A 72,089-nucleotide genomic window follows, 5' to 3' on the forward strand; every position below is an offset into this window, starting at 1 on the left:
CACAAACAACAACAAGGTAAGTTATTCTATCTATACTTTAAGTTAAAATTGTTCCCCATATATGCTAGATAGGAATATAACCTTGGAATTCAACTTTGCATGATAATTAGACAAACATAGATCCAAGGTTATTATGGTTGCATGTACACTTAGGAAGTGTTAGAATGCTCAAAACCCATCAGTGGTATCAGAGCCTAGGCTTGTTTCTTTTTTATTTGTGCTTAAAAGTTGAAAAAAGTCGAAAATCCTGCTGTCTACGAATGGACTCGTCGAGTCCATAAGAGGGACTCGTCGAGTTCACGTGTATCTTCAACCAACTCGGCGAGTAAGTTCATGCACTCGGCGAGTAGGGTCGACTGGTTGCAGAATTTCGACTTTAGTTGCTGGAAATGAATTAGAAACATTACCCTAAACTTTTTGGTACTTAAAAAACCTATTTTGGGTGGTGTAATGTCTTTGCTAATTCATTTACAACAACTAGTTATCAAAATTACAAAGTTTTAAGTGTAATTTAGATTTATGAATGTGTTCATATTCATGTTCTTGTTCTTATGATGTTTTAGATGATCATAGGAATTATTTGTAACCTATGTGGTAGATTAATTCTTGATCATAATGTGTTTTAATGGAGTCCATAACTTGTCCTCAAGTTATGGAAAACCAAGAGACACACTTGAATTAAAACCATTAAAAGAACACAAGAGTTAGAAAAATGAAGAGTCTTCATTTTATTACTCTATTAAACTCATAAGTTACAAGAAATGAAAAGTTTTGAAAGTTACAAAACTTGCCCTCAAGTTTTGGAACAAGTAAAGTTAAGTTAAAACTTTAAGTTCCAACCCCTAGAATTTTAAAAGTTAAAATTCAACCCTTATACTTATATTATGATGATTTAATAATTATATATATATATATATATATATATATATATATATATATATATATATATATATATATATATATATATATATATATATGTATAAGAATAAATTCGTCTTACTGCTAGTACGCCTCATTCACGAAGCCGGTCTATAAGGTGGGTATAAGGTTGTTGCCTATAAAATGGTGACTTAATGGGTGTCTACTCTCACCCACCGCTTGCTTGACTGGTGGAGGGTCGTTAGCCGAACGGGTAAGACAAGGACTTATAAATTCTCATTCAAAGTATGATGAATATAATAAAGTAACTAAATGTTTTATTAAATTCCCAATCTTAGTTACTTTAGGAAAAAGTGAATAAGGTGCTAATCCATGAAATTACACTTTACACTTTATCTAAGTCGTTGGTGGAGCGTGTGTGGTTAACCGGCACACTAACTTGGACTTAACAAGGTAGGTAAAGGGTGACTTAAGGTTTATTATAGTATCGGTGGAGCGTGTGTGGTTTACCGGCACATCGATTGAGCGATAAACTTTAAGGGTACCAAGTGATTTGCATGGTTACTTCACACCTCGTTTTGTGATCCTCGGTATCCCAGTCACAAAACTTGGAGGGCGCCCTCGAGATTGAAACATGCCTTTGAAAAGTTCATTGAATCTCAAAGAATCTAGGAATTTCTAAAAACCAATAAAACCTAATGTCTAATATTTCGGTTTTCGTGGTGGAAATTGGTGAATCGTCATTCACCTACCTTTCAAATATGGTATAGCTTAGATTACGGCATACCTCTTCTAAGTTATATTATATTGTGATTGGATCCTAGCCTTAATATTACATTTGGGTGTTTTATTAAGGACTCTCTTAAATCTATACTAAACTTGTTCTCCTCTTTCAGATGTCTTCAAATAATGCTTCTGGCTCGAATCCTAATGGCTCCTTTACTCTTATGAGTCTGTGTGGGAAAGTCACCTTTGATGGATCCAACTTCAATGAATGGATCAGAAACATCAGGATGATTACCCGCTACGAGGACAAAGAATATGTCCTTAACAAGGAGCTTAAGGAAATTGATGAGTCCACTGCAACTCCCCAGGAGACCGCTGACTTTCATACTCATGAAAGAGATGCAACCAAGGTGGCTTGCATCATGTTAGCCACAATGACAGCAGAACTCCAAAAGTCCTATGAGGATTTCTACCCTTATGAAATGCACCAAGATTTGATGGAAAGATACCATCAAAGTGCACGACAAGAGAGGTACGAAATCATCTGCTCCATGATAACAACCATGATGAAGGACGGAGATTCCGTCACGAGCCACATGCAGAAAATGCAAAGGTATGTGGATCGTTTGTTGAATCTTAATGTGAACTTCCCTGAGGAGCTTGCAATAGATATCATTTTACACTCCTTACCATCGTGCTATGATCAATTCCGCATGACATATCACATGAACAAGGAAGAGGTCACCCTCAGCAAACTTCAAGGACTTCTCAAGTCCGCAGAAACAGGTCTTAAGGGGAAGTCGGTTGCTATCACTCCTACCCCAAACTCAACTCCGGTTTTGGCAATCGGGAAAAGTCGAGGGAGGAAGAGAAAGAGATCTTCGAAGGGTACCAAGGCTCGGACCCTTGATGGCTCTTCTTCAAGTGGAACCAAGAAATGTTTCATTACTCCTTCTTTTGACCCAAAAGAGGCTGAATGCTTCTATTGCCATGAAAAAGCTCATTGGAAACGGAACTACCCAAAGTACCAGCAGGATGTGAAGGATGGGAAAGTCAAACCCAACCATGCAGGTATTTACACTATCATTTCTAATAACTCACCCCATTCGAAATCTTGGGTCCTTGATACCGGTTGTGGTATTCATATTTGTTGTGACTTGCAGGGACTAAGAAGAAGTGAGGATGTGGAGCAAGGAAGAATAAACTTGATCATGGGGAACAGGAAAGCTTCACCTATCACCAAGATTGGAGTTTATACTTTATCGCTAAGTAGTGGGTTTAGTTTAGATTTGAATAAGTGTTGTTACTCGCCAGGAATGGCAAGAAATATTATTTCCTTTCATGCTTTGTACAAACAAGGGTTTACCATTTCGTTTAATAATGAAGTTGGTTCTATTGATGCTTTCTTTAATAATGTTCTTTATTTTAAAGCATTACCTTGTGATGGTGTGTATGAAGCTGTGTCTGTTGTAGATAACTTAGGAAATGATGTTTTGTGTATTGATTCTACTAATAATAATAACTTGGATAGAGCATCATTATGGCATTGTCGTCTTGGACATATAAGCAAGAAACACATAGGACAACTCCAAAAAGATGGAGTCTTGGAGTCGTTTGACCTAAAGTCAAATGATAGTTGCGAATCATGCTTACTTGGAAAAATGACAAAGTCACCCTTCACAGGCTCGTGTGAAAGGGGTGAAGGTTTGTTGGACCTTATACACACGGATGTGTGTGGACCATTCAAACATGCCACAAGGGATGCTAATCATTATTATTTGACTTTTACTGATGATTACAGTAGATATGGATATGTCTACTTAATCAAGCATAAGTCAGAGACTTTCGAGAAGTTTAAGGAATTTAAACAGGAAGTCGAGAATCAATTGGGCAGGAACATTAAGATGCTTCGATCCGATCGGGGTGGTGAGTATCTTAGTTCAGAGTTCCTCGACTATCTAAGGGAATGTGGGATTGTCTCATAATTGACACCTCCCAGGACACCACAGTTGAATGGTTTGGCTGAGAGGCGTAATCGAACCTTGTTAGACATGGTTCGTTCCATGATGAGTCGAGCTTCGCTACCAATCTCATTATGGGGGTATGCCTTAGAGACTGCTGCCCATATCCTTAATCTAGTCCCTACAAAGAAAGTTGCCAAAACTCCTCACGAGATGTGGACTGGTAAAGTACCTAAACTAGACCACATCAAGATTTGGGGTTGCAAGGCTTTCGTGAGACGCGAGACTCATGATAAGCTCAAACCCCGAAGCGAGAGGTGTATTTTCATCGGCTACCCACAACAATCCTTTGGTTACCTCTTCTACAGACCTAGTGACAATGTGGTCTTTGTAGCAAGAAGAGGAGTCTTTCGAGAAAGAGAGTTTATAAGCCAAGGAGACAGAGGGAGGCAAATTGATCTTGAAGAAATTCAAGAGTCAAGTAGTGATGGAACTTCAAACTCTAGCCCTCAACTTGAGGAGGAAACTCCTGTTAAGCCAATTGACGAATCTGTACCTCTGAGGCGTTCCACGAGAGTTAGGAGTGCACCTGAGCATTACTATGGATTCCATATTACTGCAGAAGGTGAGACACTTATTAGTGATGGGACACTACTAAGTCAAGATGACCCTAACAGCTACGAGGAAGCCATGGCAGGCCCCGAGTCTGCTAAATGGAAAGAGGCTATGGATAGCGAGATACAATCCATGTATGACAATCAAGTTTGGAACTTGGTTAAGAATGTACCAGGTCGAAAGACTGTAGGGTGCAAATGGGTCTTCAAGAAAAAGACCGACATGGATGGTAAAGTACACACTTATAAGGCTAGACTGGTTGCAAAGGGCTTCTCTCAAATTCCTGGAGTGGATTATGATGAGACCTTTTCTCCGGTAGCCAAGATTAAGTCTATCCGGGTTCTGTTAGCCATAGCCGCATTTCATGACTATGAAATTTGTCAAATGGATGTCAAAACCGCTTTCCTTAATGGAAAGTTGGCTAAAGATGTTTACATGAGTCAGCCAGAGGGTTTTGTCAGCAACGAGTACCCTAATAGAGAGTGTAAGCTTGAGAAGTCCATTTATGGATTAAAGCAAGCACCTCGCAGATGGAATCTTTGCTTTGATGAAAAGGTCAAGGAATTTGGCTTTTCTAGGAGTGAAGATGAATCTTGTGTGTATGTCAAGGCTAGTGGGAGTATAGTTAGCTTTTTGGTATTGTATGTGGATGACATACTACTCATAGGAAACGACATTCCAACCCTGCAGGAAGTAAAGTCCTGGCTTGGAAAGTGTTTCGCTATGAAGGACCTTGGTGAAGCTGCCTATATTTTAGGGATAAGGATCTTGAGAGATCGGAGTAAAAGACTAATTGGACTTAGTCAAAGTACCTACTTGGATAAGGTGCTGAAGATATTCAGCATGCAAGACTCCAAGAAAGGAGAGTTGCTCATCCAGAGTAACGCCAAACTGAGTAAGACACAAAGCCCTAGCACTGAGGCTGTGATAGCACAAATGAGTCGAGTACCTTATGCTTCGGCTGTAGGATCGATCATGTATGCTATGACGTGTACTCGACCTGATGTAGCTTTTGCCCTGAGCATGGTTAGCAGGTTTCAGGGGAACCCTGGCAAGGCACACTGGACTGCGGTAAAGAATATTCTCAAGTACCTACGAAGGACTAAGGACTGGGTCCTTACCCTCGGTGGGAGTGATGACTTGAGAGTTGTAGGGTATAGTGATGCTAGCTTCCAGACTGATAGGGATAACTTCCGCTCTCAGTCGGGCTGGGTCTTTACCCTAAATGGAGGAGCAATTTCTTGGAAGAGTTCCAAGCAAGAGACAGTGACAGATTCTATTTGTGAATCAGAGTATATTGCAGCTAGCGAGGCGGCAAAGGAGGCGTTATGGCTGAGGAACTTCATTAGCAAAGGAACCAAGGGATCACGGGAGATCCAGACACATCGACAGAAAATACCATTTCATTAGACATCGGATCGAAGAAGGACTCCTCGTGGCAAAGAGGGTATCATCAGATGAGAATCCAGCAGATCCCCTCACGAAGGGACTGACTCGGGTTAAGCATCTCCAGCATGCTCGGAGCATAGGGCTGAAGGATGATATTAGATTTAGTAGTTAGATAACCTCGAAATTTGTAAAGTGTAATTAACATCTGATGATGAACAAAAGTGTTTTATTTATGAGTAAAGTATTGCTATCTCTTGTCGATCGTTTACTATATTTCTTTTGCATGTTTTGACTTCCAGAATAATTTTTGTTTGGTATAACATATTATTCAAACCTCCACAGTCGGTCATATGTCGGAAGTAGATATGAATCAAGACTGTCATGTTTAGTTGTAGAGGTCTTGGACAAGGCTACAGCAATCATGAGTGCTCAAAAGTTCTGAGCATTGGACTCAACCCACGCTCACTGGAATCACTTCATGGAATTCTATCTCGAGTGATCGTGAGACGGTCATATCGTATAAGTCTTCAAACCTAGAGATATGATTTGTTACTTACAAGTTGGTTATGCATTGATTGTACGAAAAATGCATTGGTAACTCGATTTTATAAATCGTGCTCTTGTGTGTAATTCAATGAGTGGTAGAACAAACATATGAGTCGAAGTTTATCTGTTCCTTCTTGGATTAGAAGCTGATATCTGGGCCCCTCGATGATTGCGTTTTGACCTATGTACCGGGCCCGGTCAGAACTAAGTTGATGTGTTCAATTAAGTTCTTTGTCGAACAAATCGGAAATCAGGAAACAAACTGTTGGACAATAAGTAAGACATTGTTCCGTGTATTTGTCCGACTGATATCTAGAACAGAGGATTATATGATCACTTATCTTAAATGGCGTACCATCATCTTCTCAGTTCTGAGAAACCTTGTAAAGAGCTACGATTGCCGATCGGTTCCTGAAGTCATACTTGCAGTAATAGTTATTAGACTTATCCAAGTGGGAGACTGTTGGATAAGGTGTCTAAGTCCATAACTATTTCTGGTATGTATTTGACCCGACCCGGCATGGTCCATTTGGGTTGCATGGCACCGTGCAATTGGATAGACTAAATGAGAGAAATAACACTTGGAGATTATTAATATATTATAAGTTCTAATATATTAATAATATTATTTGATTAGTTTGATCAAGAATTAATTTAGAATTAATTATGTGATCAAAAGATAACTAATTAAATATATGGGTTGATTATGTAAATCATCCATATCTTGTATAGTGGGCTAAGAGGCTCCAAGGATTATCAAGTTGGGTTCCACCCATAGGATGCTCCATGGATGCTCCATGGGAGTTACAAACCCATGGGTCATGGAAATGAAGAGTCATGACACATTAGGGTTTAACCCTAGATGTGTCAACACTATATAAGAAACATGTTCTCTACTTAAAATCGGCTACACACTAAGAAACAAGAGGGCTTGGCCGATTTTGAGAAGTGTGTGTTCTCTCATAAGTTCTTCCAAGAGAATTTGGTGTTGTGTGAAGCATTTTAGGCATCACACTTGGGGTGCTAGGCTCACAAGGTTTCAAGGAATACAAACAACAACAAGGTAAGTTATTCTATCTATACTTTAAGTTAAAATTGTTCCCCATATATGCTAGATAGGAATATAACCTTGGAATTCAACTTTGCATGATAATTAGAAAAACATAGATCCAAGGTTATTAGGGTTGCATGTACACTTAGGAAGTGTTAGAATGCTCAAAACCCATCACATACAGCCCGTTATTGCAAAGGGCCAACCCAACCATTCGTCCCCACTACTAATACCGGGGTAAGCCGCGCCTGCTTTGAGTGCGGAGACACAGGGCACTACCGCAGGGATTGCCCAAAGGCAAACAACCGGAATACCGATGGAAGGGGCCGAGTTTTCGCAATGGGACAAGATGAAGCCATTGCGGACCCTACTGTTGTTACGGGTATGTTTCTTCTCGATAACTCGTATGCATGCATTTTGTTTGATAGTGGAGCGGAAAGGAGTTTTGTGAGTCACGACTTTAAAAGCCTGCTAAAATTAATACCATAATCATTAAGTCAACCATTCATAGTAGAAATGGCCAACGGGAAAACCGAAGGCACTAAGGAGATATACTCAAACTGCACCCTAACTTTAAACGATAATCCCTTTTCAATCAACCTCATGTCAGTCTCGATTAAGAGTTTCGATGTCATCATTGGCACGGATTGGCTGAGTTCGCATCATGCGGACATTCTATGTTATGATAAGGCCGTTCGCCTTAATCTGCCAACCGGCGAAACTTTCATTGTCTTGGGCGAAAAACCAAGTACCACTCTTCGCATCATCTCAAGTATCCAAGCTCGGAAATGCCTACGCAAGGAGTGTCACGCGTTCTTGGCACATGTTGTAGATGTGAAACGCGAAGTCCAAGACATCAAGAGTGTGCCCGACGTACGCGATTTTCCCGACGTTTTTCCCGAGGACCTTACGGGAATACCACCCGCGAGACAAGTTGAGTTCCGAATCGATCTGGTTCCCGGAGCTACCCCAGTAGCCAAAGCACCCTATTGATTAGCCCCGGCAGAGATGCAAGAGCTATCCAGCCAACTGAATGAACTACTTGGAAAAGGATTCATCAGGCCGAGCTTCTTGCCATGGGGAGCACCCGTATTGTTCGTGAAAAAGAAGGATAGATCATTCAGAATGTGCATCGACTACCGGGAACTCAACAAACTTACCATCAAGAACCGATACCCCCTACCCCGAATCGATGACTTATTCGACCAACTCCAAGGAGCCAACTACTTCTCCAAGATTGATCTGAGGTCGGGATATCACCAGCTGCGAGTCCTGGAGAGTGATATTCCCAAGACGGCCTTCTGAACACGATACGGACATTACGAGTTTGTAGTGATGCCGTTCAGACTAACCAATGCCCCGGCCGTATTCATGGATCTAATGAATCGGGTATGTCGTCCATTCTTGGATAAATTCGTGATAGTATTCATTGACGACATACTCATTTATTCAAAGAATAAAGAAGAGCATGCTCAACATCTGAGGCAAGTTTTACAGAAGTTACGGACTGAGAGACTGTATGCAAAATTCTCAAAATGTGAATTTTGGATTAGAAAGGTGGACTTCCTCGGTCACGTGGTCAGCAAGGAAGGAATCCACGTGGATCCATCAAAAATCAAGGCTATCAAAAACTGGTCTGCGCCAACTACACCAACAGAAATTCGCCAATTTCTAGGTCTTGCTGGTTATTACCGAAGGTTCATCCAGAATTTCTCCAGCATCGCAAAGCCTCTTACCGCCTTAACCCAGAAAGGTGTGACCTACAATTGGGGAGAAAAGCAAGATGCTGCATTTCAGACTTTGAAACAGGCCCTTTGCAGTGCGCCCATCCTTTCTCTCCCAGAAAGGACCGAAGATTTTGTGGTATATTGCGACGCTTCGAAGCAAGGGCTGGGCTGTGTACTAATGCAGAGGGGAAAGGTTATTGCATATGCCTCACGAAAACTGAAAACGCATGAGGTCAATTACACCACTCATGATTTAGAACTTGGGGTGGTGGTCTTCGCTCTTAAAATCTGGAGACACTACCTATATGGTACCAAATGCACTATCTTTACAGACCACAAGAGCCTACAACACATCTTCGACCAGAAGGAGTTGAACATGAGACAGCGACGTTGGGTCGAATTGCTCAACGACTACGAATGTGAGATTCGCTATCATCCAGGAAAGGTTAACATCGTGGCAGATGCCCTTAGTCGTAAGGAGTACTCTGGCCGAAGAGTGAAGTCATTAGCCATGTCAATCCATTCGCACCTGTCGACACAAGTCAAGGAAGCTCAAATAGAGGCCCTGAAACCCGAAAACGTGACAGGTGAGACCCTTAGGGGAATGGACAAGAATTTAGAATTCAAGAGTGATGGAGCACGCTACCTCATGAACCGAATATGGACGCCCAAGTTAGGTGGACTTAGAGAGGTAGTTATGAGCGAGGCACACAAGACTCCATACTCCGTACACCCCGGGTCAGACAAGATGTATCAAGATCTCAAACAACTCTACTGGTGGCCAAACATGAAAGCAGAGATCGCTACATATGTGAGCAAGTGTTTGACTTGTGTCAAGATCAAAATAGAACACCAGAAACCCTCAGGAATACTTCAACAACCTGAAATTCCTGAGTGGAAATGGGAGCAGATTTCCATGGACTTCATAACGAAACTGCCCAAAACTCAGGGTGGCCAAGATACTATTTGGGTAATCGTCGATAGATTAACCAAGTCCGCTCATTTCCTACCGATCAAGGAAACTGATAAAATGGAAAAGCTATCGAGAATCTACATTCGAGAGATCGTATGACTCCATGGAGTGCCAATGTCTATCATCTCGAATAGAGATAGCAGATTCACGTCTAGATTTTGGCAATCATTGCAAAAATCCATGGGAACAAGATTGGACATGAGTACAGCCTATCACCCCCAAACTGACGGACAGAGCGAAAGAACGATCCAAACCTTGGAAGACATGTTACGAGCATGTGTAATCGACTTTGGTAAAGCATGGGATGTTCACTTACCTTTGGTTGAGTTCTCTTATAACAATAGTTATCATACTAGTATCAATACTGCTCCATTTGAAGCCCTTTACGGCCGTAAGTGCAGATCACCTCTGTGTTGGACGGAAGTGGGCGACACACAACTAGCAAAAGGTCTAGTCCCTGATAGCACCCTCACTGGTCCAGAGATCATCAGAGAAACTACTGAAAATATCGTCCAAATACGAGAACGACTGAAATCCTCGAGGGATAGGCAAAAGGGCTATGCCGACAAATGACGTAAACCCTTGGAATTTCAGATTGGCGATCGGGTACTACTGAAGGTCTCACCCTGGAAGGGCATGATACGCTTTGGAAAGCATGCGAAGCTAAATCCTAGGTACATTGGACCCTTTGAAATCATTTCAAGGGTTGGTCCAGTAGCCTACAAACTCCGACTTCCAATAGAGCTTAACAAAGTACATCCAGTATTCCACGTATCAAACCTGAAGAAGTGTTTGTCCGACGAAACACTTGTAATTCCACTCGATGAGATCGAACTAAATGAAAATCTTAACTTTGTGGAAGAACCCGTCGAGATCATGGATAGGGAAGTTAAACGAACTAAACAGAGTCGCATTCCAATAGTAAAGGTCCGATGGAATGCTAATAGGGGACCTGAGTTCACGTGGGAACGAAAAGATCAAATGCAACAGAAGTATCCACATCTTTTCCCCAGCCCCTAAGACTCTTCTTTTGTATTAAAATTTCGAGACGAAATTCCCTCTAACGGGGGGATGATGTAACAACCTGTTATTTCAAGTCAGTAAAAATCGAGTCCTGTAACCTCTTTGGGAAAGGAATTAGAATATCATCGAAAAATGAAGTATTCAAAAACTCTATTTGGAGTACCCTATGTGGTAGTTATCGTCTTAAGGTTTCCAAACATATAAATAACACAAGAATCCGAGTTATAACGAAGAAGTTATGATCATTCTAAGTTTTCCGACAAAAACCGGCAATACAAAGTTGCGTAAAAACGCAAAGTTTCAATAAAACACTTTCCGACCTTAGGTGTCTAAATGAAAGTCGTAGATATCGTTAAACTACAAACATGCATAAAAAGAACGCTCAAATCGGACATCGTATAAATAAGTTATGAATTTTTAAAGAAATTCCTTAATCACGTCATTTTAATAAATAAATAATAAAAATAATTCTGGAATTTGCCAACGGAATCTAAATGAAAGTTGTAGATCATAGTCTCACCTTCGCGGGGATATAAAGAATGTCAAAAACGGAGTTCGTATGAAGGAGATATGAATTTTTGAAGTTTGATAATTAATTTATATAAAATTTTTATTAAAACTTCGGTATTATCCGAAGGGGAGTCAGCGTCCTCATCCGAGGTACGTGCTGCGTACCCCTGTACGCCCCGCGTACCCGAGGAACTTGGCCTCAAACCGTCCACGTTGCCCTATGCGAGGCATCCTACCCGCCCGTCCGACCCGCCGTCCCATCCGACCCGACTGCCTGAGCCGTCCCATCCGAGGCCGAGGCAGTCGAGGCTTCGGTCACGCATGACGTATGCGTACGCGCTGCGTACGAGCGTACGCCCCGTGTACGAGGCCTCTCAGGCCCCCCTATAAATAGCATGCGAGGGTTCCCGGGAAAATGGCCAATTCTCTCTCCTTTTTCTTGCGTTTTACCTCGTTTTCCGTGCTCGCACTACCCCGAAGCCCTGGTCATTTTGTGCAAGTCCCGAAGGTCGATTTTACTCCCGAGGAATCCCGAGATTTCCGAGAAAAATCCATTTCCCTAGACGAAACTCTGCCCGGTTTTCCATCTTGCTATCTTCAAGCTTTCAAGTGAGTTCATACCCCTTTCAAACACACTTTAAATACATTTTCAATGCTTTTATACTCTTTTAGGGGGGGAATACAAGTAAACATACGGTTATTAGCGTGTATTTTATAAAGTTTCACTTCACTTATTTTATCGAATATATCACTTGGAACTTATTTCTATTATGGAAAACTCTTGTCATACTTTGTGTGCATTAGACTTATACAAAGTATATAATGATTTCAAAGTACTTTTCATTGTTAAGTCGTTTTATACATTATAAAAACTTATGATTTTGCTTGTCAAACATTGTGAAAAAGGATAAACTTTGCATACAAAACTATCACTTTAATACAGGCTTAGTTGAGAATCCATGAGACGTGTATATCTTCAAACGTTACTTTTCTTTATTAGAAAGTAATGCTGCAAGTCATGTCTATAACCAGAGTCTCCCGTTCGGAGAACGTGTCAAATGTGTATAGATCTATACGGGAAGTCATGATCCTGCGCCCTGACTGTTAGCTACAGTCCGTCCTTTGGGGTGACAGTTTGTCATAACGTTACGACGCTTGAAGAACGTCGCTACAGGCATATTATGTTTAGTATGGTTATAAAACTCACCGGATATACAATTAATACGGTATTATGCTTTTATGAACGAGTAGCTATTAAAACTATGCTACAACTTTTAAGAATGTCGATTGCTTGCGATTTTCGGTCTTAGAGACTGCTAATTATGTTAGGAAAATAAGGGTTTTTCCTGGATACAAACCAAACAACTAATAGGAAAATAAGGAATTTTTCTTGGTGCAATTACTTACAACTTATAACACGAACGTTCTTATGCATTTCATACTTTTATAAGAAAATAAGGGTTTTTCTTGGAAAACACAACAGTTCGTATCTCAACCATTAGGGAAAATATGGGATTTTCTAGATCTAATACATTCATTGTCAACACAACGAATCATAACTCTGTGCATTTGAAATACTACGTTTTCTGGAAAACATACACGAACTTTCGAATGGCGTACATTTTCTCAAAACACTACTTATGAACTCACCAACTTAATTGTTGACACTTTTTCTTTGAAATAACTTGTATTCTCAGGGAACCGCTAAGCAGGTTTGGAGATCAACTTTTGGGGATTAACGTGCTGACGTTAATTACTTCTTTTGAAAGATGTTTATGTATTTATCTTTTGATCATGTAACGAATACAATTATGTAAACATTTTGAAAAAATTAATATATATGGTGGTGTGTACTTTCCTTTCTATGAACTGTTATGATACTGAATATGACGTCCTCCACCCTCGAACGTTTCCGCCGTTCTGATTTGGGGGTGTGACAGTCATCCTTAGACTGATGGACAAAGCGATAGAACCATGCAAACACTGGAAGATATGTTATAAGCCTGTGTGATCGACTTCGGGAGGCATGGGATACTCACTTACCCGTGGTCGAGTTTTCCTACAACAACAGTTATCACACGAGCATCAAGGCTACTCCATTTGAAGCCCTCTATGGCCGGAAGTGCAATATCCTCATGTTTTCGCTTAGTTTTTGTAACTATTTACTGCTTAAACTCTAATTTTGAGATGAAATTCCCTATAACAGGGGGATGATGTAACAACCCGAAACTTCTATCTTGAACAGTAGATCAATTTAATCAAAGTTAGACTCTTTTTTCAATCTTTTAACATTGTTTAATGTCTATTTGAGTGTTCTAAACCCAGTATAATCTAGGTAGGAGCCTAGGATTGGGTTAACTTGAGTCGTAGGAAGCATATTCGAGCCAAAAAAATCCAACATGAGGAGTGTGTGGCCGCACACATGTGCGGCCGCACACCCAACCCAACCACACACTCCTACCTATAAAGTCAGCCTTAGTCATTTTTTAACGCTTTTCCCACTACTTCAAAGTTGGAACAAGGTTTCTCTCAGGTATCATCCAAATCTTCATCTTGTTCTGCATAAAAGTAAGTCATACTTCCTTTGATTTGTTGATACTTGAACTTAACTAGCCTTCTTCTTTACTTTGATCCATGAAAACACGTTTTTGGTGTTAGATCTTCAAGAACACCAAGAACACACACTAAGTTTTGGACCCTAATCACCCTTTTTAAGCCTTTATAACGTGTCTATACTTGTTACAACTTGTTTTAAGCCAAGAACACTTGAAGATATACCTGAAAAATTCCATTTGTCAAGATCTTCAAGTGTGTACAGCCGCACACACCATGTGTACAACCGCACACACCCTGTACAACCATACACACCCCTTTTAGGTCCTAAAATGGCTATAAACTCCATATAGGGCTAGAATTTGAAGTAAGAAACCTTCCTAGGTGGGTTCTAAGGCCTTAAAATATGTTTTAACACACTTCATAGGGAGTGTGCGGCCGCAAACACACCTTGGCCGCACACCCTGGCCGCACACACACCAATATGGTGTATTTTGACCATACACTCCCTTGTATATCCATTCACCCCTTATACACAATCATATATGATTCTAACACTTCAATATAAGTGTATACTAGTCCCTAAGGTGGTCCCAATTCAATAATTAGTTGTTACAAATGCTAATTGTATACATACATATGTCATTATCTGGTTAATAGGATTCGTTTGTGTTGAAGTCCTCAATTGACACTCAACCTCCAAAACTGATCCTGCCGTCGCATCACTCACTATAGGTGAGTTCATACCCCTTAATTAACCGTTTAAATGTTTTTAAATGCTTTATGGGGGGGGGGGGGGAATGCAAGTTGAATCATACTAGTTATTATATCATTCCTATGTGATTAATAACTAGCATACAAATGGATTTATTACACATCAAACTCTTTTATCAACAAAACTACTTGCAAATGATTACCAAACACTTTTACATGTTAAACTCTTCATAAAAATTGTTTTTAGTTTACATATCTTTACTTTCAATTCTTTAAAGTCTTATATTGTCAAATCATGTCCGATACATATATAGTTATATAAATATGGTTTGAAGGACTTATCACTGATAATACACTCTATTTCATGTTCATTGTTTGGTTGTGGACTTAGAGTACCATATTATTTGTTCGAGAGTCGTTTGATCCTTAGTTATATAGCATGTGTATATGTATAGACATAAAAGCTTATTATCTTATTTCAGTACACTCGGATATACATTCAACATTTCTATTAAACTATAATACGTAGAGTTTAGGGTTATACTACTGACTACTACTAGTAAAAAGAAGCATACAAAGACTCTGTTCATACATGAGTCGCTACACACTATAAACAAAACATACACGACACTATACAAGTGAATATAGTATGATGAGATTCAGAGAGAACATACACTATTACATAATATTCATACACGCTATATACTATACTAGAGAACATACTATGATGAGAATCACAGAAGACATACAATACTCTAATACTATAACATAAATGTGAGGCACTACTTTGGGGCATCCGAATCTTTGTCCTGGCTCATGTTGTATCTAGAGTCTCCAAGTGGGAGGGCGTGAATTCATGTATTGATCTATAGTGGACTGACCGTCCTACACCTTGTTGCTAGCTACAATGGGACCTACAGGTCAACGGGTGATGAATGTTATAACATTTCGACGTCTTACATCATCGTGGCTCACCAGGTTGATCAAATATGGTTACAATTATATCACATTATACATTAATTAACAATTGAATTAAGGTAGTTAGTACAATGGTATTCATAATATTATTATACTACAATACTTCATTAATTTACCCTTTACATTTATTTAGTGATCCCGTCACTTAATCATTAATGTACAAACTATATTTTGACAATGATAGTCAAACTTGGGAAAATTATATAGTTTTACAAGGAACAAACATACAACACACTTGATGCCTTGGTAGAAGGCTGCTTTTAATGGAAAATGTAGGTTTTTCTAAGAGATACAAACAATTACTACAAACATTTTACATGCTATTACACTCAAACTCTTACAAACATTTTCATACAAATTATGACACTAAATACTTATGACCTCACCAGCTTTAATGCTGATAAACTCTTTCAAAATAACTTGTATTCTCAGGTCGTCAGTAGACAGGTACCAAGGGCAGATTCTGAGAAGATGGAGCACATGCAAGACTCATCTTTTATTTTGATTTATATTTTGGTGTCTTATAAACCACAGAACACACTTGTGTTAAAATTATATTATTAATGCAATGGATGATGTTGTTTACTTGTTTACTAGTATACTTTGTTGTGATACTATACATGACGTCCTTTGCCCCAGAACGCTTCCGCAGTTCTTTGTTTTAAGGTGTGACACATCATGATCTCAGATGGCACATCTAGATCATATATCGAGCATCAAGATATTGGTGGATCATCTAGAATACTGATCACTCATCAGAAATGTTGTTGGCTCATCCACAACTCTATGGCTTAGCAAGAGGTTGATGGATCAACACGAAAACTTGGTGGATCAACTCAATTTAATGGATCAACATGATCATATTGATGGCTCAAGAAGATTGAATTTAGCATATCATCACATGTCTAAGTACTCAATGGCACATATAATTCGTCCATGGTCTATCATGAATATGTAGTTATACATCTTCATGTTCAGGACACATTCCAACTTTCAAGAAACAACCTAACTTGATCAATGATACTTCTGGAAATTGATGACATGTTAGAGGACAATGGAGCTACATGATGCTCATGTTGGTCATCACATTTTCAATGTTGATCAATAAGGCTCCAGAAATATGAAGACTCAAAACTTGGGTGGAATCCTAACAGAATACTAAAGAAATTGGAATATTCCCCCCATTCTTCGTTAAGTAAGGCACAGGTGTCAACTTATGACTAAGTAATGATTGCGTGTCAACACCTGGTTGGTCAAGCCATGTCATGAGCTTTTCCAAACCCTATAATAACACCCCCTGGGATCCATTATAAATTTGCTCAATTTTGATCATTCTGTTCATTCCAGATCAGTCTACACAATTACTATTTAGACTATTTTTCAGAGAGCCATGTGATTGTTTTAGTGTGTTTACCATCAAAGCACTTGTAACTGAATCTTTACGAATATGAGACACTTTTGAATCATTAATAATAAACATAATAAAACATTTTTATCATTAAATTGGTGATTCACAACTCTTTATTTGCCGCACTACTTGCCACTTAACGATTCTGAAACTCTGTTTCGATATTTTCAACACTTGGACTCTTGCAGTCTAATGTTTACGGATTTTGTCATTTCTTCATACCGCTGCTTCCCTAGCAACAGTAGTGATTGAAACCAGAAGGTTCTTCCATGGAAAACTATCGATCATACCATAAAAATTGATTATACAACTAAATTCTTACTTCATTGGAGGACTAACCAGCTAATCTGGTCATAAACCTTACAAACGATACCCCTGAATTGACCCCACCAACGAATTAGATAAACCACCACACAAACTGAACCCACTCAGCAAGATACGACTCACTAAAGACTCTTGGCATGAAAAATGGCATATAAAAATTCTTGATGATATAACCCACACAATAGTAGAGAACCAAACAAGTGATGATGCTTACCCAAACCAATAAAAATTTCCCAAGCAATATAATTTCTGATAATAATTAAGAAGAAAGCTAAAGATAACACACCCGCAATAGCACTTGATGGAACTATGGTCTCCCCTGACTGACACTGCAAGATTCTACTCCTCCTAGTTGGGGCTCCTACTGCATCCTCACGACCATCAAAGATCCTTAAGGTAACTGAAGTAGGTGTACTCACTGCTCCACCCCTCAACATCAGACAACCATCCTTCTTGTAGCCGACTTGATTATAGAAAAAATATAATGAGATTATCCCCTGAATACAGTCTCAACTGACATGGCCAACCCTTCCACACTTGTAGAAGCCCATGCCCTTACAACGTCAAACACCATCATGCTGCTTCCTGCACGTGCTGCACTGACCCCGACCATGGTGGCCCCTCAATCGCTGATCTAAAGTCTTGGGTCTCTTCACATGACCCTCAGTTGTCGGCACATGCTCTGACTCTCTCTTCCTTATGTGCTCCAAATCAATCTCCTGCTCCTGGGTTACCCTGAATGTCCCATAATCTGTCTGAACAACCAAGGTCTGACCCCTAAACATGGTAACCAATCTGTTAGTGACACTCATAATGATGTTAGGTACCTCATCGCGTAAGGCTAGCGAAACCTCCAAGGAAATCCAATCATGGGATCGACCCACTAAAAACATGGTGGATAACCCACCTCTAATCCCAAATAACAAGAACTAGCAAAAAGATCACGCTTCCTGAAGTATTCTAGGGCTCCATAAGCTTTGGGTTGTGGATGAGCCCGAACAGCCTCACTACAATCTCATCCTAAAAGGCTCTAAGAAGACTATCCATGTTCTTCAAAACACCTTCCTTGACTATACAAAAGATCATATTAGTCCATTCCAATCTACTGCGGGTAATTTCCGATGTGATGAACTCCCGCTTAAGCTCATTGATCAGCTCAGTGCCTACACCTGAGCCAAAATCCGAATCCGAAGTTCGTTCCCAAGAGCTCATCACCATATTGAAAAACAAGATGGAAATGATCAAAAAATACTCAAGAATCCTCATCCCATAGGCTTCCAATACTCTTCAATTTTTTCCCTGGGTCGAGTATAGATCGTATGTTTTCATTAGTACAGGCCCAATACAACCTTCCACACATATCCATACTTTCCACAAGAATCATCCCAAATTCTCTAAGTCACCTTCTCAAATAGATACCAAAATACTTGTTGGGTTTTGAGCATTCTAACACTTCCTAAGTGTACATGCAACCCTAATAAACCTTGGATCTATGTTTGTCTAAGATACATGCAAATAATTAATTTTCCAAGGTTTATATCCTAGCTAGCATGGCATGGGGAACATGAATCAAATAAAGATAGAAGAAAAACTTACCTTGAAGTTGTAGTTGATTGCTTGGAGTTTTTGAGCCTAGCACCAATAGTGTGGATGCCTCAAGTGGAAGTCACAAATCACCACAAACTTGGAACTTTGAGAGAATAGTCACTACTATCTTGAGATTTTCCCTCACCTCAACAAGTGTCAACTAGTGTCATTTCAAGAACCAAAGCCTCCTTTATATAGTGTGAAGGATTAGGGTTACATCCCTAAAACCCATGTCTCTTCATTTCCATGAGATCCATGGGTTAAAGCTCCATGGAGTATCCATGGACTTTTCCATGCAAGCCTAGCCCACGCTATATAAATATAGAAGCCCATATTTAATTAGTAATATCTTTGATCTCTAAATTAATCCTAGATTAATTATAGATCACTACTAATTAAATAATATGATCTTATATTGATATATTAAAACTTATAATATATTAATAAATAATAACTTGTACTATTCTCAAATATTATCCATAAATTGTTCGGGTGAAGTGCAACCCAAATGGACCATGCCGGGTCGGGTCAAGTACATACCAAATATAGTTATGTACTTAGACACTATATCCAACAGTCTTCCACTTGGATAAGTCTAATAACTATAGTTGCAAGTATGACTTCAGGAACCGATCAACAATCATAGCTCTTTAAACTCTGTTGTACTAGAACGTGCCAATTAAGATAAGTGATCATATAATGATCTGTTCTAGATATCAACTGGACAAAAACATGGAACATGGTCTTGCTTATTGTCCAACATTTGTTTCCCGATTTCTAATTTGTTTGACATAGAACTTAACTGAACACATCAATTTAGTTCTGATCGGGCCTGGTACATAGGTCAAAACAAAATCATCGAGGGGCCCAGATATCAGCTTCTAATCCAAGAAGGAACAGATAAACTTTGACTCGTATGTTTGTTCTACCACTCATTGAATTACACACAAAAGCACATTTTATAATATCGAGTTACTAATGCGTTTTCGTACAGTCAATGCATAACCAACTTGTAAGTAACAAATCATATCTCTAGGTTTGAAGACTTATATGATATTACCGTCTCACGATCACTTGAGATAGAATTCCATGAAGTGATTCCAGTGAGCGTGGGTTGAGTCCAATGCTCAGAACTTATGAGCACTCAAGATTGTTGTAGCCATGTCCAAAACCTTAGACCTCTACAACCAATCACGACAGTCTTGATTCATACCTACTTCCGACATATGACCGACTGTGGAGGTTTGAATAATATGATATACCAAACATAATTATTCTGGAAGTCAAAACATGCAAAAAGAAATAAAGTAAACGATCGACAAGCGATAGCAACACTTTACTCATAAATAAAACACCTTTTATTGATCATCAAATGTCAATTACACTTTACAAATTTCATAATTTATCTAACTACTAAAACTTATATCATCCTTCAGCCTTATGCTCCGAGCATGCTGGAGATGCTTAACCCTACTCAGTGCCTTCGTGAGGGGATCTACTGGGTTCTCATCTGATGATACCCTCTTCGCCACGAGGATTCCTTCTTCTATTATATGTCTGATGGAGTGATATTTTCTGTCAATGTGTCTGGATCTCCCACGATCTCTTGGTTCCTTGGCTAAGGCAACCGCACTATTGTTGTCACAGGAAATCTCCATCGGATCTTTTATAGCTGGTACAACTCCAAGGTCTCCGATGAAGATCTTTAGCCATATAGCCTCCTTTGCTGCCTCGCTTGCTGCTATATACTCTGATTCACAAGTGGAATCAGCCACTGTCTCTTGCTTGGAACTCTTCCAAATGATTGCTCCTCCGTTTAAGGTAAAGACCCAGCCCGAATGAGAGCGAAAATTATCCCTATCAGTCTGGAAGCTAGCATCACTATACCCTACAAATCTCAAGTCATCACTCCCACCGAAGGTAAGGACCCAGTCCTTAGTCCTTCGCAGGTACTTGAGGATATTCTTTACCGCAATCTAGTGTTCCTTGCCTGGGTTCCCCTGATACCTGCTAACCATGCTCAAAGCAAAGGATACATCAGGTCGAGTACACGTCATAGCATACATGATCGATCCTACAGCTAAAGCAAAAGGTAGTCGACTCATTTCTACTATCTCAGTCTCAGTACTAGGGCTTTGTGTCTTACTCAATCTGGCATTACTCTAAATGGGTAACTCACCTTTCATGGAGTTATGCATGTTGAATCTTTTCAACACTTTGTCCACATAGGTGCTTTGACTAAGTCCAATTAGTCTTTTACTCTTGTTTCTCAAAATCCTTATCCCTAGGATATAGGCAGCTTCACCAAGGTCGTTCATAGCAAAACACTTTCCAAGCAAGGACTTTACTTCCTGCAGAGATGGGATGTCATTTCCTATGAGTAGTATGTCGTCCACATACAGTACCAAAAAACTGACTATGCTCCCACTAGCCTTGATATAGACGCAAGATTCACATTCATTCCTTGAAAAACCAAATTCCTTGACTTTCTCATCAAAGCAAAGATCCCACCTGCGAGGTGCCTGTTTCAATCCATAAATGGATTTCTCAAGTTTACACACTCTATTGGGGTACTCTGTACTGATAAAACCCTCTGGTTGAACCAAGTAAACATCCTCAGCCAACTTTCCATTAAGGAAAGCGGTTTTGACATCCATTTTCCATATTTCATAATTATGAAATGCAGCAATGGCTAACAAAACCCTAATATACTTTATCTTGGCCACTGGTGAAAAGGTTTCATCATAATCAACTCCTGGAGTTTGAGAATAACCTTTTGCAACCAGTCGAGCTTTATAAGTGTTTACATTACCATCCATGTCGGTCTTCTTCTTGAAGATCCATTTGCACCCTACAGTCTTACGACCGGGTACATTCTCAACCAAGTTCCAAACTTGATTGTCATACATGGATTGTATCTCGCTATCCATAGCCTCTTTCCATTTAGCAGTCTCAGGGCCTGCCATGGCTTCCGTGTAGCTGTTAGGTTCATCCAGACCTACTAGTGTCTCATCACTAATAAGTGTCTCACCTTCCGCAGTAATATGGAAACCATAATAATGCTCAGGTGCATTCCTAACTCTCGTGGAACGCCTCAGAGGTACAGGCACATCAACTGGCTCAACAGGAGTTTCCTCCTCAAGTTAAGGGCTAGGGTTCGAAGTTCCTTCACCACTTGACTCTTGAATTTCATCAAGATCAATTTGCCTCCAACTGTTTCCTTGGCTTATAAATTCTCTCTCTCGAAAGACTCCTCTTCTTGCTACAAAGACCACATTATCACTAGGTCTGTAGAAGAGGTAACCAAAGGATAGCTGTGGGTAGCCGATGAAAATACACCTCTCGCTTTGAGGTTTGAGCTTATCATGAGTCTCGCGTCTCATGAAAGCCTCGCAACCCCAAATCTTGATGTGGTCTAGTTTAGGTACTTTACCAGCCCACATCTCGTGAGGAGTTTTGGCAACTTTCTTTGTAGGCACTAGATTAAGAATATGGGTGGCAGTCTCTAAGGCATACCCCCAGAATGAGATTGGTAGCGTAGCTCGACTCATCATGGAACGAACCATATCTAACAAGGTTCGATTACGCCTCTCAGCTACACCATTCAACTGTGGTGTCCTGGGAGGTGTCAATTATGAGACAATCCCACATTCCCTAAGATAGTCGAGGAACTATAAACTAAGATACTCACCACCTCGATCGGATCGAAGCATCTTAATGTTCCTGCCCAATTGATTCTCGACAACCTGTTTAAATTCCTTAAACCTCTCGAAAGTCTCTAACTTATGCTTGATTAAGTAGACATATCCATATCTACTGTAATCATCAATAAAAGTCAAATAATAACGATTAGCATCCCTTGTGGCATGTTTGAATGGTCCACACACATCCGTGTGTACAAGGTCCAACAAACCTTCACCTCTCTCACAAGAACCTGTGAAGGGTGACTTTGTCATTTTTCCAAGTAAGCATGATTCGCAACTATCATCTGACTTTTGGTCAAACAACTCGAAGACTCCATCCTTTTGGAGTTGGCCTATGCGTTTCTTGATTATATGTCCAAGAGGAAAATGCCATAATGATGCTTTCTCCAAGTTATTATTATTAGTAGAATCAATACACAAAACATTATTTCCTAAGTAGTCTACAACAGATACAGCTTTATACACACCATCACAGGGTAATGCTTTAAAATAAAAATCATTATTAAAGAAAGCATCAATATAACCAACATTTATTCAAATCTAAACTAAACCCACTTCTTAACGATAAAGTATAAACTCCAATCTTGGTGACAGGCGAAGCTTTCCTATTCCCCATGATCAAGTTTATTCTTCCTTGCTCCACATTCTCACTTCTTCTTAGTCCCTGCAAGTCACAACAAATATGAATACCACAACCGGTATCAAGGACCCAAGATTTAGAATGTGGTGAGTTATTAGATAAGATAGTGTAAATACCTGCATGGTTGGGTTTAACTTTCCCATCCTTCACATCCTGCTGATACTTTGGGCAGTTCCACTTCCAATGAGCCTTTTCATGGCAATAGAAGCATTCAGCCTCTTTTGGGTCAGAAGAAGGAGTGATGAAACCTTTCTTGGTTCCACTTGAAGAAGAGCCATCAAGGGTCTGAGCCTTGGTACCCTTCGAAGAGCTCTTCCGTTTCTTCCCTCGACTTTTCCAGATTGCCAAAACCGGAGTAGAGTTTGGAGTAGGAGTGTTAACAACCGACTTCCCCTTAAGACCTGTTTCTGCGGTCTTGAGAAGTCCCTGAAGTTTGTTGAGTGTGACCTCTTCCTTATTCATGTGATATGTCATGCAGAATTGATCATATCACGATGGTAAGGAGTGCAAAATGATATCTATTGCAAGCTCCTCAGGGAAGTTCACATTAAGCTTCAGCAATCGATCCACATACCTTTGCATTTTCTGCATACGGCTCGTGACGGATTCCTTGTCCTTCATCATGGCTGTTATCATGGAGCAGATGATTCATACCTCTCTTGTCTTGCACTTTGATGGTATCTTTCCATCAAATCTTGGTGCATTTCATAAGGGTAGAAATCCTCATAATACTTTTGGAGTTCTGCTGTCATCGTGGCCATCATGATGCAAGCCACTTTGGTAGCATCCCTTTCATGTGCCTAAAAGTCAGCGATCTCCTGGGGAGTTGTAGTGGTCTCATCAATCTCCTTAAGCTCCTTGTCAAGGACATATTCTTTGTCCTCGTAGCGGGTAATCATCCTGATGTTTTTGATCCACTCATTGAAGTTGGATCCATCAAAAGTGACTTTCCCACACAAGTTCATAAGGGTAAAGGAGCCATTAGGATTAGAGCCAGAAGCAGCATTGTTTGAAGACATCTGAAAGAAGAGAACAAGATTAGTTTAGATATTAAGAGAGTCCTTAATAAAACACCCAAATGTAATATTAAGGCTAGGATCCAATCACAATATATTATAACTTATAATAGGTATGCCGTAATCCAAGCTATAACATATTCGAAAGCTAGGTGAATGACGATTCACCAATTCCCACCACGAAAACCGAAATATTTAAATATTAGGTTTTTGATTGGTTCTTAGAAATTCCTAAATTCTTTGAGATTCAATGAAATTTTCAAAGGCATGTTTCAATCTCGAGTGTGCCCTCCAAGTTTTGTGACTGGGATGCCGAGGATCACAAAACGAGGTGTGAAGTAACCATACAAATCACTTGGTACCCTTAAAGTTTACCAGTCAATCGATATGCTGGTAAACCACACACGCTCCATCGATACTATAATAAACTTTAAGTCACCCTTTACCTAGCTTGTTAAGTCCAAGTTAGTGTGCCGGTTAACCACACACGCTCCACCAACGACTTAAACAAAGTGTAAAGTGTAATTTCATGGATTAGCACCTTATTCACATTTTTCCTAAAGTAACTAAGATTGGGAATTTAATAAAACGTTTAGTTAATTTATAATATTCATCATACTTTAAATGAGAATTTAAGTCCTTGTCTTACCCGTTCGGCTAACGACCCTCCACCAGTCAAGCAAGCGGTGGGTGAGAGTGGACACCCATTAAGTTGCCATTTTATAGGCAACAACCGTATACCCACCTTATAGACCGGCTTCGTGAATGAGGCGTACTAGCGGTAAGACGACTTTGTTCTTATACATACATATATATATATATATATATATATATATATATATATATATATATATATATATATATATATATATATAATTATTAAATCATAATAATATAAGTATAAGGGTTGAATTTTAACTTTTAAAATTCTAAGGGTTGGAACTAAAGATTAACTTGACTTTACTTGTCCCAAAACTTGAGGGCAAGTTTTGTAAACTTTCAAAACTTTTCATTTCTTGTAATTTATGAGTTTAATAGAGTAATAAAATGAAGACTCTTCATTTTTCTAACTCTTGTGTTCTTTTAATGGTTTTTAATCCAAGTGACTTTTGGTTTTCCATAACTTGAGGACAAGTTATGGACTCCATTAAAACACATTATGATCAAAATTAATCTACCACATAGGTTACAAATAATTCCTATGAGCATCTAAACATCATAAGAACAATAACATGAATATGAACACTTTCATGAATCAAAATCACACTTAAACTTTGTAATTTTGATAACTAGTTGTTGTAAATGAATTAGCAATGACATTACACCATCTAAAACAAGTTTTCAAGTACCAAAACAGTTTAGGGTAATGTTTCTAATCCATTTCCAGCAACTAAAGTCGAAAATTTGCACTCTGTCGACCCTACTTGCCGAGTGCATGAACCTACTCGCCGAGTCCAGCAGTCAGACAACAAGTTTTTCGACTTTTTTCCAAAATATTGCAACAGGTATCAAACAAACAAACCTAGCTCTGATACCACTGTTGGGTTTTGAGCATTCTAACACTTCCTAAGTGTACATGCAACCCTAATAAACCTTGGATCTATGTTTGTCTAAGATACATGTAAATCATTAATTTTCCAAGGTTTATATCCTAGCTAGCATGGCATGGGGAACATGAATCAAATAAAGCTAGAAGAAATACTTACCTTGAAGTTGTAGTTGATTGCTTGGAGTTTTTGAGCCTAGCACCAATAGTGTGGATGCCTCAAGTGGAAGTCACAAATCACCACAAACTTGGAACATTGAGAGAATAGTCACTACTATCTTGAAATTTGCCCTCACCTCAACAAGTGTTAACTAGTGTCATTTCAAGAACCAAAGCCTCCTTTATATAGTGTTAAGGATTAGGGTTACATCCCGAAAACCCATGTCTCTTCATTTCCATGAGATCCATGTGTTAAAGCTCCGTGGAGTATCCATGGACTTTTCCATGCAAGCCTAGCCCATTCCAAATAAGCTTTAGCCCACACTATATAAATATAGAAGCCCATATTTAATTAGTAATATCTTTGATCTCTAAATTAATCCTAGATTAATTATAGATCACTACTAATTAAATAATATGATCTTATATTAATATATTAGAACTTATAATATCCTAATAAATCTTAACTTGTACTATTCTCAAATATTATCCATAAATTGTTCGGGTGAAGTGCAATCCAAATGGACCATGCCGGGTCGGGTCAAGTACATACCAAATATAGTTATGAACTTAGACACTATATCCAACAATACTTGCTATGCCGCACGACCAAACCCACTGAAGCACTACATAGACTTTCCTAGGTTCCCGACCTCACCCTGCCACCAACTGTTGAAGAACACCTCATAATGTCAGTTATCCACTTCATGAATATAATCATGTGCAACAAAGCTTAGATAATCCTTCGAGACTCATCCCTACAACAATTAGACTTAGACGAGAGCTGTGTAATAGAGTCAAATCCATCACTCTGAGATTGTCTAACCTTTGCCCCATCACTACAAGGGAAATGGGCTTATGTGACTAAAATAGCAAAGACTGATTAATCAGTCTTAGATATCATGTATCTGGAATTGATGAATTAGTTTCAGATACTATCCAGGACTGATGTTGATGTATGAATGATTAAGGACTGGCCAAATTTATTTGAGACTAAGATTTGTCCATAATATGTTTGCATCGGTTTTGGTTTGGCGGTAAACACAGTGGGAACTGAATTTCAATCTTCAATAGTCTAACATCAACTTTGAGTTTGGAGTGAAAGTCATGTGAGACTGAATTTCAGACCCTCATATATTTATGATAGCTTTTGTAGTGAATGAGCTTGTTAGGGACTAAATTTCAGTCATTCATACCACTATAAGTTTTATATACTTTACCATAATATGTGTGATTTTGTTTAAGTTAAATTTTCATAAATAAAAAAGATTTGACTCTTCCTTTCTAAAATCTAAAAAATTGAAAATTAACTATCCTGCACCCTCCTCATTTGAACTAGTGGGAAAATGAATGAATACCATTCCACCCCCCAAAAAAAAAAACAAAAAAAAAAAGCCTGCTTCCCCTCCCATCCAAAATCCATTGCTTCACAAAGAAACCTAAAATATTTAGGTTGGACAATGCTTTTGTTTCATCTAACATTCATTTAATTAAGATTCACACCACTCTCCTTGGTCCAGACTTTAGATGCTCTCAGACTCCATTATCGTCATCATCACTCTCCAACTCCTTACTGACTTCTACAGTCTCCTCCGTTTATCTTCATCACCCTTCATCTTTGTCACGCTGCTCATCACTTTAAGTTTGAATAATCCTTCTTCACTCTTCCACCATCTGCCCTTCATTCATTTACTATTTTCCCCAAGTTTTACCATTGTGTTAATCTGTTTCGAATATCATCAAGAAGGTTAAAATTGTAATCTTATGTTATGCTTCTATAATCCCTAAATCCACCAATTCTTATGTTGTTCATACTGATTGTCAATACGTTGCAAAGGTACTTGCACCCGAAGGCCAAAAAGATATTTTACTTGGACAACCCATCGCCATAATAGTATGCTTTTCCCACAATTCCACTTTTCATTCAATTTTTTTGATTGAAATTGAAATGGTTTATAACTATACATTATTTTCTTTTATTCCGAGATTTATGTTCCTATTTCTAGCACAACAATGAAAATAAAAGAGTGTGTTGTTTATATGTTTTCCTTCATTGCAACAACTTTTGAAAGCAAGAGGTAGTTTAGTCTTATACAGTTACATTATTCTGTTCAGTAAATAATTACAAATCATAATTACTCAAAAATCTTTCTTAACATATAGATGGTGTACTCTCTGTGTTTAGAAATCTTCCACTGATAAATATTCCAACCCTTCATCCCATGATTCTGTTGCATCACCATCAATCACTAAGTTTCAAGATGATCCATGAGCATTTAATGATGATGAAGATGGTGAAATAGACATTGATGCCATATGCAATGCCCTTAATGAAGCCACAACTTTAGCTTCATCTTTCAAAATAAAAAAGCAAAATAATTTTTCAAATTCAATTGAAAACCCCTCACCTATAAGCCTAAGTAGAGCCATTGATGACATGACACCATATATGACTCCTTTTCCAGAAAAATGTTAACAATTTTTTATTTTGGGTAAATAAAAGAATGGTTTTATTGGTAGAACATAAAATCAAAGAGAAGAAAGATGATGATACTGATGAGAAGGAATCATGTGTCACACCCCCAAATCGGAATGACGGAAACGTTCGGGGGCGGAGGACGTCTTGTGTAGTATCACAACAATCCACAATAGTAATCAAAGTATAACATTCATTACATTGATAAAATATTACTTTACATTCGTGTTCAAATCATTGTATATTTGTTACCAAAGAGTATAATTAAAAGACATAGTTATATGAAACTCTGTCTTCCTCAAAACTTGCGGGGACATGTTTATCATTTTCCTAAAAATACAAATAGTTTTGAAAAGAGTATCAACGATTAAGTTAGTGATACTATACATGACATCCGCCACCCCTGAACATTTCTTATGTTCCTGTTTAGGGTGTGACAAATTTGTATCAGAACATTGTTTATGGTGAACTCAATATATCAATTCATAAAAGATATACAATTATAAATACAATGAGGCCAGAGTGCTCTGACTAAAAGTATACTTTTAAAATATAAGTATTTTATAAGAAGTATACTAGCGCTCACACATACAGAAATAGTATCATAGTAATAACTACATAAAAGTATTTGGATGTTGAACCCTATAGTTAAACCAGGACATTTATGTAATCATTTCTGGGATAAATATAGTCTGGTAAACTATATTTATTTGAGATATGATCAACATGTGTTTGGGAGTGATGGTAGTGTTGTGAAACGTCTAAAACATACCCAAATCTATTCATATAGAGGGGATCTAGAACATAACATAAAATTAAAAATACTCTAGGAGTATTTTGTAATTCTATAAAACTACATTCTTTCTATTCATCTTACCTTTAAATTCTCGTATAGAATTTACGGCAGGATATCCTCCACCTGGAGATCCCTACTTCCCTTGTCAAGGGAATTACGGATGGATTGAAGGAGATCCAGAGGAGGACCTAGAAGAAATAGTAGAAGAGGAAGAGGAAGAAAAAGAAGAAGATTCTGATGGCACTGACACATAACCTGAAGTTTACAACCCCCACCAGCCATCCAACACCCCGCAATAGGACAAGATTTTCAAGGACCAACACCAGCATGGGCCAAACACTTTTACCACTAGAGTCGACAACAAGGCCAACGCCCTCCTTACGGGATGGCAAGAGGCTTTTATGACCTCTCTAGAGGAGGTTAAGCCGACAAGACTCTCCCTATCATATTACATCGCATTGCCCACCAAACTAATCAGGTGCGGATTTCATTCAAATGAATCCTTGAAGTAAATGCAACTACCCAGATTAACACTGCTGATATTCGTCGTCAAGATGAAGTGCATGACCAAAGCTGAGCTCACACCGAACTAATACAAGGACAAGTAGATGCTGCCCAAGATGAAATAAGAACACTAAGGGAGCATCAGTTTACCCTGGATAGGCGTTTAATGGAAACAGAACACCTGGAAGAAGAGTCTAGTTTTCGGCGTGGGACGCATTGCAAGTAGTACTTACACTACTTCCAATTTTGATATATGTTAGGACCTCGAATATATATTGTCACACCCCGCTAAAGCGGAAACGCAAGGTATGACGGCGATAACGGTTTCAATGCAAAAGATAAAGATACATCACCATAGCAGTATTTAAAAGTTTACAACCCATAGCTTCAAAAGAAAAAAAATACAAGTTTTTCAAAATAACATTGTTCAAAATATAGCTTCATAATAGCTTCAACACGATGCAGCATGCTCTATGATGATGAATCTTTACATCCACTTACTAATTACTTCCTGAAAAAGCATGTAAAACGAGCGTCAACTATGAAAATAGTTGGTGAGTATCACAAGTTTATAAATCGAGGGTACAATAATGCTTTTCGTAAGTACAAGTACATTGCTTTAATGATAAAACAAAGTTGATTGCTATTAAGGTATACAAGTTTATTGCTAGAACGGGAAACGCGTTTGTATGTGTATGAGCAAACAATGAGTCTCAACCAAACCTATGACTGAAGCCCTATCGAGATCTATGCTTATCGTTCCATAGATGAATATGGTATCAAGCACTCCAGCGATTAGGGCGAGTGAGGACTTGTCAATTCCTAATAGCGCTATCCATAACGACCATTGGCTCAAAGAGTTAATGGTTAGAGATAAGGGAAGGGCCTTAGTACGATAAGTTCTCATGTTCCGTGTTGCATAGACATACATAAAGAAACATAGCAATACAATAGCAATCATGTTTGATACAATTCAATTTAAATACAACATGCAAACAGTAGTTTTTCTGGACATGCTTTTCCACCCCAAAACATAAAAACCGAAAATAGGGGAGTGCGTGAATACTCACGATGTTTTGTGTAGACACAAGCGGTACTTCGGGATGCACCAACGTCTTACTACCGGGATCCTACGACATCAAACACACGCACTAGTGAGTTTCCGTGTCGATATCTAATGCTAATATACTAAACTCTACATATAGGGAAATGCCAATTTATGTTTTAGTATTGGATTTTATATCAATTAGTTACACTTTTTCTGAAGTAATGAAATTCTATATATCGGGCGATTAATTACAACCTTGGAATATAAACTTTCCAAATTTTTAAGTCCTTATTACAACATAAATTCACGAAAATAGCATCCGAGGGATAAAAATTCTCAAAGTTTTTATTTAACTGTTATTACACAATACTAAGCTGGAAAAATTATAAAAATGGATTTCCAAGCTGTTTAATTATATTTTATGATTTTTGAGCATTTATTTCAATAAAAATTGAAATAAATAGAAAACAATTTCCAAAATTACCCAAACTTTTTATTTAATTGTTATTATACATAACTAGGCTGGAAAAAATATAAAAGATATTTTTCAGTGGGTTATTCTATTCTTCCTTGTTTTATTCCTTTAAATAGTCATAAATTAAAGAAATAATATTAAACAGTTAAAATAAATCACAATAAATTTTTGTAACATCATTTACAGTATAAATAACCTGGAAAAAATATCAAAAGTGGTTTTCATACTGCATAAACTGGTTTTGGGGATTTATGTATATTTAAGTGTATTTTAGTGCAATTAACTTTAGAAAATAAGAGAAAAATAGTTTACAGTAGAGAAAAATACTCAAAATTTTTATGTAACCTCCTACTCTATAATATTATATCCTGGTAAATTTTCATGAATTTTGGATAATCAGAACTATTTCTCCCATTTTTAGACCATTATAATTACTAAAAATTGGGAAAAATAGTAAAACATGATGGAAAATCTTGAAATTATTTTCTGGAGTCACCCATCACAGGTAAGGTATGCGAAAATTGTTAGATACAATTTTCACATCCTATAAAGTGGTTTTGTAATTTATCATGTCCTAAATAAAAGAAAATTAGAAATCATATGAAACAGTAACAAAAATTGCTGAAATTTGGTGAGGGGTCATTATTCTCCATAAGGATCATCCATGAATTAGTTAGGATTTATTGACCTCTGGAAGTATTTTATATGATTTATTCCCTTGGTTTTAGCAATAATTCTAATAAATCAAAGAAATAACAAAAGCTCTTGAAATTTTCCAGATTATCTCATGCATGCAAGGGCTTTCAAAAGGAAAAATGTAAAAAGATGTATTCAGAAGAGAAATGAGAGTAATGATTCCAAACAATTTAAGAAAAGTTGCATGCAATAATGCATGAAGTGTAAATGTGGCTAAAGTTCATGAATTTGTGTAGCCCATTCAGTGAGGTTTTAAGCCACGAAATTTCAACCATAATTCACTAGATATGTTAAGTTTCTAAGGTATTTTTCCTCAGATTTATGGTTGGGTTTAAGGCCATTGTTTAAGCAAGATAAAAATAGTGATCACAGAAAAAGAGCTGTATGCGCAACCTTTTTGTAAAATCTGCTAAAATCGGATATTTAATATTTTACAGTGAGACCAGTTGGGTTTGAAATTTAACTCGTCGAACTAACCAATACAAAAAGAATATCATGATTTGGTTAAGAAATGACTGAGTTATGACTGTTCAAAGTCGAACAAAGTAATCTGGCAGATTGCATGTTTGCTTGTGTGCATTATTAGGGTATTTCAACAAGAACATCATGCATGTCTTTGGTAAGGCCCGATTTCTAACACATGCATGGAATGAATGAGCATCCAAGATGTACTAGAAATGGTTTAAATGCTTTTGTTCATGCATGAACACAAAAGAAATGGAGAAGCACATGAAATATTAGGTTTTGATGTCACATGATCATATGTGCATCTTTTCCACTCCTTGCATGGGTTTGATCCCGGATTTTCACCATCTCTAACACATGCATTGTATTATGGTGAGAATCTACAAACCACAATGGGAGAATAAAGATTTCTAGCCATGGAAAGGCATAGAATCCGAAAAGTAGAGAAGACTAAGAAGAAAAAGAGGTTTAACCATGAAACTATGGAAGAAGATGTTGTTGTTCACCTTGGTTTTGACCTTGAGAGAAGTAAGAACACTTCAAGGGCTTCACAATCTCGAAATTTTGCAGAGAAATGAGAGGATTTTCGTGAGTTTAGAGAGAGGGAAGAAGAGAGTGAAGTGTGTGAAGAGAGTGAAGTGAGAGAGTGAAGAGGGAAGAGGTGGAGTAAGGGTTTAAGCTTAATGATTGTGTTTTGGGGAAGAGAGAGGGCATGGGGAGGGGTGATGGCCGGTTTTTGCATGCATTTTGGCCTCCTCTCTCCTAAATTTTAAACTTTATAAACTTCCCTCCTATATTTTATATAAAAACATTCATTTTTATAAAATGTTTATTAAGCAATTTGATTTATTTAAAAATCTTGTTTTCAACAAATAATTTATGATTAATACTTGTAATTTATATTTCTAGTTCATTGGTATAATCCATAATTTGATTAATAAAATTTGATATTAGGAAGTTTATAGCCAAATTTTATAAAGTTTTTAAGCTTTATAATTTATAACTTTGGATTTTTGGCTCTTTAGGGTTTTTGGAATATTGTTTGATATTCAACAACATGTTGAAGTATAATTAGAATGTTTTAATTTATTTTTAGAGTTTTATACCCTATTTCAATTATAACAAAGCTTCAAGCTTTATTCTAATTATAGTATTGGCATTTCCTATTGTAGCTAAGCAACTTACTAGAATTGTAAGTATCAAGTATATTAGTCCTAGACCTTAGTTGGATCCTAGTTTATGCAAGATTTTTGACCTAATTTATACTACTAGGTCATGGCATGTTGTGCATGAATGGTTATTATAAAGATGCATGAGTCCAAGAATGACCTGAATTGGCAGTTGTCACAGTATCCCCCACTTAAAAAGAATTTCGTCCAGAAATTCATTCTATGTCATCGCTTGTCATCGCAAGGGAATAGTTGCGGATACTTTTCCTTTATGTAGTCCTCGCGCTCCCAGGTGTACTCCGGCCCGCGTTTTGAGTTCCATCGAACTTTCACAATCGGGATCTTACTCCGCTTAAGTTGTTTTACCTCCCTGTCAAGGATTTCTCTCGGTTCCTCAACGAAGCTCAGCTTATCATTGATCTTAATTTCCTCCAGGGGTACTATCAATGTTTCGTCGGCTAGACATTTCTTAAGGTTGGAGACGTGGAATGTGTCGTGAATGGCGCTTAACTCTTGGGGCAATTGGAGTTTATACGCTACTGGACCAATCCTTTCAAGGATTTCAAAGGGTCCAACATATCTCGGGCTTAGTTTTCCTTTCTTACCAAAACGCACATGCCCTTTCCAAGGCAACACATTTAAAAGTACCTTGTCTCCTACTTGGAATTCTAATGGTTTTCGACGATTATCCGCATAACTTTTCTGACGATCTCTAGCAGCTTTAAGCTTATCCTTGATGATAGCAATCTTGTCGGATGTTTCCTGGATAAGTTCGACTCTAGTCAACTGTCTGTCTCCGATTTCTGTCCAGCATAAGGGCGAACGACACTTGCGTCCATACAATGCTTCATATGGAGCACAATGGATACTCGTGTGGTAACTGTTATTGTAGGAAAACTCAATTAGGGGTAAATGAGTATCCCAATTTCCTTTGAACTCAATGACACACACTCATAGTATGTCTTCCAATGTTTGTATTGTTCTCTCTGTTTGCCCATCTGTCTGAGGGTGGTAAGCTGTGCTCAAATCTATCTTGGTTCCTAGTGCTCTCTGTAACATCCACCAAAATCGAGATGTAAAACGACTATCTCTATCAGAAATGATAGATAGGGGTACACCATGCAGAGAAACAATTTTGTCGATGTAGATTTGGGCCAATTTTTCCATCTTGAAATCTTCTCGAATGGAGAGAGAGTGTGAAGATTTCGTCAGTCGATCCACTATGACCCAAATTGAGTCATGACCTTTAGCAGTTCTAGGAAGTTTGGTAACAACGTCCATAGATATTTGTTCCCATTTCCATTGGGGAATTTCAGGTTGTTGCAACAACCCGGATGGTTTCTGATGTTCAGCTTTGACTATTGAGCATGTCAAACATTTCCCAACGTACAAGGCAATATCCTTTTTCATTCCAGGCCACCAATAGTGCTCTTTAAGATCCTTGTACATCTTATCTGCTCCAGGGTGGATGGAGTATTTAGATCGATGGGACTCCTCTAGTACCATGTCTCTCAGGTTGTTAACCCTTGGAATCCAGACCCTGTCTTTAAAATAACGAACTCTATCAGGTTTGGTTTCAAATCTTTCTTCCAAACCATGTAAAGTTTCGCCTGGAAGATTTTCCTTGCATAACGCTTTCTCCTGGGCATTAATGATTTGAGATTTCAAGCTTGTCTGAATTACCATTCCCAAAGCTCTCACATGGGAAGGTTTCACTCTTTCTTTCCTACTAAGAGTGTCGGCTACTACGTTAGCCTTCCCTGGGTGATATCGTATCTCACAATCATAATCACTAAACAACTCTACCCATCTTCTCTGCCGCATGTTTAACATTTTCTGATCCAGGATATGCTGAAGGCTTTTGTGATCGGTATAAATGGTGCACTTGGTTCCGTACAAATAATGCCTCCATATCTTAAGGGTGAAAACTATTGCTCCTAGTTCTAGATCATGGGTGGTATAATTCTTCTCATGCGGTTTGAGTTGTCTGGAAGCATATGCAATGACCTTATCTTTTTGCATTAGCACACATCCTAATCCTTGAGGAGACGCATCACAATACACCACAAAGTTCTCTAATCCTTCTGGTAAAGCCAGAATTGGTGCGTTGCACAACTTGTTTTTCAGGATTTGAAACGCCTCTTCGTGTTTCTCTTCCCAGAGAAATTTTCTATCCTTTTGGGTCAAAGATGTTAATGGTTGAGCAATCCTAGAGAAATTCTCAATGAAGCGTCTGTAGTACCCAGCTAATCCTAGGAATTGTCGTATTTCTGTCGGGGTTTTGGGGGCCTCCCATTTCTTGATTGCCTCTATCTTAGCTGGATCTACATGGATTCCTCTTTCACCGATCACATGACCAAGAAAATGTACTTCCCGAATCCAAAATTCACACTTAGTGAACTTGGCATACAATTTCTGTTCCTTCAACAGCTCCAACACTAGCTTTAGATGTCTATTGTGATCTTCTTTGGTCCGCGAGTAAACAAGTATGTCATCGATAAATACAATTACAAACCTGTCTAGGTATGGTCTACAGACCCTATTCATCAAATCCATGAATACAGCGGGTGCGTTCGTTAGTCCAAAAGGCATGACTAAGAACTCATAATGTCCATAACGGGTTCTAAATGTTGCTTTGTGAATGTCCTCTTCGTGAATTCTTAGCTGATGATACCCTGACCAAAGGTCGATTTTTGAGAAGTAGGAAGCGCCCTGCAACTGATCGAACAAGTCATCTATTCTAGGGAGGGGATATCGATTCTTGATTGTCAACTTGTTCAATTCTCTGTAATCAATGCACATTCGGAACAAACCATCTTTCTTTTTGACGAATAACACTGGGGCTCCCCAAGGTGAAGAACTTGGTGGAATAAACCCTTTGTCTAGAAGTTCTTGAAGTTGTCCGGATAGTTCTTGCATCTTGGATAGTGCAAGGCGATATGGTGCTTTTGCTATCGGTGCCGCTCCGGGAATTAAGTCTATCCGAAATTCGACCTGTCTATAAGGGGGTAGACCGGGAAATTCCTCCGGAAATACTTCGGGATAGTTTTGAACCAATGGAATCTCCTTGAGTTGCTTAGCTTCAGGTTCTCTTTCTAGCACGTGGGCCATGAATGCAATACAATTCTTCTTCATGTACTTGTGAACCTTCACGCTTGATACTATGTTTAAACTTCTTCCTGGCTTCTCACCGTGTATGATAAGGGTTTCTCCATTAGGGAGAGGCACTCTGATGACTTTTTCATAACAACCAATGTCCGCTCTATTTTTGGATAACCAATCCATCCCTACTATCACATCAAAACTACCTAGCTCTATAGCAATTAGGTCAATGCTAAAGATTTTATCAGCTAAATTCAAAGTACAACCAGGAATTATATCACTAGCCCTAATTTCATACCCATCAGCAAGTTCAATAGCATAAGCATTCCTCATCTTTACCGATTTCAAGCCAATTAACGGTCTAAATGCTAAAGAAACAAAACTCCTATCTGCTCCCGAATCGAATATTACTGACGCAAAATGGTTGTTCAGGAGGAACGTACCTGTTATCACTTCAGGGTTCTGACGAGCTTCTTCTGCACCAATCACAAAGGCTACACCTCTTGGCTGTCCAACTTGATTTCCTTGAAAGTTTTGCCTGGCTTGGCCTTGTCCATTGTTACCAGGTCCATTGTTCAGTTTAGGACATGCTCTACGGAGATGATCAGTACTCCTGCACTCGTAACATGTCCTTTTTCCCTCCTTATTCACCTTACAATACTTCGAGTAATGGCCTGTTTGCTTACAGTTTTGGCACACCGGGCAAGCTCCCTTGTGATGGAAGTTACACTTATTGCACTTCGGAAGTGGCCCTGAGTACTGCTTTCGCTCCTGCACTTCTTGTCCTTGAGTTTTCACTGGTTCTTGCTCCTGGGCTCTTACCATAAAGTTTCTTGAGACTTTCTGCTTCCTCCCTGACTTGCCTCCATACTTTTTCTCTCCCTGATCTGCTGGCTTCCTCTTGCTACTAGAGCTTTCCTTTGCCGATGCTCCCATCCTTATCACATCATTGGTTAGTCGATTTGCTAGGCTTACTGCACTTTGAATGGTAGTTGGGTTTGCTGAGGTAACCATTCCCCGAATCTCTGGTGCCAGACCCCAGATGTAACGATCTATCCGTTTCTCCTCAGGAGTAACCATGTGAGGTACTAGTTTTGCTAGTTCATGAAATCGGACTGTGTACTTCTCTATTTGTGTTCCAACCATAGAATGGTTCCAAAATTCATATTCAGGTTTCTGAAGTTCATCCTTGGGACAATACTCCTCTATCAGCAGCTTCTTTAGGTCTTCCCAAGTTAGCTGATATGTTGCTGTACGGCCTCGGGTTTGCACTAGAGTATTCCACCAGGTTAATGCCCTATCTTGGAATAGGCAAGATGCATACTCCACTTTGTTGCGCTCGAGGCATTTGCTAATATGAAGGACCGACTCCATGCTGTCAATCCATTTCAGTAACCCGACCACACCTTCCTTTCCATGGAACTCCTTAGGTTTACAGGCCCTAAAGGACTTGTAGTTGCATTCTTTCATTGTTTCCCTGGTTTCCTCCACTACTTCCTTGGTTAGCATTAAGTCCTACAGTTACTTGAGTAACAATGTTTGGGATTGCTTGCATGAGTTGTTTTGCTACCATTTGAGCAACATCGGGCGTTTCGTTCTGTGGGCGCCCGCGATTAGGCCTTCCTGACATGTTTCTATGACACAGGAGAAGAAATACGTATAAATACATAAAATAATGTATAATATGTATTTCACTACCATTTTGAAAACCGTAAGTGTTGTCAAATTAATGGGTTGCATTAATACTATGCATATAGATTTGAGAAAGGAAAGAAAAGAAAAATCTCTTTTATTCAACCATTTACCAAATAAAATTTAGGGTTTGACCTCATAGTAAAAGTTTTCAAACATAAAATAAAATTTTTCATTACCATTTGAAATAATCTTAAAATCAAACCAATACGTCAATCCCAAAATAAAGTTTTAAATATTTTTCCCAAAAGACACCCAACATGGGTTTTCATTTCAAAACAAAATAAAACAAAATACTGAAATCAGAACCAAAAGCCAATCGCTATCCCAACAAGAAGCATCAACACCACAATCAGGAACAACCCACCAAACACATAATATGCTGTCATCGCATGACCTGCCTCTCGTCTAGCAGCACTAGCAGTGTCAACAGTCTCCATCGAATGCTGATACAGGATTTCCATTCCTGCCAAGACTTCATCCAAAACTTCTCGATGCCCAGCTATCACAGCGAGACTGTGACGTAGGCCCGCTGCTATCAACTGCAATCTCCGGGACTCCTCCGGGGTCATACCTGGCTGTCTGACAGGTATCCCTATGACTTGCTGAGGTGAGGGTGCTCTCGGTCCTGCATCGCTGGGTTCTGCTCCGCTAGGTCCTGCTGTGCCATGTCCTGTTGTGCTGGCGGGTATCCTTCCTGGAATGGGAACACTCTTCCTCGCTGTCCTCCGAATGCGAAGTCCATAGAGTGGTGGCTGTGGCAACACCGATGTAGGTGATGCCTCGCGTCGTTGACTCGGAGCGTTGTCATTGCTGATCTCCACCGAGTTCCCAGTATCTTCCGTATCCTCTGATGGGTCTTCTTCTACCGAGGCGGGGGGATTACGTCGAGGGATAACAGTGACGTAGCCGGATTCATCGGCTGAGGCGGTAGCGCGGGAAGATGACGATGTTGACATAGTGGACTGTGACATAGTTTCAATGAGATATGAAATAAATGACAATGCATGCCTATAATATGCAATGCTTACACACACCAAAATTAACCTTTTGAAATTTTGAAATAAAGTTTTCTCAAATATTTTTGTTGAACGTATTCCCATTATAATTAGCTCAAGCTTTGTATAAATCTTTTCTTAATTAAACATAGGTGATCAGGCTATGTTTAATCAAGGTCCAATAATACAACTCCCGACCTAATTATACTAGTAATATGTTTGATGTAAAAAGAATTTCTTTGTAAGTTTTAGTTATAGGTTGTGTTTTCTTAAAGAAAAACCGATGTTCTCTATAACTTTAGCTCTGATACCACTTCTGTCACACCCCGCTAAAGTGGAAACGCAAGGTATGACAGCGATAACGGTTTCAATGCAAAAGATAAAGATACATCACCATAGCAGTATTTAAAAGTTTACAACCCATAGCTTCAAAAGAAACAAAATACAAGTTTTTCAAAATAACATTGTTCAAAATATAGCTTCATAATAGCTTCAACACGATGCAGCATGCTCTATGATGATGAATCTTTACATCCACTTACTAATTACTTCCTGAAAAAGCATGTAAAACGAGCATCAACTATGAAAATAGTTGGTGAGTATCACAAGTTTATAAATCGAGGGTACAATAATGCTTTTCGTAAGTACAAGTACATTGCTTTAATGATAAAACAAAGTTGATTGCTATTAAGGTATACAAGTTTATTGCTAGAACGGGAAACGCGTTTGTATGTGTATGAGCAAACAATGAGTCTCAACCAAACCTATGACTGAAGCCCTATCGAGATCTATGCTTATCGTTCCATAGATGAATATGGTATCATGCACTCCAGCGATTCGGGCGAGTGAGGACTTGTCAATTCCTAATAGCGCTATCCATAACGACCATTGGCTCAAAGAGTTAATGGTTAGAGATAAGGGAAGGGCCTTAGTACGATAAGTTCTCATGTTCCGTGTTGCATAGACATACATAAAGAAACATAGCAATACAATAGCAATCATGTTTGATACAATTCAATTTAAATACAACATGCAAACAGTAGTTTTTCTGGACATGCTTTTCCACCCCAAAACATAAAAACCGAAAATAGGGGAGTGCGTGAATACTCACGATGTTTTGTGTAGACACAAGCGGTACTTCGGGATGCACCAACGTCTTACTACCGGGATCCTACGACATCAAACACACGCACTAGTGAGTTTCCATGTCGATATCTAATGCTAATATACTAAACTCTACATATAGGGAAATGCCAATTTATGTTTTAGTATTGGATTTTATATCAATTAGTTACACTTTTTCTGAAGTAATGAAATTCTATATATCGGGCGATTAATTACAACCTTGGAATATAAACTTTCCAAACTTTTAAGTCCTTATTACAACATAAATTCACAAAAATAGCATCCGAGGGATAAAAATTCTCAAACTTTTTATTTAACTGTTATTACACAATACTAAGCTGGGAAAATTATAAAAATAGATTTCCAAGCTGTTTAATTATATTTTATGATTTTTGAGCATTTATTTCAATAAAAATTGAAATAAATAGAAAACAACTTCCAAAATTACCCAAACTTTTTATTTAATTGTTATTATACATAAGTAGGCTGGAAAAAATATAAAAGATATTTTTCAGTGGGTTATTCTATTTTTCCTTGTTTTATTCCTTTAAATAGTCATAAATTAAAGAAATAATATTAAACAGTTAAAATAAATCACAATAAATTTTTGTAACATCATTTACAGTATAAATTACCTGGAAAAAATATCAAAAGTGGTTTTCATAATGCATAAACTGGTTTTGGGTATTTATGTATATTTAAGTGTATTTTAGTGCAATTAACTTTAGAAAATAAGAGAAACATAGTTTACAGTAGAGAAAAATATTCAAAATTTTTATGTAACCTCCTACTCTATAATATTATATCCTGGTAAATTTTCATGAATTTTGGATAATCAGAACTATTTCTCCCATTTTTAGACCATTATAATTACCAAAAATTGGAAAAAATAGTAAAACATGATGGAAAATCTTGAAATTATATTCTGGAGTCACCCATCACAGGTAAGGTATGCGAAAATTGTTAGATACAATTTTCACATCCTATAAAGTGGTTTTGTAATTTATCATGTCCTAAATAAAAGAAAATTAGAAATCATATGAAACAGTAACAAAAATTTCTAAAATTTGGTGAGGGGTCATTATTCTCCATAAGGATCATCCATGAATTTATTTAGGATTTATTGACCTCTGGAAGTATTTTATATGATTTATGCCCTTGGTTTTAGCAATAATTCTAATAAATCAAAGAAATAACAAAAGCTCTTGAAATTTTCCAGATTATCTCATGCATGCAAGGGCTTTCAAAAGGAAAAATGTAAAAAGATGTATTCAGAAGAGAAATGAGGGTAATGATTCCAAACAATTTAAGAAAAGTTGCATGCAATAATGCAAAAAGTGTAAATGTGGTTGAAGTTCATGAATTTGTGTAGCCCATTCAGTGAGGTTTTAAGCCACAAAATTTCAACCATAATTCACTAGATATGTTAAGTTTCTAAGGTATTTTTCCTTAGATTTATGGTTGGGTTTAATGCCATTGTTTAAGCAAGATAAAAATAGTGATCACAGAAAAAGAGCTGTATGCGCAACCTTTTTGTAAAATCTGCTAAAAATCGGATATTTAATATTTTACAGTGAGACCAGTTGGGTTTGAAAGTTAACTCGTGGAACTAACCAATACAAAAATAATATCATGATTTGGTTAAGAAATGACTGAGTTATGACTGTTCAAAGTCGAACAAAGTAATCTGGCAGATTGCATGTTTGCTTGTGTGCATTATTAGGGTATTTCAACAAGAACATCATGCATGTCTTTGGTAAGGCCCGATTTCTAACACATGCATGGAATGAATAAGCATCCAAGATGTACTAGAAATGGTTTAAATGATTTTGTTCATGCATGAACACAAAAGAAATGGAGAAGCACATGAAATATTAGGTTTTGATGTCACATGATCATATGTGCATCTTTTCCACTCCTTGCATGGGTTTGATCCCGGATTTTCACCATCTCTAACACATGCATTGTGTTATGGTGAGAATCTACAAACCACAAGGGGAGAATAAAGATTTCTAGCCATGGAAAGGCATAGAATCCGAAAAGTAGAGAAGACTAAGAAGAAAAAGAGGTTTAACCATGAAACTATGGAAGAAGATGTTGTTGTTTACCTTGGTTTTGACCTTGAGAGAAGTAAGAACACTTCAAGGGCTTCACAATCTCGAAACTTTGCAGAGAAATGATAGTATTTTCGTGTGTTTAGAGAGAGGGAAGAAGAGAGTGAAGTGTGTGAAGAGAGTGAAGTGAGAGAGTGAAGAGGGAAGAGGTGGAGTAAGGGTTTAAGCTTAATGATTGTGTTTTGGGGAAGAGAGAGGGCATGGGGAGGGGTGATGGCCGGTTTTTGCATGCATTTTGGCCTCCTCTCTCCTAAATTTTAAGCTTTATAAACTTCCCTCCTATATTTTATATAAAAACATTCATTTTTGTAAAATGTTTATTAAGCAATTTGATTTTATATTAGGAAGTTTATAGCCAAATTTTATAAAGTTTTTAAGCTTTATAATTTATAACTTTGGATTTTTGGCTCTTTAGGGTTTTTGGAATATTGTTTGATATTCAACAACATGTTGAAGTATAATTAGAATGTTTTTATTTTTAGAGTTTTATACCCTATTTCAATTATAACAAAGCTTGAAGCTTTATTCTAATTATAGTATTGGCATTTCCTATTGTAGCTAAGCAACTTACTAGAATTGTAAGTATCAAGTATATTAGTCCTAGACCTTAGTTGGATCCTAGTTTATGCAAGATTTTTGACCTAATTTATACTACTAGGTCATGGCATGTTGTGCATGAATGGTTATTATAAAGATGCATGAGTCCAAGAATGACCTGAATTGGCAGTTGTCACATATATGTTAATACAAATCTCATCTATGTATAACTCAACCCTGTTATTAGACTTCTATAGTAATCAGGGAAATGTAATGCTGTCAAGTTTTCTTTAAAACTTTCATGTACTTTAGACCAGTATCAAGGTAAAACTTTCCAGTAACATTTTGTATCAATATATATATATATATATATATATATATATATATATATATATATGTATATATATATGTATATCAAAGTAATTGACTAACATTTTACTTCATTGGTTATCACCATCGAAATTCATAAGTTTATATATATAAACTATTATTATGAATTGAATGTAAAAGACATTTAAAGTAAGTCATAACGCATATAATAAACTAAAATTTTTAGTTATTAACACACGACTTACAATCATTATCAAAAACTTTTCATTACCTCATAAAATCTTGTAAAAAAAGATGTCGCCAAGAAAGAATCCCAGACCTTCCAACAATAATCCACCAAATCCACCACCACCGCCACCTCCACAATACGATGCTGCTATCTTTCAAGCAACAGTAGCTACTGCCATGGCAGTAGCACTAACACAGGTCAATATCATTGGCATCAATAGGGTAGGTAATGGAACCCATCTTTCTAATCATGGGGATACTCATGATCATCTGCAGGAATGTTCATACAAGGATTTCACTAATGGTAAACCTCAATCCTTTGATGGCATGGGAGGTGTCATTACTTTAACTCGATGGTTCATGAAAATCGAATCAATATTTGAAATCTACGTATTCCTCGAGTCTAGAAAAGTAAAATTTATAGCATGCACCTTTACAGACGGAGCACTCACATGGGGGAATAGCCAACTCAAGTCCTTGACTCTCCAGATAGCTAACAATATGGGTTGGAATGATTTGAAAGAACTAATGCTAGCTGAATACTACTTGAGGGGTGAAATGCAAAAACTAGAACAGGAACTCTGGAGTCTGAAGATGAAGGGCTCCAATATCATTGCATACACTTATAGGTTTAGTGATTTGGCTTTACAGTGGTTCCGGATTGTCACCCAGGAGAGTAAAAAGGTGGCAAGATATATATGGGGATTAATGTCCCCGACTTAAGGAAATGTTATTGTCGCCAATCCACTTACTTTTGATAGTGCCAAACATCTGGCTCAAACATTAGTAGATCATGGAGTTATTCAAGATTCCATACCAGCCGTTTCTGAGAAACTCAAACAAGGAAGTATTAAAAAGAAGTTATGGAATAAACGAAAGGGAAAATCATCACCAGAGCCTTCTAAGAAACAACAAAGTGTAGTGGTACACACTACTATTATTCCTGCTGCCGTTCCTACTCCTACATCTACCACTATTTCTGGTACGCCAGCAACGTCGAGTCAATATGTTGGAACATTGCCGAAATGCCATAAGTGTAACTTCCATCACATGGGAGTTTGTAGAGAAATGCACTGCAAAAACTGCAACAAGAAGGGACATACTGCCCGCTTCTGTAAGGCACTGGCACAAGCCATATCTCAAGTCTCCACCACAGGAGTTAGTCTAGCTTGTTATGAGTGTGCTGAAATCGGGAATTACAAATGAAACTGTCCAAAGACGAAGAATTCTAGGGGTACAGGATGAGTTTTCGAAATTGGCCACAAAGAAATAATGTTAGTTCCTACCATGGTTACCAGTACGTTTCTTCTCAATAATTCTTACGCATGTATTCTTTTTAATATTGGTGCTGAGGAAAGTTTTGTAAGCCGTAAATTCAAACATCTACCAAAACGAAATCCCCAATCCCGAAAATAACGTTCAATATAGGGATGGTAATGGCAAAACCGAAGGCAGAAATGATATATACATAGGATGCACTCTTAGTCTACATAACCATTCATTCCAAATTGACCTTATGTGGATCTCAATCAAAAGTTTTGACATCATAATCGACATTGATTGGTTAAGTCTTTACTGTGTTGATATCCTATGTTACGAGAAAGCCATCCGTCTTAATCTGCCAAGTAACAAATCTCTCGTTATTTATGGTGACAAATCTGGTGAAAATCTCCAAATCATTTCTTGCGTCAAGGATCAAAAGTATCTTCGCAAAGATTATTGTGCCTTCTTAGCTCACGATGTTGATAAGACACAAGAAGTGAAAAGCATCAAGGATATCCCTAAAGTATGTGATTTCCCTGATGTGTTCCCGAAGATATATCAGGAGTTCCTCCTAAATGCCAAGTTGAATTCCAAATCGACTAGATTCCCGGAGTTACCCCTGTAGCTAAATCCATGTATCGTCTTGCACCTTCAGAAATGCAGGAGCTATCTAGCCAATTGGATGAACATCTCACTAAAGGCTTTATCATACCGAGCTTCTCACCCTGGGGAGCACCGATTTTTTTTGTGAAAAAGAAGGATGGATCGTTTCGCATGTGTATAGACTATAAGGAATTCAATAAACATACTATTAAAAACTGATACCCTTTGCCTCAAGTTGAAGACCTTTTTGATCAACTTCAAGGGGCAAGTTTCTTTTCCAAGATTGATCTGAGATCAGGATACAATCAGCTACGAATCCAGGAGGATAGTATTCCAAAGACTTCTTTCAGAACTCGCTACGGTCACTATGAATTCGTAGTAATTCCCTTTGTTCTAATGAATGTGCCTGCAGTATTCATGGACCTGATGAATCGTGTGTGTCTACCTTACTTAGACAAACAAATTATAGTTTTCATTGACGACATACTAGTCTATTCCGGAAGTATGGATGAATACAACCAACCCTTACGACAAGTCATGGAAACCTTAAGGGCAGAGTAGTTGTACTCGAAGTTCTCAAAATGTGAATTATGGATTGGATAGGTGGAATTCCTAGGTAATGTAGTTAGAAAGGATGGGATACAGGTTGACCCCTCCAAGATCAAGGCTATTGAAAGTTGGGCTACCCCACAAACACCAACATAAATTCGATAGTTTCTAGGTCTCGCTGGCTACTACTGGAGATTTATTCAAAACTTTTCAACGATTGCTAAGCCACTCACCACATTGACCCAGAAAACTTTGACATTCATCTGGGAGGAGAAACAAGAAACTGCTTTCCAGACACTAAAACAAGCCCTTTTGCAATGCACCGATATTACCCCTCCTAGAAGGGACAAAAGGTTTTGTAGTTTACTGTGATGCTTGAAAAAAAGGGCTAGGTTGCATTCTTATGCAACGAGGTAACGTTACATCCTATGCCTCGAGACAAATTAAGAACCATGAAGTCAACAATAGCACACACGATCTCAAACTGGGAGTAGTGGTTTTGCTCTAAAGGTCTTAAGGCATTACATGTATGGTACAAAATGCACCGTCTTTACAGATCACACAAACCTCCAACACATCTTTGATCTGAAAGAACTTAACATGAGACAACGATGATGGGCAGAGCTAATAAATGATTATGAATGTGAGATTCGCTATCACCACGGCAAGGCCAATATGGTAGCAGATGCCCTTTGTGAGGGAAGAGTACTTGGGCTATCGAGTGAAGTCTCTGACCATGACCATCCATTCCCACCTATGCACACAGATTAAGGAGGCTCAGCTGGAAGCCTTGAAACCTGAGAACATTACAGATGAAGCCTTAAGTGGAATGAATAAGAACTTGGAAATCAAGAGTGACGGAGTTCGTTATCTCATGAATCGGATCTGGACACTGAAGTTTGGTGGTTACAGTAATGTTGTCATGAATGAAGCTCGTAAAACTCTATACGCCATTCACTTGGGTTCATACAGGATGTATCTGGACCTTAGAGACTCTATTGGTGGCCAAACATGAAAGCTGAAATTGTTACGTATGTGGGCAAGTGTTTAACTTGTGCTAAAGTCAGAATAGAATATCAAAAGCCCTTAGGTTTACTTCAATAGCCAGAAATACCTAAGTGGAAGTGGGAGCAGATTACAATGGATTTCATAACCAAGTTACACAGGACAACGGGTGGTCATGACACCATTTGGGTTATTGTTGATAGATTAACCAAATATGCACACTTCATACCAATAAAAGAAACTACTAAAATGGAGAAGTTAACAAGGACATACCTTAAAGAGATAGTACGATTGCATGGTGTGCCAATATCAATTATCTCTTACCGAGATAATAGATTTACCTCATGGTTTCTGCAATCACTACAAAAGTCCTTGGGAAAAAATCTTTACATGAGTACAACCTACCATCCTTCAATAGATGGGCAAAGTGAGAGAACCATACAAATGTCGGAAGACATATTAGGAGCTTGTGTGATAGATTTTTGTAAAGCTTGGGACACCCATTTACCAGTAGTTGAATTCTCCTACAACAATAACTATCACACTAGCATCAAAGTCGCACCCTTTGAAGCTCTCTATGACCGTAAGTGCAGATATCCTCTGTGCTGGGCTGAAGTGGGCGATACACAACTAGCCAAGAACCAAGTAACCGAAAGTACCCTAATTGGTATCGAGATCATTCGAGAAACAACAGAAAAGATTGTACAAATCTGGGAATGACTAAAAGCTTCTAGAGATAGACAAAAGAGTTATACTGGCAAACAACGAAAAACCTTGGAATTTTAGGTTGGTAACGACATCTTGCTAAAGGTCTCGCCGTGGAAAGGAATGATACGCTTTAAAAAAGTGGAAAACTAAGTGCAATGTACATCGAACCATTCGAAATTCTTGCTAGAATTGGTCCGGTTTCTTATAAACTCAAACTACCGCATGAACTTAGTAACATTCATCCCACTTTTCAAGTCTCAAATCAGAAGAAGGGTCTGTCTGATGAAACTCTTGTAATTTCACTTGATGAAATCGAATTACACAAGAGTCTACACTTCATACAAGAACCAGTGGAAGTTATGGATAGGGAAATCAAAAGAACAAAACAAAGCCGTATACCAATACTGAAGGTTCGTTGGAATGCCAAACGATGACCTGAATTTACTTGGGAACAGGAAGATCAGATGAAACAAAAATATCTACATCTTTTCCCAAGTTCATGAGTACCACAATAGAAACAATTTCGAGATGAAATTCCCTCTAATAGGGGGATAATGTAACAACCCGATATTTCATGTCAATGTACTAGTCTAGGTCAAATTGTAACTTATTTTGAAATTTAAAAAAAAAATTATTGAGACGAAAATAAGTGGCAAAAATAAATTGTTCGTTAATCTTAATTAGGATGAATAAAGTGGTAGATATCATAACAAGGTTTCCGAATATATTAACAACACTGAAATCTGAGTTATAACGAAGAAGTTATGACCAATCGAAGATCCGCAACAAAACCGATAAAATACTATTTAGCGTAAAAAGTGACTTATCAATAAAATGCTTTTTAGACATAACTCTATAAATTAAAGTTGTAGTAGTCTTTAAACCGAGAGTGTTCATAAAAAGAACATCCAAATCTAACTTCGTATGATGAAGTTATGATTTTTCTAAGACTCGACATAGCAGTACATACCCTGAAACTCAAAATAAAGATCGGACAATTTTCAGCAGACACAACCTAAACAAGAATCGAAGGTCTCATCAATATTAGTACAATGGTAAAAAGACAGACAAAAAAGGATTTTGATAAAGAAGTAATAAAATTTTAAAAGACTTTTATTTTCCCGGCCTGTTAAAAATATAACATTAAAATTTAAATCAAAATTAGCCGACGGAGTCTAAAAAAAAGTTGTAGAGCATCGTCTCACCTACACGTAGATATAAAGAACATCAATAACAGAGCTCGTATGCAAAAGATACAACTTTTTGAAGTTTCAAAAATTAATGTACGCCACGCGTACAAGTAGTATGCCCAACATACTCAAAGACTAGTCCTCAGATTGCCGACGTTGCACTTACCCTCGCATGCGACATGTGTCATCCACGTCCGAGACTTCAGGTATGATCAAAGGGACTACGCCCCGCATAAGAAGATGTATGCCCAGTGTACTACTGCTCAAACTAGTACACCCAATGTACAAGAAGATTAACCCCAACGCAAACTCACTAGCCCAAATACTAATTATAAGTTCCTAATAACGTTACCATATTAAACCATAAGCTATACTAAATATAGGGAAGGTATAACTCACTTACAGTGGGTTTCCACGGAAACCGGGCTCTGTCGGAGCAGAGTTTTTGGAACGAAGGCTCTTCCTTTTGGAACCGTGAGGCGCTCTGGGGCTTCCACCTCGTGCTAGGGGGTTCCCTAGGCTTTTTGGGGGGTTTCAGGAGGTTTAGAGAGTGTTTCTAGTGAGAGAAAGAAGGGGTGAAGGTGTGAGGTTGAGGGTTTCCCCGACACCTCTATTTGTAGTGCTCCTAGAGCGTCATCACGTCGTGGTGCCTCTCACCACATCGTGGTGTTGCGTAGGCTCCAAGTTTTCACCTAGAGCTGACACGTGGCATCGCACACAGGGTGGAAATCAGCCTATTTTCAAAAATTCATAACTTTCATTGGCTCCATGTTTTCACCCAAGACTATGCCTCTAATAGGCTACATCATATTGTTCTATCTCTTAGGCTACCTCATAACTCGATCTTTGGGTACGGATTCCTCATCCTTGGTTCCTCACATTGTTTTTCGCTTCATCGAGGATCATGTGGAATGCCCTTGGCCTTGGTGGCTTTTGTGGTCTTGCTGCTTTATTTTTCCTCGGGTAGTCTCTGGACATGTGACCCTTGCCTCCACATTCGTAGCATACTTTATCATTATGTGTATAATCCTTAAAATAGTGACCAGTCCTTCAACACCTGTAACAAGTCACCTCTTCATTGCACTTCCCACAATGCTTCTTCTTGAATTTATCACACCATCTCACTTCACCTCCTTCTCCTCCTCTAAGCTTTGAGAATTTTCTCTCCTTGTTGGACCTTGAAGATCCTTGAAACTTCTGCTTCTTTCCTGCCTTATCTTTTTTTAGACCCTTTTCTTTTATCTAGGTCTCTATGTTCTTAGCTGCCCTAACAACTGTTTTCAAGGTAGTTACCATTTTGAACATTGGCCCAATGTCAATGGGCAATCCGTTAGAAAACCTATCAATCTTGAAGAGTTCAGTAGGAACCAAGTAGGGATATAACTTCATCCTCTCAGTGAATGCAGTGGTATAATCATCAACACTTATATTCCCTTTCTTCAGGTTCTAAAACTCATTATTCAGGTCTATCAGATCTATCTCTGAGCAGTACTGCATTTTCAACTGTTCCAAAAACTCTTCCCATGACATCCTTATGGCTTCTCCTTGTGGCATCGTATCCGCCAATAGCTTCCACCAGCTCAAGACTCCTATTTTCAGCTATCTTACTTTGAAGACAGTCTTCTATTTCTCGCTACAATTGGAGCTCTCAAACACCATCTCCATCTCGGAGATCCAATCCATAATCTCAACCTGCCTCGGGCTTCCTGAGAGACTCGGTGGTTTCGCACCCAAGAACTTCTTGTAGATTCTCCCATCCTTGTCATTTCCCATTTTCGGGCTATTCCTTCATTCTCCTTAAGTCCTAACTTGACTCACTTGGCGAATATAGTTCCCTTCCTCCGATTGCTTGGGAATCAGGTCAGGTTGCTCTATGGGCATGGTACGTTCGTCCCTATTTTCATGCAACATCCGCCTCATTTCTTCCTTTTGTTCAACTAACATAGCCCGAATCATGTCTTGTACTTCAGCCATGGTGATTGGCTTGGGTACATCTTTTACTACAACAGGTATTTGCTGAATCACCGAGGGTTGATTCCTATCCCCATTTATATTCCTAGCTCCACAACGGGCTCTTGCCATTTTGATCTATACACCGAATAAGGTGAATCTAGATCTTGATTTAGGATTGACGTTTAAAATCATCCTTATCACTACAAAATATTTATATGCTAGTTCTAATATCCTATTCGTACGTTTAGAATCCTAAAAACATAAGGTTTCCAAATCCGGTCGGCAACAGACCATAGATCCGATCAAAAGATAACATAAATTATAACAAATAATTTAGCCCATAAAAGCAATTTAGGCATCATTCCTAAAATAAGTTAGTGCTTCTGTCTATTCAGGTGTATTACCTAAATCTATTAGACACACTCCTCACAATCATTGCTTAGCATTCTAAGTTTAAGTCTAGAAATCCTACAAATTCCTAGTTCGCTTAGACTAATGCATTGATACCAACTATGACATCCCTATTTTCACGGCCAGAAAAGACCGATTTTGTTTATGCTTTATAAAAATCAGAGTACCTCTTTTAATAAAAATGTTGCGGAATTTGTTCCCAGTAAAACATGATAAATACGTTATCAAAGCATTTCCAAATAAATTTTTTTTATTCATTTTAAAACATTTGGGATATCATCGTCAATACAGATACATAAGCATAAACTGAACTTACATTCAGTATCACTAGTGATTTATATCTCCTTAATCTCTCAGTGTAATGTGACTTCATACCAACACCTATGATATAAATAAACTGAGTGGGTCAGGTTGGGAACCTGGTGAGTACATAGGTTTTTAACCCACAATAATATAATTATTATGTTTAAACAATCAAATAATGAACCCAATTACCCATCCCCATTATCTTCTTTACTCTTAATGATCTATCCTAAGAGTTATCTATCATGCATTCATTTATGTTGAAGTCCCTTTCTTCCAGGGTTATAGCACTGGAACTAAATCCATAGCTGTCAATGCTCGTTCGTAATGCACTAATTCCATAGCTGCTATAGTTTATTCATCGGGTACTAAATCCATAGTTACCAGTGTTTATCTAATAGGTACTAAGTGCATAGTTATGAATTCCTAATAGGTACTAAGTCAATAGCTACCGGTGTTTGTCCAATAGTGTGACAACCCGATACTTCAACTATATGTAAACGACCTAAAAAGTCAAGGATTGTAACCACGTTCGTTATAATAAAATTAACTTCGAAAATAAAATATCCAAAAATCACTAATTAAATTACCTATTATGTTAGATGTCATTAAACCGTGATCATACGTAAAAAGAACGCCCAAATCCGACTTCGTATAAGAAAGTTAGAAATTTTCCAAGTTCGGTTTAACGACAGACGGATAAAAACTCGAATCGGAGATCGAGCGACTTTTTGCCGGAATGACCTAAACGAGAATCGAAGGTCTCGACAATGGTATTTCAGCGGTAAAAAGTATGACAAAAACAAACGTCAGATAATGAAGTTATGATTTTTTAAAGAAATTTTCTTACCGCGACCTTTTAAAAATAAATAATAAAAATAATTTCAAAATTTGCCAACGAGATCTAAACGAAAGTCGTAGAGTATGGTCTCAGCTGCGCGTGGATATAAAGAACGTCGAAAACAGAGTTCGTATGAAGAAGATATGAATTTTTGAAGTTTATTAAATAATTAAAATATAAATGTTAATTATAAACCTTGGTATTATCCAAAGGCGAGTCATCAGACAGGGCCGAGTAACACCCAGCGTAAGCTCGTACGCCCAGCATACGCGATCCATTGGCCTCGAATCATCCACATCGCACCCTATGCGAGGCTATGCCCCGTCCCATCCGAGCTCTGAGGCAGTCAAGGATTCGGTCATGCGTGACGCATGCGTACACGCGTACGCCCAGCGTACCGAGGCGGTTCCTAGCCCCTATAAAAAGGATGCGAGGGTTCCGAAGAAAATGCACCATTTCTCTCCTTTCTCCTGCATTCTTGCCTTGTTTTCCGTGCCCGGGCTACCTCGAAGCCCCGGTCACTTTGCTCAAGTCCCAAAGGTCGTTTGTGCTCCCGAGATTCCCGAGAATCCCGAGGAAATCCACTTTCTCGAGTCGAAATTCTGTCCGGTTTTCATCCCGCATCCTCCGATCTTTCAAGTGAGTGCATACCCCTATAATTCACAGTTTTAAATGTTTTATGAGTACTTTTATATGCTTTTAAGGGGGGGGGGGGGATACAAGTAAAACACTCGATTATTATTGTGTGTTATATAAACTTTCACTATACGCGTTTTATCAAAGGATCATATGTGATTTATAACTATTATAGGGAAACTTTCATATGCAAATTATACCACGACAACATTTTATCTTTTGAAATGAGAAATGATTTATGTATTTATATATAAATCAGACACTTTGCTTATACTATATTTATGTGTGTCGGTTTTGGCACTACAAAAACTACACTTTTCATAACAAGTGAACATTTCCACTAAGGGTTTATTATACAAACGAAACACACTTTTAGGAAACTATAATAGGTATAGTTTTACGAGAATACTACGAACTTTTACATACATGGAAATACTATTTCAAGAAGCTACTTTTATATACAATAACAAACGAACATTTTCACACGTAAATCTGTTTTATACTATGTTTTGTGTGACATTAAACTTCACGTACGCACGAGTACACATTTCAAGTCCTGTATTATATACAAGAATCCCTTGGAGGGGGAGCATGGTGTTTGTGTATAGATCTATACGGGCTTGACAACCTCGCGCCCTGACTGTTAGCTACAATACACCATTTGGGGTAACAAACGTCACAACATTCCAATGCCTGAAGAACGTTGTGTATAGGCATTCCTTGTCAATAGCATGGTTATAAAACTCACATAGAGTATTAAAAACACATTGATTTACGGGGGTTTTCAGATATAATGGAGGTTTTATACATACATAAGTTCATTTATTTTATGCATGAAAAACCCAATTGGGATATAAGTTTGGAATTTCTAACCACCACTCATACATTGAAAAACATCAACTTTTCAACATATATTGGTCTTGATTTAAGGCTACATTTATACCAGTAGGAAATATGGGATTTTCTAGAGTCTAACGAACAAAAACGAACCATTTCAGTTTCATACAAACACTATCATTAAATGCTTATGAAACTTAAATGCTGATCTACTATTTCAAAACAACTTGTATGTCCCAGGGACTCAGTAAATACACGTACTAAACAACTTTTGAACAAGGAACGCTGCGACACTAGCATATATTCATATTTTGACATCATATTGTAATTGGTTTTGAACATGTACTCTTTTAAACAATGTAAACTTTCAATCATATATATGATGGTTGTATTGCTTTCTTTACTATGTATTCATTTGTTACGTTACCTCATGAACTCGTCCGCCCCCGAACGTTTCCGCCGTTCCGGTTTGGGGGTATGACAGATTGGTATCAGAGCAATGTTTATAGTGAACTAAGTATATCGAACCTCATAAGATATACAAACTATAAATGCTTAGGGACTCAAAGTCTCTGAGAAAAGTTTTCATACCTAAAATCCTTATTTCATTTAAATAGAATATTTTAGGTCATGAAAATCCAAAATACATATGTACAACGACATATTTTCGTGATGAGAACTATACAAAAGTATTAACACAAGTTGGACACTACGATTAGTTCTCAAGATATGTAATCAAATGCAGGACAAATATAGCCTGATCAACTATGTTTATCCGAAATTAGACTAACGTATATCGAGGAATGATTGTAGTGAGCAAATAGTCAAAACTTACCAAAAATGGACACTAGTATCAAACGTACAATTTAATTACTATAGGAGTATTTGGTGCATACAATAGATTAATTAGTATTACATTTTCTCAACTTTTGTTCAAATCTTATAACCCTATTCTCGTATAGTCAATTGGTTGGATTTCACCTGCATGGGGAACCCTACTACCCGAACCAAGGCAACAGAGGATGGGTAGAGGAGGATCCGGAAGAGGATGAAGAGCCTATCGAGTTGGATGGAGGGGACGACTCTGGTACAGACTTGGAACCAGAAGTAGTCAACTCTCCAGCCATTAGGAGGAACTTCCAAGGACCGACTCCCATTTGGGGAACTCACCTCGTCCACTAGAGCCAACAACAAGGGATACGCTCTCCCTACGGTATGTGTCGAGAATTCTACGACATCGGGGACGGAGGTTCAGCCGACCGAGCACTTCCGGTGATGGTAGGTAAACTAGCCAACCAGTCCTACCAATCAGGGGTCCGAGCAAACTGAATCCGTGAAGTCAACGCGGAAGTACAAGTCCACACGGCCGATATCCATCGTCTGGATATGTTGCAGAATGACACCCACCTCTGCGCCGATGCATTCCAAACACAAATGAATGCAGCCCTCGCAGAGTTGAGGGAACAACAAGCCACCTTCGATAGGTGTCTTATGGAGTCAAAGAAATCGGATGCGGAGTCAAGCTCCAAGCGCAATACACATCGCAAGTAGTACTTGCGAAAACCTCAAATTTTGTTATAATATAGGACTTCGGCTAAAAGTTTTTACATCCTTTAAATTCTTGTAACCGGAGACCCTTTTAAGGGTCAAATTTTTGTGATCGTTGTATCAGCTATTATATTAATATAATTGGCACGCTATTACTACCACGTTGAGTATCTCGTTCAATCTTTAAAATATTATGGAAAAACCATACACTTGTTCATATATTCGGATTTACGAATAACCTTCGCTCTTCTATCTTTGAGACTCATATCATCTATTGTTGAACTATAGCAATTTAGTTCATGAGACACATACATTTTCTATACTATGGACTTCTTACCCTTGTCTTTTCAATCTTTAGTTGAAGGATGCCTCCGTGTAGAAATTCGAGACGAAACAACGGTGGGGAAGCACCGATACCACCACCACCTCCACATCCTCAATTTGATGTTGTCATGTTCCAGGCAACAGTCACCGCAGCTATAGCAGCTTCCATGTCACAGATCAATACCCCTGTTACTACTGGTTCAGGAATTGGCATACATCCTTCCAACCATGTCGATAGTCATGGGCAACCCTGGGAGTGCACCTATAAGGACTTTATAAATGCTAAGCCGCAGATGTTTAATGGAACGGGTGGTGTGATGATTTTAAAGCAGTGGATTGAAAGGAAGAAATCAGTATTTGAAATCTGCTCCTGCCCAAAGCACAACAAAGTCAAGTTTGCAACTTACACACTTACTGATTGGGCTTTAACTTGGTGGAATGGCGACGTTAAGGTACTTACCCTGATAGTGGCAAACTCAATAAGCTGGGAGAGCTTAAAAATCATGTTGATGAGGGAGTACTGTCCATGAGGAGAGATTCCAAAACTCGAGCACGAACTCTGGACTCCGGGAATGATTGGTACCGACATAGCAACTTATACCAACAGATTATGCGATTTGGCAATCCTTTGCCCATATATGATTGCTCCCGAGAGCAAGAAAATAGAGTGATACATTTGGGGACTGTCACTCCAAATTTAGTCAAGCGTGTTAGCTTCAAAACCTGACACTTTTGAAAGTGCCAAGGAGCTGGCACAATCGCTTATTGATCATGGAAATCATCAAAACTCAATAACTTCTGCACCAGAACCACAAAAGGGAAACCACAATAACAACAACAACAACAAGAGAGGGTGGAATAAGGGGATGGGTGGGTCTTCCCAAGAATCCTCGAAGAAACAACAACTAGTTTCCGTAAACGCTGTGATGGTACCTACTACTGTTCCTACAAATCACTACCCAACAAAGCCTTATGTGGGCAACCTCCCAAAGTGCACCAAGTGCAATTACCACCACCACGGACCTTGTCAGGAAATGCAGTGCTCCAACTGCAACAGAAAGGGACACACTGTCCGTTTCTGCAAGGCCCCCATAAAACCGATCACTCAAGTTCCCAATGCTGGTGTAGGCCAAGCATGCTACAGTTGTGGCGAGGTGGGCCACTACAAAAGAAACTGCCCAAAGGCAGCAAATACTGGCGGAGTGGGACGAGTATTAGCTATTGGTCACGAGGAACTCGTAGCTAATCCTACAGTAGTTTCTGGTACGTTTCTTCTCGATAATTCATATGCATGCATCCTATTCGATAGCGGAGCAGAGAGAAGCTTTGTGAGCCAAAACTTTATTCACTTACTTAAACGTAAACCTAGCATGTTAGAAGAATCATTCGCTGTAGAAATGGAAAATGGAAAAACGGAAAACACTAATTGCATATACATGGGTTGTACACTAACTTTAGACGGTCACTCTTTCCCAATCAACCTTATGCCAGTCAAAATAAAAAGTTTCGACATTATAGTTGGCATGGATTGGTTAAGTCCTCTTCATGCCGACATCATATGCTTTGAAAAATCCGTTCGTATAAATCTCCCTAACCATGAAACATTAGTGATTTACGGCGACAAATCAAGTACAAACCTTCGCATTACTTCTTGCATCCAAGCTCGAAAGTATTTGCGGAAGGATTATCAGGCATTTCTTGCACACATCGTCGATATGAGTCGGGAAGTAAACGATATAAACAGCATCCCAAAGGTACGTGACTTCCCCGATATCTTTCCAGAAGAACTACCGGGATTACCACCACAACGCCAAGTCGAGTTCAGAATCGATTTAATTCCAGGGGCCACTCCTGTAGCAAAATCGTCTTATCGTTTGGCACCAGCAGAGATGCAAGAACTTTCCAGTCAGCTGACCAAACTTCACCAAAAAGGATTCATTAGACCAAGTTTCTCACCTTGGGGAGCACCAGTCTTGTTTGTGAAGAAGAAAGACGGACCATTCCGGATGTGCGTCGACTACCGAGAACTGAACAAACTCACTGTCAAAAATCGTTACCCTCTGCCCCACATTGACGACCTATTTGATCAACTTCAAGGAGCGAGATACTTCTCGAAGATAGATCTACGATCTGGATATCACCAATTACGAGTGCTGGAGGAAGATGTTCCCAAGACAGCCTTCCGAACCCGTTATGGACACCACGAATTTGTAGTGATGCCGTTCGGATTAACCAACGCACCAGTAGTATTCATGGACCTAATGAATAGAGTATGTCGTCCTTACTTGGATCATTTCGTCATCGTATTCATCGATGATATACTTATCTACTCCCGATGTAAGGAAGAACATAGTCAGCACCTACGAAGAGTCTTAGAAACACTACGATCAAAGAAGCTCTATGCGAAGTTCTCTAAATGTGAATTTTGGATTCGAAGAGTCGAATTTTTAGGCCACGTTGTTAGTGAAAAAGGGATACATGTGGACCCCTCCAAAATTAAGGCCATTAAGAACTGGTCGGCACTAAAGACACCTACAGAGATTCGTCAATTTCTAGGTCTAGCTGGCTACTATCGCAGATCCATAAAGAACATCTCTAGCATCACAAAACCTCTTACTACATTAACCCAGAAAGGCGTGGTCTTTGACTGGGAAGCAAAACAAGAGAGGGCGTTCCAAACGCTGAAACAAGCCTTATGCACCGCACCAATACCATCCCTCCCCGAAGGGATAGATGATTTTGTAGTGTATTGCGATGCATCGAATCAAGGGCTTGGTTGTGTTCTTATGCAACGAGGGAAGGTTATTGCTTATGCCTCCCATCAGCTTAAGACACATGAAGTAAACTATACAACACACGATCTTGAGTTAGGAGCAGTAGTATTTGCTTTAAAGATCTGGAGACACTACCTGTACGGAACGAAGAATACTATTTACACCGACCACAAGAGCCTTCAACACATTTTCGATCAGAAGGAGCTCAACATGCGACAACGACGATGGGTCGAGTTACTCAATGATTACGAATACGAGATTCGTTATCATCCTAGCAAGGCCAATGTAGTAGCTGACTCCCTCAGTCGAAAAGAATACACTGGTCGGAGAGTGAAATCTTTGAATATGACCATCCATTCCCACTTATCCACACAAATTAAGGAGGCTCAACTGGAAGCTCTACAACCCGAGCATGTGACGGGTGAATCCCTGAGATGAATGGAAAAGAATCTATAAATCAAGGGTGGCGGAGCCTATTATCTCATGGACCGTATCTGGACACCAAGACATGGTGGTTACAGGGATGTGGTCATGACTGAAGCGCACAACACGAGGTATTCTGTTCACCCAGGTTTAGATAAAATGTATTTGGATCTTAAGAAACTGTACTGGTGGCCTAACATGAAGGCAGAGATTGCTACCTTTGTAAGTAAATGTCTTACTTGTGCTAAAGTTAAGGTCGAGTACCAGAAACCTTCAGGATTACTACAACAACCAGAGATACCGGAATGGAAATGGGAATGGATTACTATGGATTTCATAACCAAGTTGCCCAAGACAACGGGTGGACTTGATACCATATGGGTTATCATCGACAAATTGACCAAATCTGCGCATTTTCTACCCATCAAGGATACTGACAAGATGCAAAGGATTATAAGAACTTACATAAGGGAAATAGTACGATTGCATGGGGTTCCGATGTCCATTATCTCCGATAGAGATAGTAGATCTACATCAAGGTTCTGGCAGTCACTACAAAGTTCCCTAGGGACTAGAATAGACATGAGTACAACCTACCATCCACAAACAGACGGGCAAAGTGAGAGAACGATACAAACTTTGGAAGATATGCTGAGAGCCTATGTGATTGAGTTTGGAAAGGAATGGGATATCCATTTACCTCTTGTCGAATTTTAATACAACAATAGTTGCCATACGAGCATAAAGGCTGCTCCATTTGAAGCCCTCTATGGCTGCAAGTGCAGATCCCCTCTATGCTAGACCAAAGTGGGCGATACACAACTAGCTAAAGGACGAGATACTAAAAACACTCTCACCGGTCCGGAAATCATACGAGAAACGACATAGAAGATCGTTCAGATTCGTGAATGGTTGAAAGCATCTAGAGACCGACAGAAGAACTACGCTGACCAACGGAGAAAACCTTTGGAATTCCAAGTAGGAGACCGTGTTATATTGAAAGTCTCGCCATGGAAAGGCTTAATACGCTTTGGAAAGCGTGGAAAGCTAAATCCGAAGTACATAGGGCCTTTCGAGATTCTCGCCAGAATCAGCCCTGTAGCTTACAAACTTAATCTACCACGGGAACTTAGTAACATATACCCAACCTTCCACGTATCGAATTTGAAAAAGTGTATGTCCGATGAGACTCTTGTTATCCCACTCGACGAGATCGAGATCAACGAAAGCCTCAACTTCGGGGAAGAACCGGTAGAAATCATGGACCGAGAGGTCAAACAAACAAAACAAAGTCGCATACCTATCGTGAAAGTCCGTTGGAACGCCAAGCGAGGATCTGAATTCACATGGGAATGCGAAGATCAGATGAAACAAAAGTACCCGCATCTTTTTCTCTGATTCACTTGTATCTTTCTTACTTTAAATTTCGGGACGAAATTCCCTCTATCAGGGGGATGATGTGACAACCCGATATTTCAACTATATGTAAACGACCTAAAAAGTCAAGTATTGTAACCACGTTCTTTATAATAAAATTAACTTCGAAAATAAAATATCCAAAAATCACTAATTAAATTACCAATTATGTTAGATGTCATTAAACCATGATCATACGTAAAAAGAACGCCCAAATCCGACTTCGTATAAGAAACTTAAAAATTTTCCAAGTTCGACTTAACGATAGACGGCTAAAACCTCGAATCAGAGATCGAGCGACTTTTTGCCAGAATGACCTAAACGAGAATCGAAGGTCTTGACAATGGTATTTCAGCGGTAAAATGTCTGGAAAAAACAGGCATCAGATAATGAAGTTATCAATTTTTAAAGAAATTTTCTTACCGCGACCTTTTAAAAATAAATAATAAAAATAATTTCAAAATTTGCTGACGGGATCTAATCAATAGTTGTAGAGTATGGTCTCACCTTCGTGTGGATATAAAGAACGTCAAAAACGGAGTTCATATGAAGAAGATATGAATTTTTGAAGTTTATTAAATAATTAAAATATAAATTTTAACTATAAACCTTGGTATTATCCGAAGGCGAGTCATAAGATAGGGCCGAGTTACGCCCAGCGTAAGCTCGTACGCCCAGCGTACGCGAGGCCTTGGCCTCGAATCGTCCACGTCGCACCCTATGCGATGCTATGCCCCGTCCCATCCGAGCTCTAAGGCAGTCAAGGATTCGGTCATGCGTGACGCATGCATACGCCCAGCGTACCAAGGCGGTTCGCAGCCCCTATAAAAGGGATGCAAGGGTTCCGAAGAAAACACACCATTTCTCTCCTTTATCTTGCGTTCTTCCCTCGTTTTCCGTTCCCGTGCTACCCCAAAGCCCCGATCACTTTGCTCAAGTCCCAAAGGTCATTTGTGCTCCCGAGATTCCCGAGAATCCCGAGGAAATCCACTTTATGGAGTCGAATTTCTGTCCGGTTTTCATCCCGCATCCTCCGATCTTTCAAGTGAGTTGATAACCCTATAATTCACACTTTTAAATGTTTTATGAGTACTTTTATATGCTTTTAAGGGGGGGGGGGGAATACAAGTAAAACACTCGATTATTATTGTGTGTTATATAAACTTTCACTATACGCGTTTTATCAAAGGAATCATATGTGATTTATAACTGTTATAGGGAAACTTTCATATGCAAATTATACCACTACAACATTTTATCTTTTGAAATGAGAAATGATTTATGTATTTATATATAAATCAGACACTTTGCTTACACTATATTTATGTGTGTCGGTTTTGGCACTACAAAAACTACACTTTTCATAACAAGTGAACATTTTCACTAAGGGTTTATTATACAAACGAAACACACTTTTGGGAAACAATAATAGGTTTAGTTTTACGAGAATACTACGAATTTTTGAATACATGGAAATACTATTTCAAGAAGCTACTTTTATATACAATAATAAACGAACATTTTCACACGTAAATCTGTTTTATACTATGTTTTGTGAGACATTAAACTTCACGTACGCACGTGTACACATTTCAAGTCCTGTATTATATACAAGAATCCCTTGGAGGGGGAGCATGGTGTTTGTGTATAGATCTATACAGACTTGACAACCCCGCACCCTGACTGTTAGCTACAATACACCATTTGGGGTGACAAACGTCACAACTTTCCAACGCCTGAAGAACGTTGTGTATAGGCATTCCTTGTCAATAGCATGGTTATAAAACTCACATAGAGTATTAAAAAGACATTTATTTACGGCGGTTTTCAGATATAATGGAGGTTTTAACATATATTGGTCTTGATTTAAGGCTAAATTTATACCAGTAGGAAATATGGGATTTTCTAGAGTCTAACGAACAAAAACGAACCATTTCATTTTCATACAAACACTATCATTAAATGCTTTTGAAACTCACCAGCTTAAATGCTGATCTACTCTTTCAAAACTACTTGTATGTCCTAGGGACTCAGTAATTACAGGTACTAAACAGCTTTTGAAGAAGGAACGTTGTGACAGTAGTTTAAATTCATATTTTGACATCATATTGTAATTGGTTTCGAACATGTACTCTTTTGAAAAATGTAAACTTTCAATTATATATATGATGGTTGTATTGATTTCTTTACTATGTATTCATTTGTTACATTACCACATGAAGTCATCCGCCCCTGAACTTTTCCGCCGTTCTGGTTTGGGGGTGTGACAAATAGGCACTAAGTCCATAGATGCCGATGTTATTTATTAGGAACTAAGTCTATAGATGCCAATGTTTACTCACATCATCTTTTATCTCTCCTCATTCGTCTACCCATGTCATACCCAACATATTTGTATATATAAAATACGTATATAGTTTAAATCATTTAAAACATCTTTAAAAGCGTTCATCCAACATAGACAACAAGTATTTAGATAATATGCACACATAGAACGTAGTTTATATAAAATACTTCATATCTATGTGTAAGATGAATGTAACTATGCACTCACCTGATAAGATGATGACTCGGCACTCGGACAAAACTTCGTTACGGTTAAAACAATTTCCCTCGGACAAAACCTAGTATCATTACCACTAGAGTTAAGTCTAACGTTAACCATGACCAATTAATAGTCTAGATATTATTACTATTATATAAGCGTTAAGAACACTTTTATATAACTCATAATAATAGCCCAAATACTCATTATAAGTTCCTAATAACGTTACTATATTAAAACATAAGTTATACTAAAGATAGGGTAGGTATAACTCACTTACAGCGGGTTTCCTTGGAAATCGGGCTCTACCGAAGCAGAGTTTCTGAGCCGAAGGCTCTTCCTTTTTGAACCGTGAGGCGCTCTTGGGCATCCGCCTCATGCTAGTGGGTTCCATAGGCTATTTGGGTGGTTTCGGGAGGTTTAGAGAGTGTTTCTAGAGAGAGAAAGAAGGGGTGAAGGTGTGAGGTTGAGGGTTGCTCTGACACCTCTATTTATAGTGCTCTTGGAGCATCATCACATAGTGGTTCCTCTCACCACGTCGTGGTGTTGCGTAGGCTCCAAGTTTTCATCTGGTGCTGACACGTGGCATCGCACACATGGTGGAAATCAGCCGGTTTTCAAAACTTCATAACTTTCGCATATGAACTCCGTTTTCGACGTTCTTTATATACACACGTAAGCAAAAGTAATATCCACATCTCTCATCTAGACTTTGTCGGTTGATTCTCAACCGATTTTAAATTTAACGATAGGAGGAGATTATACTATTAAATGTCCACGTAAAATTCATAACTTCTACATACGGACTTCATTTTCGTCTATGTTATTACCATTGAGTTCCTATTAACTAGATCTTCAACTCTCATTAAGTTTGCGTAGGCCAAAAGCCGCTCGAACTAAAATTCGAGTTTCGGGCTGTACATTGCTAAGCAGAATCTTAGAAAAATCATAACTTCCTCATACGAAGTCGGATTTGGGCGTTCTTTTTATGGATGTTCTTGGTTTAATGTATACTAAAACTTTGGTTTATATCACTAAGGTAAAATATTCATCCATCATAAATTCACTATTTACATCTCTCGGTGTTATGCCGGTTTCATCGTAAAACTTCAACGAGCCATAACTTCTTTGTTATAACTCGGATTTCGATGTTCTTTATATGTACAGAACCCTTGAGACATATTATATAACTTGGTTAAGATTATTTATTCTAAATAATCTTTTCTCAAAAAGTCATTTTTGACCCCTATTATCTTTAAATTGACTAGCCCGAATCTACGAGCGTTACAATTATCTCCCCCTTAGGATGATTACATCCCAGAATCATCAACGAAACAAGGCAGTATAATGAATCCATACGACACCTCTTCATCGTAGGTAATAATCGTAACTTTCTTGTTTCTTCAAATGAGTATCTAACTCTTGGGCTCCTTAACTGCAGGCGGTGCTCGATCTTGCGCTTGCTCCCTATCTCACATAAGACTCCAAATTATGACCTTCAAGTCACAATCTCGATCCTCACTGGATACGAACATAAGATAAGTTCTTTTGTTACTACAATGGAACGATGTGTCATATTCTAATGACCTATCATCGTATGTTTTAATGCTTAGACTCAGGTCTCTTAGAGTCTTCCATAACAGACTATACCTTCCTTCATGTTCTATTGTGATACAATCATATCTTAAAAGGTAGCATTTCTAGCTACAACCAACTATCACGATACCTCTAATGATCGCTTTAATTATCTTTTACTTCAATCTTCCGGATTAAGTCATCAAACTTGGTTCTCAGAACCATGTATCATACTCATCGTATTCGAACTCAATTTGATATGACCACTAGGATCATAATAACAACAATCTTCTTAGTCATAACCGAAACAATGGTAACGAGATGCTTGAATAAAATGGACTCAATTATTGGCTTCTTAGAAACCTTGTGACTTTCCCTGATCCAATCATGAGTCATGTGCTTCTGGTAGTATATGCATCTACTACCTTTCACATTACTCATACTCGTCCCAAGTATTGTCTCGCAGTTTTCCAAGTCATCATGCAAGAAAATCACATAACAGTTTAACACATAAGATACAAATCAAAGGCTTTATTATTTCTTGAAACTATTAGATAGGTGTTCAAGTTCACCCTAGACTATGCCTTTAATAGGCTACATTATATTGTTTTATATCTTAGGCTACCTCATAACTCGATCTTCGGGTATGGATTCCTCATCCTTGGTTCCTCGTGTTGTTTTCCGCTTCATCGAGGATCATGTGGAATGCCCTTAGCCTTTGTGGCGTTTCTGGTCTTGCTGCTTTATTTTTCCTCGGGCAGTCTCTGGACATGTTCCCCTTGCCTCCACATCCGTAGCATACTTTATCATTATGTGTACAATCCTTGGAATAGTGACCAGCGCTTCCACACTTGTAACAAGTCACCTCTTCATTGCACTTCCCACAATGCTTCTTCCTGCATTTATCACACCATCTCGCTTCACCTCCTCTTCCTCCTCCTCATGCTTTGAGAATTTTCTCTCCTTGTTGGACCTTGAAGATCCTTAAAACTTCCGCTTCTCTCCTGCCTTATCTTTTTCTTGACCCTTTTTCTCTTATATGGGTGTCTACGTTCTTAGCTTCCCTAATAACTATTTTCAAGGTAGTTGCCACTTTGAACATTGGGCCAAAGTCAGTGAGAAATCCGTTATCAAACCTATCAATCTTGGAGAGTTCATTAGGAACCAAGTACGGAAATAGCTTCATCCTCACAGTGAATGTAGTGGCATACTCATCAACACTCATCTTCCCTTTCTTCAGGTTCTAAAACTCGTTGTTCAGGTCTATTAGATCTATCTCTGAGCAGTACTGCATTTTCAATTGTTCCAAAATCTCTTTCCATGACATCCTTAGGGCTTCTCCTTGTGGCATCGTATCTGCCAGTAGCTTCCACCAACTCAAGACTATTGTTTTTAGCTATGTTACTATGAAGACAGTCTTCTGTTTCTTGCTACAACTGCAGCTCTCAAACACCATCTCCATCTCGGAGATCCAATCCATAATCTCAACCGGCCTCGGGCTTCCTGAGAGACTCGGTGGTTTCGCACCCAAGAAATTCTTGTACATTTTCCCATCCTTGTCGTTTCCCATTTCCGGGCCATTTCTTCATTCTCCTTGAGTTCCAACTTGACTCACTTGGCGACTATAGTTCCCTTCCTCCGATTGCTTAGGAATCAGCTCGGGTTGCCTTATGGGCATGCTACGTTCATCCTTATTTTCGTGCAACATCCGCCTCATTTCTTCCTTTTGTTCAACTAACATAGCCCGAATCATGTCTTGTACTCTAGACGTGGTGATTGGCTCAGGTACATCTTCTACTAGAACAAGTATTTGCTGAATTATCGGAGGTTGATTCCTATTTCCATTTGTATTCCTAGCTCCACTACGGGATCTTTCCATTTTGATATATAAACTGAAATTGGTGAATCTAGATCTTGATTTAGGATTGACGTTTTAAATCATCTTTATCACTACGAAACGTTTATATGCAGTTCTAATATCGTATTCGTACGTTTAGAATCCTAAACACATAAGGTATCCAGATCCGGTCGGCAACAGACCATAGATCCGATCAAACGAAAACATAATGTATAACAAATCATTTAGCACGTAAAAACAATTTAGGCATCATTCCTAAGATAAGTTAGTGCTTGTGTCTATTCAAGTGTATTACCTAAATCTTTTAGACACACTCCTCACAATCATTTCTTATCATTCTAAGTTTAAGTCTAGAAATCCTACAAATTCCTAGTTCGCTCAAACTAATGCTCTTATACCAACTGTGACATCCCCATTTTCACGGCCAGAAAAGACCAATTTTGTTTATGCTTTATAAAAATCAAAGTACCTCTTTTAATAAAAATGTTGCGGAATTTGTTCCTAGTAAAACATGATAAATACGTTATCAAAGCATTTCCAAAGACAAGTATTTTTATTCATTTTAAAACATTTGGGATGTGATCGTAAATACAGAAACATAAGCATAAACAGAACTTACATTTAGTATCACTAATGATTTATATCTCCTTAATCTCTCAGTGTAATGTGACTTCATACCAACATCTGTGATATAAATAAGCTGAGTGGGTCAGGTTGGGGAACCTGGTGAGTACATAGGTTTTCAACCCACAATAATATAATTATTATGTTTAAACAATCAAAAAATCAACCCAATTACCCATCCCCGTTATCTTCTTTACTCTTAAGGATCTATCCAAAGAGTCATCTATCGTGCATTCGTTTATTCCGACGTCCCTTGCTTCCAGGGTTATAGAACTGACACTAAATCCATAGCTTCCAATGCTTGTTCGTAAAGCACTAATTCCATAGCTGCTATAGTTTATTCATCAGATACTAAATCCATAGCTACTAGCGTTTATCTAATAGGTACTAAGTCCATAGCTACGAATTCCTAATAGGTATTAAGTCCATAGCTACCTGTGTTTGTCCAATAGGCACTAAGTCCACAGTTCTCGATGTTATTTATTAGGCACTAAGTCTATAGCTGCCAATGTTTACTCACATCATCTTTTATCTCTCCTCCTTCATCTACCCAGGTCATACCCAATATATTTGTATATATAAAATACGTATACAATTTAAATCATTTAAAACATGTATAAAAACATTCATCCAGCATAGACAGCAAGTATTCAGATAATATGCACACATATCACGTAGTTTATATAAAATACTTCATATCTATGTGTAAGATGAAAGTAACTATGCACTCACCTGATAAGCTGATGACTCGGTACTCCGACAACACTTCGTTATTGTTAAAACAATTTCCCTCGGACAAAACCTAATATTATTACCACTAGAGTTAAGTTTAACGTTAATCGCGGCTAATAAATAGTCTAGATATTATTACTATTATATAAGCGTTAAACAACACTTTTATATAACTCATAATACTAGCCCAAATACTCATTATAATTTCCTAATAACGTCACTATATTAAAACATAAGCTATACTAAAGATAGGGTAGGTATAGCTCACTTATAGTAGGTTTCCTTGGAAACCGGGCTCTGCCGGAGCAGAGTTTCTGAGCCGAAGGCTCTTCTTTTCGGAACCGTGAGGCGCTCTCGGGCTTCCGCCTCGTGCTAGGGGGTTCCCTAGGCTTTTTTGGGGGTTTCAGGAGGTTTAGAGAGTGTTTCTAGAGAGAGACAGACGCGGTGAAGGAGTGAGGTTGAGGGTTTCCCTGACACCTCTATTTATAGTGCTCCTCGAGCGTCATCACGTCGTGGTACTTCTCACCACGTCGTGGTGTTGCGTAGGCTCCAAGTTTTCACCTGGAGCTAACACGTGGCATCGCACACAAGGTGGAAATCAGCCGATTTACAAAAATTCATAACTTTCGCATACGAACTCCGTTTTCGACGTTCTTTATATCTACACGTAGGTAAAAATAATATTCACAACTCTCATTTAGACTCCGTCGGCTGATTCTCAACCGATTTTAAATTTAACGGTACGACGAGATTATACTATTAAATGTCCGCGTAAAATTCATAACTTCTAAATACAGACTCTGTTTTTGTCTATGTTTTTACCGTTGACTTCCTATTAAAGAGATCTTCAACTCTCATTTAGGTTGCATAAGCCAAATACCGCTCGAACTAATATTCGAGTTTCGGGCTATACACCGCTAAGCTGAATCTTAGAAAAATCATAACTTCCTCATACGAAGTCAGATTTGGGCGTTCTTTTTATGGATATTCTCGGTTTAATGTATACTACAACTTTTGTTTAGATCACTAAGGCTAAAAAGTCCACTATCATAAATTCACTATTTACGTCTCCCGTTGTTGTTCTAGTTTTGTCGTAAAACTTCGACGGACCATAACTCCTTTGTTATAACTCGGATTTCAGCGTTCTTTAAATGTACGGAACCCTTGATACATATTATACAATTTGGTTAAGATTATTTATGCTAAATAATCTTTTTTCGAAAAGTCATTTTCGACCCCTATTATCTCTAAATTGACTAGCCCGGATCTACGAGTGTTACAAGAACTACGCCCAACGTAATTCAAAACCTCAGCCTCCTATAAATAGGATGTGAGGCTTCCGAGTTTTTTTTTTCAAAATTCAAAACCTCTCTCCTCTTAGACACTCATTTATGCCTTTCTAAACCATCCGAAGTCCCGAGAACCTCCCTACCACCGGAAGCAAGCTCAAATGTCCTGAACTATTATGAGAAACTCTGCCCGAGTGAAGCCGGATTTGCATCAAATACTCTCTGTTTCATCAAGAAAAGTCCTTCCTAGAAACAAAACACTGCCATAATCTCCACTCATCAAGTGAGTTTATACCCCTTTATTTTTACTATCTATATAAATATTTTAGGGGGAAAATACAGGGAAAATACAAGAAATCTTTTATAAATTACACAATTATTCAAATTATTTACGATAGTTATTTTTACTAAAATAAACATACTATTTTACCAGTTCGGGATTTCACACAAAAACAAGTATATAAACTATAATAGGTATAGTTTATGAGTCATGCATACTTATCAATACAGTTTATGGAACCATATATTTCTTTACATATTCAGAGTAACTTACGAAAATAACCATATAAATTATATTAAATATAATTTATGAGATATTTACAACTTATCTATTACAAAGATATTTTTCATTATTCTACACGTAACTATTAATATAGCATTTTTGAGACACACTTCAAGTACTTATTTATGTATAAAACAAAAGTCTTGAAAATTATAACTAGAGTCTCCTGGAGGGAGAGCATCACATTTGTGTATAGAGCTATACGAGGCTGCCAATCCCGCACCAGAGTTGCTCGCAACAGCTAGGTCGGCAGACCTGTGGTGACAATTTTTGTATCATACCTCGACGCTTGAAGAACGTCGTGTTTCAGGAGAGACTTAAGTCATCAAGCATAGTTATGATAACTCACAATTTGGTATTGAATAATGCGTTTAGTGTAAGAATAATTAAACAACTTCTCATACTTTTATATAAATAAAACTATAATTGGTGAAACTCGATATTTACAAGTTCACAAGTTTTCATACAAGTGGAAATACAAAATGTTATTCTAGTACAGAGAAAACATACTTTTCATAGTTTTATGGGAATTTAAAACTATATCATACTATTTTAGAACACAAATACATATACAACATAAAATATAGGATTTTTCAAAGGAATAAATTACAGATTTCAATTACAAACATGCTTATGAACTCACTAACTTAATTGTTGACACTCTTTTTAAAACTATTTGTATTTTCAGGAAATTTATAAACAGGTACCCGCAAGTTTTGAGGAAGACAAAGTTTCATATGATTAAGTCTTTTAATTATACTTTTTGTTATCAAATATACAATGATTTGAAAATGAATGTAAAGTTATATTTTATCAATTTAATGGATATTGTACTTTGATTTCTATTGTGCATTGTTGTGATACTACATATGAAGTCATCCATCCCCGAAAGTTTCTGCCATTCTGGTTTGGGGGTGTGACATCATGGATAGGGGAAAGCTATGTGTATGATATAACCCTACGTGCTGGTAAAACCTACCTTAAGTTCAAGAAACAATTGGATGTGTATCCAAAGAATTGTTTCATGTACTTGAATATATATTAAAAGTTAAAACTACATTATGATGTATTGTTATAAAAGATGATGAAAATGTGGTATTTTTTATTTTAATTGTTGAGTTTGTGTGTCTATGTAGATACTCATATGGTGGGAAGCCGCTTTTGGCAACTTCAAAAGCATGTGATCCAGGAAGATGTTTGTTGTGTGGTGAATTAAGGCACTATGAAATGCAGATTATTCCTCCATTGTTAAATTTGCTATAGGAAACTTACTAGGAAATTGCGATTGGATAGGTATAATTGTGTATACTTGTTCTAATGTAAGTTTCTACAGTTTTCTTAACAAATGTGCATAGAAAAGGGATTTTAAAAAAAGGGTTAAAACCAAGCAACCCTAAGATGCCATATTAAAGAAATCAATGTAAATTTGTTATTATTTCATACATTGTGTTATTTTTGGTGAAGGGATGTGCACCTTCCTTGAAGCAAGAATGTGATGGGTGGGTTGTGGCTGAAGAGGTCGTGGTGATACAAACGGAGTAGAAGTCATCATTTATTGTGACCATACAAAATCGTATAGTGGGAATTTACTTTTTTCTTTTGGCATTTTTAATTTCTTAGACGATGATTTGTCTTGTTGTTTTCGTATTATTTTTGTTGATCTGAAATTGTTGGATTTTGAGTTTTTGATGACATTTAAGTTTCTAATATTCAGAATATTCTTGTTATAAAAGTTAAATTTTAATTTAAGTAATGATATTGTGTTTTTCCATTTATTATTTTGTATTCCATTAAAATTGGGTACTAATATGATGATAGTGGGCCATTGAGGGAAAAAGTTTAGAGACCGAGCATGATAGTATCAAAGACTAATATTGAGTCCTTAAAAGACAATATTAGAGACTCATATGACATAAAAAAAAAAGATTTAAATGGAACATCTTGGAGACTAAATAATATATTATATAAGACTAATATTCAGTACCTAAAAAGAAGAATCAGGAACTATTATGACATCTAATAGGGGATTTAAAGAAAACAAATTAGAGACCGAATGAAATATTATCAAAGACTGATTTTCAATATTTGATACTTTTATGTATCAATGACTAGTTTTAAGTCCCAGATACATACCAAATCGACTATCTAGGACTAGGTTTCAGGGACTAGCTGGGGACTAACTAAATTAGTCGTTGATTCTCATTAGAGACTGATTATTGACTATCAGAGACTGATTGTGTTAGTCTCTAATACCCTTTTTTCTTGTAGTGTATGTAACTTGACATATTCACTTAATAGCTAACTCACATCACTTATGAGTTCCACAAAGCACAAAG

This window comes from Lactuca saligna, chromosome 4, assembly GCF_052625555.1.
Source record: "Lactuca saligna cultivar CGN05327 chromosome 4, ASM5262555v1, whole genome shotgun sequence".
Lineage (NCBI taxonomy): Eukaryota > Viridiplantae > Streptophyta > Magnoliopsida > Asterales > Asteraceae > Lactuca > Lactuca saligna.